Source organism: Oncorhynchus clarkii, unplaced genomic scaffold (genome assembly GCF_045791955.1).
Source record: "Oncorhynchus clarkii lewisi isolate Uvic-CL-2024 unplaced genomic scaffold, UVic_Ocla_1.0 unplaced_contig_3130_pilon_pilon, whole genome shotgun sequence".
Taxonomy (NCBI): domain Eukaryota; kingdom Metazoa; phylum Chordata; class Actinopteri; order Salmoniformes; family Salmonidae; genus Oncorhynchus; species Oncorhynchus clarkii.
In genome coordinates, this window is record NW_027261144.1 from 119,153 (window position 1) to 191,241 (window position 72,089).

Consider the following 72,089-nt stretch of genomic DNA (forward strand, 5'->3'; position numbering starts at 1 on the left):
GTCTGTCTGTCTGGCTACTGGGGCCTGTGTGGCTGTCTACTACCTCTGTCAGCACAACCTGCAGGTCGGTAGCACAAACACACACCACACACACACAGTTTAATGTGTTGTACTGTCACCTGGAACTACCTCTGTAAGTGTGTGTGTGTGTGTGTGTGTGTGTGTGTGTGTGTGTGTGTGTGTGTGTGTGTGTGTGTGTGTGTGTGTGTGTGTGTGTGTGTGTGTGTGTGTGTGTGTGTGTGTGTGTGTGTGTGTGTGTGTGTGTGTGTGTGTGTGTGTGTGTGTGTGTGTGGGTCCATGTGATGTGTGTGTGTGTTTCTCCAGTGTGTGGTAACGTCCCCCAGTCCAGAGGATGTCCTGACGGAGGCCTGGTCTCTGCTGCTGCCTGTAGCAGTGTGTGTCCTCAACACCTTCATATCACTACTCTACACACACACACACAGACTGGAGCGCTACGATAGCCCACGTACACGCGTCTACGTCACGGTGCTCAGGTAACGCACGCAGTACACACACACAGTACACACACACAGTACACACACACCCACGCACACAGTACACACACACACACACACACCCACGCACAAACAGTACACACACACACACACACACACACCCACAAACAGTATACACACACCCACGCACAAACAGTACACACACACACACACAGTACACACACACACACGCACACACAGTACACACACACCCACGCACACACAGTACACACACTCACGCACACACAGTACACAGTAGTAGGTAACATGTTATTGTCTCTCTGACTGTAACACCCCAGACCCTCAGTAGTAGGTAACATGTTATTGTCTCTACTCTGTGACTGTAACACCCCAGACCCTCAGTAGTAGATAACATGTTATTGTCTCTGTGACTGTAACACCCCAGACCCTCAGTAGTAGGTAACATGTTATTGTCTCTGTGACTGTAACACCCCAGACCCTCAGTAGTAGGTAACATGTTATTGTCTCTGTGACTGTAACACCCAGACCCTCAGTAGTAGGTAACATGTTATTGTCTCTCTGACTGTAACACCCAGACCCTCAGTAGTAGGTAACATGTTATTGTCTCTGTGACTGTAACACCCCAGACCCTCAGTAGTAGGTAACATGTTATTGTCTCTGTGACTGTAACACCCCAGACCCTCAGTAGTAGGTAACATGTTATTGTCTCTGTGACTGTAACACCCCAGACCCTCAGTAGTAGGTAACATGTTATTGTCTCTACTCTGACTGTAACACCCCAGACCCTCAGTAGTAGGTAACATGTTATTGTCTCTGTGACTGTAACACCCCAGACCCTCAGTAGTAGGTAACATGTTATTGTCTCTGTGACTGTAACACCCCAGACCCTCAGTAGTAGGTAACATGTTATTGTCTCTACTCTGACTGTAACACCCCAGACCCTCAGTAGTAGTTAACATGTTATTGTCTCTGTGACTGTAACACCCCAGACCCTCAGTAGTAGGTAACATGTTATTGTCTCTGTGACTGTAACACCCCAGACCCTCAGTAGTAGGTAACATGTTATTGTCTCTACTCTGACTGTAACACCCCAGACCCTCAGTAGTAGGTAACATGTTATTGTCTCTGTGACTGTAACATCCCAGACCCTCAGTAGTAGGTAACATGTTATTGTCTCTGTGACTGTAACACCCCAGACCCTCAGTAGTAGGTAACATGTTATTGTCTCTACTCTGACTGTAACACCCCAGACCCTCAGTAGTAGGTAACATGTTATTGTCTCTACTCTGACTGTAACACCCCAGACCCTCAGTAGTAGGTAACATGTTATTGTCTCTGTGACTGTAACACCCCAGACCCTCAGTAGTAGGTAACATGTTATTGTCTCTACTCTGACTGTAACATCCCAGACCCTCAGTAGTAGGTAACATGTTATTGTCTCTACTCTGACTGTAACACCCAGACCCTCAGTAGTAGGTAACATGTTATTGTCTCTACTCTGACTGTAACACCCCAGACCCTCAGTAGTAGGTAACATGTTATTGTCTCTACTCTGACTGTAACACCCCAGACCCTCAGTAGTAGGTAACATGTTATTGTCTCTGTGACTGTAACACCCCAGACCCTCAGTAGTAGGTAACATGTTATTGTCTCTACTCTGACTGTAACACCCAGACCCTCAGTAGTAGGTAACATGTTATTGTCTCTGTGACTGTAACACCCCAGACCCTCAGTAGTAGGTAACATGTTATTGTCTCTACTCTGACTGTAACACCCAGACCCTCAGTAGTAGGTAACATGTTATTGTCTCTACTCTGTGACTGTAACACCCAGACCCTCAGTAGTAGGTAACATGTTATTGTCTCTACTCTGACTGTAACACCCAGACCCTCAGTAGTAGGTAACATGTTATTGTCTCTACTCTGACTGTAACACCCAGACCCTCAGTAGTAGGTAACATGTTATTGTCTCTACTCTGTGACTGTAACACCCAGACCCTCAGTAGTAGGTAACATGTTATTGTCTCTACTCTGTGACTGTAACACCCAGACCCTCAGTAGTAGGTAACATGTTATTGTCTCTACTCTGACTGTAACACCCCAGACCCTCAGTAGTAGGTAACATGTTATTGTCTCTACTCTGTGACTGTAACACCCAGACCCTCAGTAGTAGGTAACATGTTATTGTCTCTACTCTGTGACTGTAACACCCAGACCCTCAGTAGTAGGTAACATGTTATTGTCTCTACTCTGTGACTGTAACACCCCAGACCCTCAGTAGTAGGTAACATGTTATTGTCTCTCCTCTGTGACTGCAGGAATGCGATGCTGAAGGTGTCTATCCTAGCAGTGTTGTGTTACTACTGGTTAGCGCTGGTCCCCGGCAACGTCCCGGTAAGAACTACTACACACATATTGCATGAGTCACATACGCACCCTATTCCCTGTGTAGTGCACTACTTTAGACCAAAGCCCTATTCCCTGTATAGTGCACTACTTTAGACCAGAGCCCTATTCCCTGTATAGTGCACTACTTTAGACCAGAGCCCTATTCCCTGTATAGTGCACTGCTTTAGACCAGAGCCCTATTCCCTGTATAGTGTACTACTTTAGACCAGAGCCCTATTCCCTGTATAGTGCACTACTTTAGACCAGAGCCCTATTCCCTGTATAGTCCACTACTTTAGACCAGAGCCCTATTTCCTGTGTAGTCCACTACTTTAGACCAGAGCCCTATTCCCTGTATAGTCCACTACTTTAGACCAGAGCCCTATTCCCTGTATAGTGCACTACTTTAGACCAGGGCCCTATTCCCTGTATAGTGCACTACTTTAGACCAGAGCCCTATTTCCTGTGTAGTGCACTACTTTAGACCAGAGCCCTATTCCCTGTATAGTACACTACTTTAGACCAGAGCCCTATTCCCTGTATAGTACACTACTTTAGACCAGGGTGTGTGTCTGTGCGTCTGTCTGTCTGTCCTACAGTGCTGGGAGTCGTATGTTGGTCAGGATGTCTGTCCGTCTGTCTGTCCTACAGTGCTAGGAGTCGTATGTTGTTCAGGATGTGTGTCTGTCTGTCTGTCCTACAGTGCTGGGAGTCGTATGTTGGTCAGGATGTGTACCGGCTGGTCATAGTGGACTTCATCTTCTGTCTGCTGGGATCCTTCTGTGGAGAATACCTCTACAAGTACAGCTGTCTTTACTATACTATACTATACTATATTACTATACTATACTATATTACTATACTGTAGAGAATACCTCTACAAGTACAGCTGTCTTTACTATACTATACTATATTACTATACTATACTGTATTACTATACTATACTATATTACTATACTGTGGAGAATACCTCTACAAGTACAGCTGTCTTTACTATACTATACTATATACTATACTATATACTATACTACTAGACTGTGGAGAATACCTCTACAAGTACAGCTGTCTTTACTATACTATACTATATTGTGGAGAATACCTCTACAAGTACAGCTGTCTTTACTATACTATACTATATACTATACTATATACTATATTACTATACTGTGGAGAATACCTCTACAAGTACAGCTGTCTTTACTATACTATACTATATTACTATACTATACTATATTACTAGACTGTGGAGAATACCTCTACAAGTACAGCTGTCTTTACTATACTATATTATACAATATTACTATACTGTGGAGAATACCTCTACAAGTACAGCTGTCTTTACTATACTATACTATATTACTATACTATATTACTATAATGTGGAGAATACCTCTACAAGTACAGCTGTCTTTACTATACTATACTATACTATATTACTATACTACACTATATTACTATACTGTAGAGAATACCTCTACAAGTACAGCTGTCTTTACTATACTATACTACACTATACTATATTACTATACTATACTATATTACTATACTGTGGAGAATACCTCTACAAGTACAGCTGTCTATACTATACTATATACTATACTATATACTATATTACTAGACTGTGGAGAATACCTCTACAAGTACAGCTGTCTTTACTATACTATACTATACTATATTGTGGAGAATACCTCTACAAGTACAGCTGTCTTTACTATACTATACTATATACTATACTATATACTATATTACTATACTGTGGAGAATACCTCTACAAGTACAGCTGTCTTTACTATACTATACTATATTATACTATATTACTATACTGTGGAGAATACCTCTACAAGTACAGCTGTCTTTACTATACTATACTATATTACTATACTATACTATATTACTAGACTGTGGAGAATACCTCTACAAGTACAGCTGTCTTTACTATACTATATTATACTATATTACTATACTGTGGAGAATACCTCTACAAGTACAGCTGTCTTTACTATACTATACTATATTTCTATACTATACTATATTACTATACTGTGGAGAATACCTCTACAAGTACAGCTGTCTTTACTATACTATACTATATTACTATACTATACTATATTACTATACTGTGGAGAATACCTCTACAGGTACAGCTGACTATACTATACTATATTACTAGACTGTGGAGAATACCTCTACAGGTACAGCTGTCCATACTATACTATATACTATATTACTAGACTGTGGAGAATACCTCTACAAGTACAGTACTTATATTGGAGCTGGGATGATCAACAGCGACCACTTATCACAGTCATTTTGCTGATATGGTTCATTACGATAAGTAGCCTATACTAGAGAAATGTCAAGTCTGAAATACGTTTGCTAATGTGGATGATTGTTAATTGACGGCTACGACAGTCAGACTGGTAGTAGTAGTTTTTAAAGGGCAACTGTGGTGCACATCAATGTTGTAACTAGTATAGTACTGTATACACTGAGTGTACAAAACATTAGGAACACCTTCCTGATATTGAGTCGCACCCTCTTTTGCTCTAAGAACAGTCTCAATTTGTCGGGGTCATGAACTCTACAAGGTGTTGAAAGGGTTCCACAGGGATGCTGGCCCATGTTGACTCTACAAGGTGTTGAAAGTGTTCCACAGGGATGCTGGCCCATGTTGACTCTACAAGGTGTTGAAAGTGTTCCACAGGGATGCTGGCCCATGTTGACTCTACAAGGTGTTGAAAGTGTTCCACAGGGATGCTGGCCCATGTTGACTCTACAAGGTGTTGAAAGCGTTCCACAGGGATGCTGGCCCATGTTGACTCTACAAGGTGTTGAAAGGGTTCCACAGGGATGCTGGCCCATGTTGACTCTACAAGGTGTTGAAAGCGTTCCACAGGGATGCTGGCCCATGTTGACTCTACAAGGTGTTGAAAGCGTTCCACAGGGATGCTGGCCCATGTTGACTCTACAAGGTGTTGAAAGTGTTCCACAGAGATGCTGGCCCATGTTAACTCTACAAGGTGTTGAAAGTGTTCCACAGGGATGCTGGCCCATGTTGACTACAAGGTGTTGAAAGGGTTCCACAGGGATGCTGGCCCATGTTGACTCTACAAGGTGTTGAAAGCGTTCCACAGGGATGCTGGCCCATGTTGACTCTACAAGGTGTTGAAAGCGTTCCACAGGGATGCTGGCCCATGTTGACTCTACAAGGTGTTGAAAGCGTTCCACAGGGATGCTGGCCCATGTTGACTCTACAAGGTGTTGAAAGTGTTCCACAGGGATGCTGGCCCATGTTGACTCTACAAGGTGTTGAAAGTGTTCCACAGGGATGCTGGCCCATGTTGACAGCGTTCCACAGGGATGCTGGCCCATGTTGACTCTACAAGGTGTTGAAAGCATTCCACAGGGATGCTGGCCCATGTTGACTCTACAAGGTGTTGAAAGCGTTCCACAGGGATGCTGGCCCATGTTGACTCTACAAGGTGTTGAAAGGGTTCCACAGGGATGCTGGCCCATGTTGACAGCATTCCACAGGGATGCTGGCCCATGTTGACTCTACAAGGTGTTAAAAGCGTTCCACAGGGATGCTGGCCCATGTCGACTCTACAAGGTGTTGAAAGCGTTCCACAGGGATGCTGGCCCATGTTGACTCTACAAGGTGTTGAAAGGGTTCCACAGGGTTCCACATCAATAAGGGATCATATCTTTCACCTGGATTCACCTGGTCAGTCTATGTCATGGAAAGAGCAGGTGTTCCTAATGTTTTGTCCACTCAGTGTCTATCCTCTCCTCTACAAGTTTGCCCATCTATCTGTGGTTATTCCATGTTTAGTATATTTACAAAAAATACACTTATATAGATAGTTTAGTATTTAACTCCAACATGGACTCAAGCACACCTGTTGTTGTCTTTAGTGTGATTGCCACCAGGTGTGTTGTGAAGCCGGCAGAGTTTGACGTGGCCAGGAACGTTCTAGATCTGATCAACGCTCAGACCCTGGCCTGGTACAGTAACCTATAGTCCTACCCTCTCTGCCGCTCTAGTAACCTATATCTCTACCCTCTCTGCTTCTCTAGTAACCTATATCTCTACCCTCTCTGCCTCTCTAGTAACCTATATCTATATAATCGATTAGCATGCCCACCATTTTCATCAGTTAAACATGACAAACTGAACACAGTATGTATGCATTAACGTATCATGATACAATATTATAGTGAGGCAACATATGAGGTGTGAATGGCAAACATTTCACAGCAAAATGGATGTACATTTTTTCTCTACAGCAAAAAAAACAACAATTTTTTCAAAATATATTAGAATAGCAGACTGATCACATGACCAATATCTGAGCTCTGATTGGAGTAGTCCTAAAATTGCACACTAAGTGGCGCAGCTGATAAAAATTCCCCATGCTGGCAACATTGCTTGGCAATATTGGCAAAAAAAATGCTAGTGTATCATTAGCTTGAGACTGTCTTAATGTTGCTCTGCCTGCCTGTCTGTCTGTCTGCCGGTCTGTCTGCCTGTCGGTCTGTCTGCCTGTCTGTCTATCTGTCTGCCTGTCCGTCTGTCTCTCTCTGTCTCTCTCCCTCTCCAGGATAGGGGTGTACTTCTCTCCTCTCCTCCCTGTCGTTCAGCTCATCAAACTCTTCCTAATCTTCCACCTAAAGAAGGTAGAGCCCTGGAGAAAAGCAGTGCACTAATAGTGAACACTAGGGTTCCATTGTAATACTAGGGTTCCATTGTAATACTAGGGTTCCATTGTAATACTAGGGTTCCATTGTAATACTAGGGTTCCATTCTAATACTAGGGTTCCATTGTAATACTAGGGTTCCATTCTAATACTAGGGTTCCATTGTAATACTAGGGTTCCATTCTAATACTAGGGTTCCATTCTAATACTTGGGTTCCATTCTAATACTAGGGTTCCATTGTGATACTAGGGTTCCATTCTAATACTTGGGTTCCATTCTAATACTAGGGTTCCATTGTGATACTAGGGTTCCATTCTAATACTTGGGTTCGATTGTAATACTAGGGTTCCATTGTGATACTAGGGTTCCATTCTAATACTTGGGTTCGATTGTAATACTAGAGTTGCATTCTAATACTAGGTTTCCATTGTAATACTAGGGTTCCATTCTAATAATAGGGTTCTGTTGTAATACTAGGGTTCCATTGTGATACTAGGGTTCCATTCTAATACTAGGGTTCCATTGTGATACTAGGGTTCCATTGTGATACTAGGGTTCCATTGTGATACTAGGGTTCCATTGTAATACTAGGGTTCCATTGTGATACTAGGGTTCCATTGTGATACTAGGGTTCCATTGTAATACTAGGGTTCCATTGTAATACTAGGGTTCCATTGTAATACTAGGGTTCCATTGTGATACTAGGGTTCCATTGTGATACTAGGGTTCCATTCTAATACTAGGGTTCCATTGTGATACTAGGGTTCCATTGTGATACTAGGGTTCCATTCTAATACTAGGGTTCCGTTGTAATACTAGGGTTCCATTTGAGATGTAGACTCAGACTCCCCCCCCCCCTCTCTTTCTCCCCCCTCCTCCCTCTCTCCCTACCTCTCTTTCTCCCCCCTCCCTCTCTATCTCTCTCCCCCCTCTCTCCACCCTCCTCCCTCCCTACCTCTCTTTCTCCCCCCTCCCTCTCTACCTCTCTCCCCCTCTCTCCACCCTCCTCCCTCCCTACCTCTCTCCCCCCTCTCTCCACCCTCCCTCCCTCCCCCCTCCTTACCTCTCTCCCCCTCTCTCCACCCTCCCTCCCCCCTCCTCCCTCCCTACCTCTCTCCTAGACCAGTATAAGGAGCTGCCATCCTCCCAGCTCCTGGAGTAGGGTGGGTCAGATGCAGACCCTCTTCATCTCCCTCCTCTTCCTCCCCTGTTACCTGGGGACTCTGGCCCTGCTGGCATACACTCTCTGGAGGTACACACACACACACACTCACAATCAATACAATGTTTTTTATAAAGCCCTTTTTACATCAGCAGAGTGCTTCTACAGAAAACCCAGCCTAAAACCCCAAACAGCAAGCAATGCAGATGTAGAAGCACGGGGGCTAGGAAAAACTCCCTAGAAAGGCAGGAACCTGGGTAGAAACCTAGAGAGGAACCAGGCTCTGAGGGGTGGCCAGTCCTCTTCTGGCTGTGCCGGTTGGAGAGGAACCAGGCTCTGAGGGGTGGCCAGTCCTCTTCTGGCTGTGCCGGGTGAAGATTATAACAGAACATGGCCATGAAGGCCAGATCGTTCTTCAAGCTGTTCAAATGTTCATAGATGACCAGCAGCAGGAATCGTCAGGCTCGGTAGCTCTGAGGCCTGGGCCCAGGTCCTCCGGGAGGGGAGACATAGAATGCCTAACAAGCAAAAAGGCAGTAACTGCTCATTTGGTTGAAAATGAGTTAATGTGATTTTTTGCTACATTAAATACATGCTTCATCATGTGGACAAGTATCCTGCCTCTATTGTATTGTGTTTTGTAGAAAATTGGGGTTATGTTAGCAGTAACAGCATAAAGGTGCTGTGAAACCAAGGTGAATCAAAGCTGTTCCACGCTATGAGCAGGTACTGCCTTTTTGCTTGGTAGGGCAGTATACTCTGCTTTGTCTCGGGGTAGTAAGTTGATGGTCTGTTGATATCCCTTTGGTGGTGTGGGGGCTGTGCTTTGGCAAAGTAGGTGGGGCTATATCCTACCTGGTTGGCCCCGTCCAAGGGTAACCACGACCCTCCCCTGTCTCAGTCTCCAGTATCTATTCTGTAATAGTCTATGTGCCGGGGGGCTAGGGTCAGTCTGTCCTATCTGGTGTAATTCTCCTGTCTTATCTGGTGTCCTGTGTGATGGTAGGGCAGTATAGTCCACAAAGATCTCCCCCGCCACAGGAGTCCCAGAGGGCGCAAAACTGGACAGGAAAGACCCCGTCAGGGACTCAACCCACTCACGTGGAGTACAGCGTGGCATGACGGGATGCACCCTCCTAGGGAGGGCATGGGAGAGTGAGAGCGAGCCAGTGACTCAGCCTCCGTAATCGGGTCAGAGACAGAGGAACTCAGTGGAGTGAGGGGAGCCGGACAAGGCGGAAAACGCAAGGATGGTTGGTCACTCCAGTGCCTTGCCGTTCACCTTCAAACCCCCTGGGCCAGACTACACTCAATCAAAGAACCTACTGAAGAGATGAGTCTTCAGTAAAGACTTAAAAGGTCGAGATCGAGTCTTCATCTCTCACATGGATAGGCAGACCATTCCATAAAAATGTTGCTCTATAGGAGAAAGCCCTTGCTTCCAGCTGTTTGCTTAGGAATTCTAGGGGCAATAAGGAGTCCTGCGTCTTGTGACCGTAGCGTACATGTAGATACAGTATGTACCACAGGACTAACTCTGAGAGATGGGTAGGAGCAAGTCCTGTAATTCTTTGTAGGTTATCAGTAAAACCGTGAAATCAGCCCTAGCCTTAACAGGAAGCCAGTGTAGAGAGTCTAGCACTGGTGTAATATGATTGGTGTGATATGATGTAATATGTCAAGACTCTAGCAGCCGTGTTTAGTGCTAGCTGAAGCTAGTCTAGTTTTGAAGTGACAAAAGCATGGATTAGCTTTTCTGCAAGATGGGAAAAAAACGTTTTATCTGTTCGTCAAAGGAGAGATCAGGGTCCAGAGTAACGCCGAGGTCCTTCACAGTTTTATTTAAGACGACTGTACAACCATCAAGATTTGTCATTGTCAGATTCAACAGAAGATCTCTTTGTTTCTTGGGACCTAGAACTAGCATCACTGTTTTGTCAAAGATTAAAAGCACCAAAATTGCCGCCATCCACTTCCTTATGTCTGAAGCACGGGCTTTGGGGTTGTCAATTTTTAGTGCTTCACCATGTTTCATTGAAATCTATAGCTGTGCGTTGTCCACATAGCAGTGAAAGTTGACATTGTGTTTCCGTTATGACATCACCAAGAGGTAGCACATATAGTGAAAACAATAGTGGTCCTAGAACGGAACCTTGGGGAACACCAAACGTCCGAAGACAAACCATCCACCGAGACGAACTGATATCTTTCTGACAGATAAGAACTTGCGCGTGTGGACCATTTATGGTTTCCAATCTCCCCCCCCCCCCCCAAAAAAAATGTGCTGATTGATGTTGTCGAAAGCGGCACTAAGGTCTAGGAGCACGAGGACAGACGATGAGGCTCGGTCTGACGCCATTTAATAGGTAATTTACAACCTTCATACGTTTGGTCTCAGTACTATGGTGGGGTCTAAAACCAGACTGGGAGCTGCCATGATTTGTTTTCAGGACGGCGGTGAGTTGCTGAGAAACTGCTTTTTCTAACGTTTTTGACAGGAACACGAGATTAGACATAGACTGATAGTTTATTTTCATTTATCAGGTCAAGGTTTGGCTTTTTCAGAAGACGTGTTATTACTGCCACTTTCAGTGAGTTTGGGACACATCTGGAGGATAGGGAGACGTTTATTATGTTGAACATAGGAGGGCCAAGCACAGGAAGTACAGTGAGCTCCCAAAGTATTGGGACAGCGACCATTTTGTTTGTTGTTGTGGCTCTGTACTCCACTTTGGATTTGAAATTATACAATGACTATGAGGTTAAAGTGCAGACTGTCAGCTTTAATTTGAGGGTATTGTCATCCATATTGGGTGAACCGTTTAGATATTACAGCACTTCTTGTACATAGTCCTCACATTTTAGAGGACCAAAAGTATTGGGACAAATTCACTTATATGTGTCTTAAAGTAGTTTAAAGTTTAGTATTTAGTCCCATATTTCTAGCAAACAGTGACTACATCAAGCTTGTGACTCTATAAACTGGTTGGATGCATTTGCTGTTTGTTTTGGTTGTTTCAGATTATTTGGTGCCCAATAGAAATGAATGGTAAATAATGTATTGTGTCATTTTTATTGTAAATAAGAATAGATGTTTTTAAACACTTCTACATTAATGTGGATGCTACCGTGAATGAATCGTGAATGAATGAATGAATCTTGAATGATGATGAGTGAGAAAGTTAGACGCTCAAATCACACCCCCAGGACATGTTAACCACTCACCATTACAATAACAGGGTTAGCATTTTTTTTTTTGTGGGGGGGGGGGGATGATATCTGTGCATCTGTAACTTTCTCACACAGACTGTAGACCGGTGTATAGACACACTCTAACCCTACCTGTCCTGTCTCGGTCCCCAGTCTCCCTCCCTCTAGTGTGTGTGGTCCGTTCCAGGACCAGGGCTGGGTGATGCAGACTGTAGACACACACTAACCCTACCTGTCCTGTCTCTGTCCCCAGTCTCCCTCCCTCTAGTGTGTGTGGTCCGTTCCAGGACCAGGGCTGGGTGATGCAGCCTGTAGACCAGTAGATAGACACACACTAACCCTACCTGTCCTGTCTCAGTCCCCAGTCTCCCTCCCTCTAGTGTGTGTGGTCCGTTCCAGGACCAGGGCTGGGTGATGCAGACTGTAGACACACACTAACCCTACCTGTCCTGTCTCGGTCCCCAGTCTCCCTCCCTCTAGTGTGTGTGGTCCGTTCCAGGACCAGGGCTGGGTGATGCAGACTGTAGACACACACTAACCCTACCTGTCCTGTCTCTGTCCCCAGTCTGCCTCCCTCTCGTGTGTGTGGTCCGTTCCAGGTTCAGGGCTGGGTGATGCAGACTGTAGACCAGTAGATAGACACACACTAACCCTACCTGTCCTGTCTCAGTCCCCAGTCTCCCTCCCTTTAGTGTGTGTGGTCCGTTCCAGGACCAGGGCTGGGTGATGCAGACTGTAGACACACTCTAACCCTACCTGTCCTGTCTCGGTCCCCAGTCTCCCTCCCTCTAAGTGTGTGTGGTCTGTTTCAGGGCTGGGTGATGCAGACTGTAGACACACACTAACCCTACCTGTCCTGTCTCTGTCCCCAGTCTCCCTCCCTCTAGTGTGTGTGGTCCGTTCCAGGACCAGGGCTGGGTGATGCAGACTGTAGACACACACTAACCCTACCTGTCCTGTCTCGGTCCCCAGTCTCCCTCCCTCTAGTGTGTGTGGTCCGTTCCAGGGCCAGGACTGGGTGATGCAGACTGTAGATCAGTGGCTAGCCTCCCTTCAGGCCTCTCAACCCCACTCTGCCTGGCTAGCTTGGATCATCAGCGTTATACTACACAGTCAAGTCTTCTACTGCCTCCTAACACTCATAGTACTGTGAGTAGCTGTGTACACACACATAAACACACACACACACTTCTCCTATGTCCAGTCCTGGTACAGTATGTTACTGTGTGTCTAACGGTTTTATCCTCCCATGAAATAAAGAACAGAAGCTAAGGCTACTAGCTCTGACTGATGTACTGACAATGACCATGTGGTTGCTATAGCTAGCCTAGCTCCTAGCTATCTGATAACTAGTCTATTGAGGGATAATGTACTATGACAGTGTGGTTACTATAGCTAGCCTAGCTCCTAGCTATCTGATAACTACTCTATTGAGGGATAATGTACTATGACAGTGTGGTTGCTATAGCTAGCCTAGCTCCTAGCTATCTGATAACTAGTCTATTGAGGGATAATGTACTATGACAGTGTGGTTACTATGGCTAGCCTAGCTCCTAGCTATCTGATAACTAGTCTATTGAGGGATAATGTACTATGACCGTGTGGTTGCTATAGCTAGCCTAGCTCCTAGCTATCTGATAACTACTCTATTGAGGGATAATGTACTATGACAGTGTGGTTACTATAGCTAGCCTAGCTCCTAGCTATCTGATAACTACTCTATTGAGGGATAATGTACTATGACAGTGTGGTTACTATAGCTAGCCTAGCTCCTAGCTATCTGATAACTACTCTATTGAGGGATAATGTACTATGACAGTGTGGTTGCTATAGCTAGCCTAGCTCCTAGCTATCTGATAACTAGTCTATTGAGGGATAATGTACTATGACAGTGTGGTTGCTATAGCTAGCTAGCTCCTAGCTATCTGATAACTAGTCTATTGAGGGATAATGTACTATGACAGTGTGGTTGCTATAGCTAGCCTAGCTCCTAGCTATCTGATAACTACTCTATTGAGGGATAATGTACTATGACAGTGTGGTTACTATAGCTAGCCTAGCTCCTAGCTATGTTAAGATGGATTCTCTGACTGTCGCTCTGAATAAGAACGTCTGGTAAATGACTAAAATATAAAAATGTGCCTTTACTTCCTGTAGGGTGGTGATGTACTTCCTGTGGCAGGTGACTCAGGGTCGTAAACGTCTCATCATGTCTCTTCCTGTAGGGTGGTGATGTATTTCCTGTGGCAGGTGACTCAGGGTCGTAAACGTCTCATCATGTCTCTACGGGAACAGATCGTCAACGTGAGGCTCTCCTACACATACATACACTAAAGCACACACACACACCTACACAAACACACACTCACCTCTCTCTCTCTCTCTCTCTCTGTGGTGTTAGGAGGGGAAGGACAAGGCCTTTCTCCTCAGGAGGTTACAGTGTCTACAGAGACAGGGAGCAGGCAGACCTAGACCACAGGTTAGTACTATAACCCCATAGGACTCTGGTCTAAAGTAGTGCACTGTAAAGGGATCAGGGTGCCATTTATGATGCACTCTTGTTGTAGATAAGATGACAGACAGACAGACAGACAGACAGACAGACAGACAGACAGACAGACAGACAGACAGACAGATGTAGATATGAAGACCGTCTGTTTCCCCTATAGGTGCACTTCGAGGAGGAGAGACCGACCAGGCCAGAGTCAGGGCAGCTTAGAGAAGAAGCACGCCCTCCTCCCTCCTTCCAACACCCATCCCACCCCATGGAGGCCCCCTCCGTGTTCACTCGGCCTCCCTGGGACAGCTCCCCCAGGCTAGGTAGAGCCCAGCCCCCCAGCCCCCGTGTTGGAGCCAGCCCCAGAGGCAGCCCTGGTCGCGGCCGGACCCCAGCCAGCAGGCAGGCGTGCTGGGTAGAGGAGGAGCGACCAGCCCCTCCCCTTCCAGATCCACTGTGGCCAGTCAGGGGTAGAGGATGGCTTCAGGGAAGGCCCCACGGGGGGCCCAGATTGGAGCCGCTGCCTGCCCGCGAGGTACCCGTCCTGCCTGGGTCGGTGCCTGAGAGCGCCCCCCCTCCCCCACGGAGACCAGGGTCCAGCAGAGCAGAGGTGAACCAGGGACAACATCAGTCCTAGCTAGACTCAGAGAGAGGATAGGATCCCACATCAACTGTCGGGCTCAGACATGGTCTGCTTCCAAAATGCCTATTCCAAAGGACTCAGGTCAAATGTAGTGCACTATGTAGGGAATAGGGTGCCATAGAGCTCTGGTCTAAAGTAGAGCACTATGTAGGGAATAGGGTGTTGTCCCAGAAGAAGATTTAAGTGTTAGTTAGTTGAGATAAAGGTAGGTGATCTTTATGTTGATATGTTGATATGCTGAGTTATGTTGATATGCTGAGTTATGTTGATATGTTGAGTTATGTTGATATGTTGAGTTATGTTGATATGTTGAGTTATGTTGAGTTATGTTGATATGTTGAGTTATGTTGATATGCTGAGTTATGTTGATATGTTGAGTTATGTTGAGTTATGTTGATATGTTGAGATGTTGAGTTATGTTGATATGTTGAGTTATGTTGATATGTTGAGTTATGTTGATATGTTGAGTTATGTTGATATGTTGAGATGTTGAGATGTTGAGTTATGTTGATATGTTGAGTTATGTTGAGATGTTGAGTTATGTTGAGATGTTGAGTAATGTTGATATGTTGAGTTATGTTGAGATGTTGAGTTATGTTGATATGTTGAGTTATGTTGATATGTTGATATGTTGAGTTATGTTGATATGTTGAGTTATGTTGATATGCTGAGTTATGTTGATATGTTGAGTTATGTTGATATGTTGAGTTATGTTGATATGTTGAGTTATGTTGATATGTTGAGTTATGTTTATATGTTGAGTTATGTTGATATGTTGATATGTTGAGTTATGTTGATATGTTGAGTTATGTTGATATGCTGAGTTATGTTGATATGTTGAGTTATGTTGATATGTTGAGTTATGTTGAGTTATGTTGATATGTTGAGTTATGTTGAGATGTTGAGTTATGTTGATATGTTGATATGCTGATATGTTGATATGCTGAGTTATGTTGAGATGTTGAGTTATGTTGAGATGTTGAGTTATGTTGAGATGTTGAGTTATGTTGAGATGTTGAGTTATGTTGAGATGTTGAGTTATGTTGATATGTTGAGTTATGTTGATATGTTGAGTTATGTTGAGATGTTGAGATGTTGAGATGTTGAGTTATGTTGAGATGTTGAGATGTTGATATGTTGAGATGTTGATATGTTGATATGTTGAGATGTTGATATGTTGAGATATGTTGACAGGGTGTTGATTCTTTTTGATATTCTAATAAGTCTTGTTCTGTATTGATTTTGAATTAAATTCTTTGTCATCTGTAAATAACATGTTTCAGTCAGTCAGTGGCCGTGTCTGAAATCTGGCGTGCCTACTACCAGGGTAGTATTGCTGCTGGAGGACTGGCGTGCCTACTACCAGGGTAGTATTGCTGCTGGAGGACTGGCGTGCCTACTACCAGAGTAGTATTGCTGCTGGAGGACTGGCGTGCCTACCACCAGGGTAGTATTGCTGCTGGAGGACTGGCGTGCCTACCACCAGGGTATATTGCTGCTGGAGGACTGGCGTGCCTACCACCAGGGTAGTATTGCTGCTGGAGGACTGGCGTGCCTACTACCAGGGTAGTATTGCTGCTGGAGGACTGCCGTGCCTACTACCAGGGTAGTATTGCTGCTGGAGGACTTGCGTGCTTACTACCAGGGTAGTATTGCTGCTGGAGGACTGGCGTGCCTACTACCAGGGTAGTATTGCTGCTGGAGGACTGGCGTGCCTACTACCAGAGTAGTATTGCTGCTGGAGGACTGGCGTGCCTACTACCAGGGTAGTATTGCTGCTGGAGGACTGGCGTGCCTACCACCAGGGTAGTATTGCTGCTGGAGGACTGGCGTGCCTACTACCAGGGTAGTATTGCTGCTGGAGGACTGGCGTGCCTACCACCAGGGTAGTATTGCTGCTGGAGGACTGGCGTGCCTACCACCAGGGTATATTGCTGCTGGAGGACTGGCGTGCCTACTACCAGGGTAGTATTGCTGCTGGAGGACTGGCGTGCCTACCACCAGGGTAGTATTGCTGCTGGAGGACTGGCGTGCCTACCACCAGGGTATATTGCTGCTGGAGGACTGGCGTGCCTACCACCAGGGTAGTATTGCTGCTGGAGGACTGCCGTGCCTACTACCAGGGTAGTATTGCTGCTGGAGGACTGGCGTGTCTACTACCAGGGTAGTATTGCTGCTGGAGGACTGGCGTGCCTACTACCAGGGTAGTATTGCTGCTGGAGGACTGGCGTGCCTACTACCAGAGTAGTATTGCTGCTGGAGGACTGGCGTGCCTACTACCAGGGTAGTATTGCTGCTGGAGGACTGGCGTGCCTACTACCAGGGTAGTAATTGCTGCTGGAGGACTGGCGTGCCTACTACCAGGGTAGTATTGCTGCTGGAGGACTGGCGTGCCTACTACCAGAGTAGTATTGCTGCTGGAGGACTGCCGTGCCTACTACCAGGGTAGTATTGCTGCTGGAGGACTGGCGTGTCTACTACCAGGGTAGTATTGCTGCTGGAGGACTGGCGTGCCTACTACCAGGGTAGTATTGCTGCTGGAGGACTGGCGTGCCTACTACCAGAGTAGTATTGCTGCTGGAGGACTGGCGTGCCTACTACCAGAGTAGTATTGCTGCTGGAGGACTGGCGTGCCTACTACCAGAGTAGTATTGCTGCTGGAGGACTGGCGTGCCTACTACCAGGGTATATTGCTGCTGGAGGACTGGCGTTACATGAAAAATGATAGAATGACCAACCAAATACATATGTAGCAGCCAAGAGGCATGGTGGTTTCTTCTCTGTCTTCTCTCTGTTGGTGGATAGAATGATGAAGACCTATATGATACAGCCTCCTACAGGAAGGTAAATGGTGGTTTCTACCCTCTTCTCTCTGTTGGTGGATAGAATGATGAAGACCTATATGATACAGCCTCCTACAGGAAGGTAAATGGTGGTTTCTACCCTATTCTCTCTGTTGGTGGATAGAATGATGAAGACCTATATGATACAGCCTCCTACAGGAAGGTAAATGGTGGTTTCTACCCTCTTCTCTCTGTTGGTGGATAGAATGATGAAGACCTATAGTATACAGCCTCCTACAGGAAGGTAAATGGTGGTTTCTACCCTCTTCTCTCTGTTGGTGGATAGAATGATGAAGACCTATAGTATACAGCCTCCTACAGGAAGGTAAATGGTGGTTTCCTATAGGTTGTTTCCACTGCAGAGGTCCGTCAGAGGCTTGACCACTTTGGCCAATCAGAACATTGATTAAAAAAAATCTGCTGTTTTGCCGCATGGACCTTATCATCACACCAATGAGATCGAGGATCCAAATTCACCGTGTGTCTGCCTTGACTTATCATCACACCAATGAGATCGAGGATCCAAATTCACCGTGTGTGTGCCTTGACTTATCATCACACCAATGAGATCGAGGATCCAAATTCACCGTGTGTCTGCCTTGACTTATCATCACACCAATGAGATCGAGGATCCAAATTCACCGTGTGTCTGCCTTGACTTATCATCACACCGATGAGATCGAGGATCCAAATTCACCGTGTGTCTGCCTTGACTTATCATGACACCAATCAGATCGAGGATCCAAATTCACCGTGTGTCTGCCTTGACTTATCATCACACCAATGAGATCGAGGATCCAAATTCACCTTGTGCCTGCCTTGACTTATCATCACACCAATGAGATCGAGGATCCAAATTCACCGTGTGTCTGCCTTGACTTATCATCACACCAATGAGATCGAGGATCCAAATTCACTGTGTGTCTGCCTTGACTTATCATCACACCAATGAGATCGAGGATCCATATTCACCGTGTCTGCCTTGACTTATCATCACACCAATGAGATCGAGGATCCAAATTTACCGCGTGTCTGCCTTGACTTATCATCACACCAATGAGATCGAGGATCCAAATTCACCGTGTGTCTGCCTTGACTTATCATCACACCAATGAGATCGAGGATCCAAATTCACCGTGTCTGCCTTGACTTATCATCACACCAATGAGATCGAGGATCCAAATTCACCGTGTGTCTGCCTTGACTTATCATCACACCAATGAGATCGAGGATCCAAATTCACCGTGTCTGCCTTGACTTATCATCACACCAATGAGATCGAGGATCCAAATTCACCGTGTGTCTGCCTTGACTTATCATCACACCAATGAGATCGAGGATCCAAATTCACAGTGTGTCTGCCTTGACTTATCATCACACCAATGAGATCGAGGATCCAAATTCACTGTGTGTCTGCCTTGACTTATCATCACACCAATGAGATCGAGGATCCAAATTCACCATGTGTCTGCCTTGACTTATCATCACACCAATGAGATCGAGGATCCAAATTCACCGTGTGTCTGCCTTGACTTATCATCACACCAATGAGATCGAGGATCCAAATTCACTGTGTGTCTGCCTTGACTTATCATCACACCAATGAGATCGAGGATCCAAATTCACCGTGTGTCTGCCCTGATGTTCATAATACCCACAACAATATTTGACCAGTTGGTTACGGTGACACTTCTGCCAAGGACACACAACCCAGAGTGGCCACAGCAAAGCCCAGGGAGCCTGATCCTCTCTGGAAGTTGCTGTAGCCCTGCTTGGGATATTTAGCCAACACTAGAGCCTGTAGCCCTGCGTGGGATATTTAGCCAACACTAGAGCCTGTAGCCCTGTTTGGGATATTTAGCCAACACTAGAGCTTGGGATATTTAGCCAACACTAGAGCCTGTAGCCCTGCTTGGGATATTTAGCCAACACTAGAGCCTGTAGCCCTGTTTGGGATATTTAGCCAACACTAGAGCCTGTAGCCCTGTTTGGGATATTTAGCCAACACTAGAGCCTGTAGCCCTGTTTGGGATATTTAGCCAACACTGGCTATTGGTTGAGACGCAGGGCCCGTTCTAGCTTGGTATGTCAGGGGTGGGAAATTGGAAATGTGAATCGTGCCAAGTTGGAGGTAACAATGTGTTTAGGTTCTAGTTTGTTGAGATGCATGAATACGCCACACCAATAGCTTGATTTTTATGTCTGTTTTGAAACGAATTTCCTTCAGTTCTACTTTAGTAATGATGTATATTCATTACTTGGCCAATTAATTTGATAGCATGTATAATCTATGCAAATAAATTATATGAATTGATAGTCCACATCTGTCTTCTTTTATTCTGTAACAGGGTATATTGTAACAATGTATTCAAGTGAATCAAATCAAAGTCTATTTATGATATAGATACACAATACAATGAAATGCCTACTGGCAACTAAAGCTCTCCTCGCAAACAGTGCAATGATAGGAAGCTGTATTTTATTTATTTATTTATCCGTTATTTTACCAGGTAAGTTTGACTGAGAACACGTTCTCATTTACAGCAACGACCTGGGGAATAGTTACAGGGGAGAGGAGGAGGGGGATGAATGAGCCAATTGTAAACTGGGGATTATTAGGTGACCGTGATGATTTGAGGGCCAGATTGGGAATTTAGTCAGGTCACCGGGGTTAACACCCCTACTCTTACGATAAGTGCCATGGGATCTTTAATGACCTCAGAGAGTCAGGACACCCGTTTAATGTCCCATCCGAAAGACGGCACCCTACACAGGGCAGTGTCCCCAATCACTGCTCTGGGGCATTGATTGGGATATTGTTTTAGACCAGAGGAACTGGCCCTCCAACACCACTTCCAGCAGCATCTGGTCTCCCATCCAGGAACTGACCAGGGCCAACCCTGCTTAGCTTCAGAAGCAAGCCAGTGGTGGTATGCAGGGTGGTATGCTGCTGGCCATACGTATTTGTTTTTCCATTAGGCTGTAGCCTACTAATAGCTATACCATGTAGGCCTATTAGATTATATTGCAAATTATTGTTTGTTCCTGAATTGGCCAAATGGCTGAGCTATCCATCAGCTATCCTTCAGCTATCCTTCAGTTATCCTTCAGCTATCCTTCAGCTATCCTTCAGCCATCCTTCAGCTATCCTTCAGCCATCCTTCAGTTATCCGACAGCTATCCTTCAGCCAATCCCTCAGCTATCCTTCAGCCATCCTTCAGTTATCCGACAGCTGTCCTTCAGCCATCCTTCAGCTATCCTTCAGTCATCCTTCAGCCATCCTTCAGCCATCCTTCAGCCATCCTTCAGTCATCCTTCAGCCATCCTTCAGCTATCCTTCAGTTATCCTTCAGCTATCCTTCAGCCATCCTTCAGCCATCCTTCAGTTATCCGACAGCTGTCCTTCAGCCATCCTTCAGCTATCCTTCAGTTATCCTTCAGCCATCCTTCAGCCATCCTTCAGTCATCCTTCAGCCATCCTTCAGCCATCCTTCAGCCATCCTTCAGCTATCCTTCAGCCATCCTTCAGCTATCCTTCAGCACCACAAGTTGGTTCAACAACTTTAACATCATGGAGCTATTCTGGCGCTGTCCTTTCAGAACCAGGAAGGGCGCTCCAATCCTTTAAAATAACCCTCGTCGAGATCTGTTGCCTTCACCTATAATAGTCCTACTCATCATTTATTAATACGAATAGAAGAGGATCACTTCTCATGATCACGTTTAGTCAAGTTAGATCAAAGCTGAATCAATGTCTCGCAAAATCACACAATGATTCATTAGTAGCCTATTCTGTCGCAGCCGGCCGCGACCGGGAGGTCCATGGGGCGACGCACAATTGGCCTAGCGTCGTCCGGGTTAGGGAGGGTTTGGCCGGTAGGGATATCCTTGTCTCATCGCGCACCAGCGACTCCTGTGGCGGGCCGGGCGCAGTGCACGCTAACCAAGGTAGCCAAGTGCACGGCGTTTCCTCCGACTGGTGGACTCACTAAACAGAGAACATCCCTGGTCATCCCTACTGCCTCTGATCTGGTAGACTCACTAAACAGAGAACATCCCTGGTCATCCCTACTGCCTCTGATCTGGAGGACTCACTAAACGAAGAACATCCCTGGTCATCCCTACTGCCTCTGATCTGGTGGACTCACTAAACAGAGAACATCCCTGGTCCTCCCTACTGCCTCTGATCTGGAGGACTCACTAAACAGAGAACATCCCTGTTCGTCCCTACTGCCTCTGATCTGGAGGACTCACTAAACAGAGAACATCCCTGGTCATCCCTACTGCCTCTGATCTGGAGGACTCACTAAACAGAGAACATCCCTGGTCATCCCTACTGCCTCTGATCTGGTGGACTCACTAAACAGAGAACATCCCTGGTCATCCCTACTGCCTCTGATCTGGTGGACTCACTAAACAGAGAACATCCTTGGTCCTCCCTACTGCCTCTGATCTGAAGGACTAATTTGTTAATTATGTCTGAGTGTTGGAGTGTGTCCTTGACTATCCGTAAATAAAAATACAAAAACCAAATTGTGGCATTTGGATTGGCTAATAGAACTAATTTGAAATGATTTATACTTTCTATTATTTGTGATACTTAAGTATATTTAAAACCGAATACTTTGACTTTTACTAAAGTAGTATTTTACTGGGTGACTTTCACTTTTACTTGAGTCATTTTCTTTTCATGTTTCTTTACTTTTACTCAAATATGACAGTTGGGTACTTTTTTCACCACTGGGTCTGGCTAACTTGGTGTTTGAGGGTTTTAAAAATCCTATTAAAATGAGGTTTCTTATATATAAGTTTACAAATTGGCTCATTCATCCCCCCTCCTCTCCCCTGTAACCATTCCCCAGGTCGTTGCTGCAAATGAGAACGTTGTTCTCAGTCAACTTACCTGGTAAAATAATGGATAAATAATAAATAAAAAATAAATAAATACAAATCTCTCAGATATAGTACAGACAGGTATAAAACATTTCCTTCTGATTACATTTTACAATCTGTTATTCCATGTATGAATCTGTTTTTCCATGTATGAATCTGTTATTCCATGTATGAATCTGTTTTTCCATGTATGAATCTGTTATTCCATGTATGAATCTGTTTTTCCATGTATGAATCTGTTATTCCATGTATGAATCTGTTTTTCCATGTATGAATCTGTTTTTCCATGTATGAATCTGTTATTCCATGTATGAATCTGTTATTCCATGTATGAATCTGTTATTCCATGTATGAATCTGTTATTCCATGTATGAATCTGTTATTCCATGTATGAATCTGTTATTCCATGTATGAATCTGTTTTTTAATGCATTTCTTTGGGCTAATAGCAGTAAGGCCACATTTAATGTTCATAAAATAATGTATTTTATTTATTCCTACAGGGGTCCTAAAATTATACATCAAATAGCTAAATTATCCATGGTATGACCATCTTAAAACAATTCCATATGTCAGCTTAATAGAAACCCAGACCCGTGTCTTTGGACTAGGTGGATGGATACATAATGGCCTCATACTGACCTCTAAATCACTTAGCACCAGCGCTAGCCTGGGGACGGGGTTAGTGTCTATGTATTTGGGGCCAGTAGATGGCGATGTTTCTTTAAGAAACTGATGTCTATGGCGCTAAATTCTGCACGCACCTCCAGCCGCTACTAACACACACTATTACCTCTGGTTAGTGTGTCAAGGTTTTGGTCAGACCTTTTAGATGGGTTTTTTTAACCATTTTGACAGTCGCACATCCGGCACCACCTAAACAAAAACAATGATGCAGTTATCTGATCGAATCCTGGCCTTATGCTGTTCACACAGGCAGCCCAATTCAGATGTTGACGCCACTAATTGGTCTTTTGACCAATTAGATCAGATGTTTTGCCAATAATTGGGCAAAAGATTCAAAAATTGGGCTGCCTGTGTTAATGCAGCCTTTTCGTGTCAAGGTTTTGGTCAGACTTTAAGACTACTTATTGTTGACAATGTCTATTTTAACAAAAGTGTGGATTGCAGTCACTCCTTGTCCATAGACTGCTTTCAAGGTAAGGAAACATCTTAATATGTCAAATCTAAACTATCCCTTTACAATAGAACATCAGACCCTGGTTCAGGCTCCCGAGTGGTGCAGCGGTCTAAGGCACCTCATCTCAGTGCTAGAGGTGATATCACTACAGTACCTGGTTCAGCGGTCTAAGGCACCTCATCTCAGTGCTAGAGGCTATATCACTACAGTCCCTGGTTCAGGCTCCCAAGTGGTGCAGTGGTCTAAGGCACCTCATCTCAGTGCTAGAGGAGTCACTACAGACCCTGGTTCAGGCTCCCGAGTGGTGCAGTGGTCTAAGGCACCTCATCTCAGTGCTAGAGGCGATATCACTACAGTACCTGGTTCAGCGGTCTAAGGCACCTCATCTCAGTGCTAGAGGAGTCACTACAGACCCTGGTTCAGGCTCCCGAGTGGTGCAGCGGTCTAAGGCACCTCATCTCAGTGCTAGAGGAGTCACTACAGACCCTGGTTCAGGCTCTCGAGTGGTGCAGCGGTCTAAGGCACCTCATCTCAGTGCTAGAGGCGATATCACTACAGTACCTGGTTCAGCGGTCTAAGACACTGCATCTCAGTGCTAGAGGAGTCACTACAGACCCTGGTTCAGGCTCTCGAGTGGTGCAGCGGTCTAAGGCACCTCATCTCAGTGCTAGAGGTGATATCACTACAGACCCTGGTTTGAATCCAGGCTGTATCACAACCGGCTGTGATTGGGAGTCCCATAGGGCGGCGCACAATTGGCCCAGCGTCGTCTGGGTTAGGGTTTGGCCGTCATTGTAAATTTGTTCTTAACTGACTCGCCAAGGTAAATAAAAGGTTAAATCTTTTATTTTATTTTTTAAAATCACAGAAGACACCATAACAATGACAACGTTAAGAAGAGTTTTTATTGTGAAAAATGTCTCTGCTTTTCATACCCTAGCCTAAAACTGTACAATCAATAATTTAAAAACATGTTTCGGCTTGTTTAAAAAAAATAATAATTAAGAACACACTCTTGCGCTCGTTCGATCACACACTCCTTGTTTAAATTACCCAGCAGCAGCTACAACCAAAGGAAAATAGGAATGCATCCCAAATCGCACCCTATTCCCTATGTAGCGCACTACTTTTGACCAGGGCCCATTGGCATATGCACTACATAGGTAATAAAAGTGCTCTTTTAGGACACACCCATAGTGTTTACATGTTGTGTTCACCATCATTTCTCTTCCCTTAGTCCCAAAATGGCCCCCTATTTCCTATCAAGAGCACTGCTCTGTTCAAAAGCAGTGCTCTATATAAAGGAATAGGGTGCCATTTGGGACACACATTAACAACCTCAACTCAGGCAACATCAGGGACACCCCCCAAACGGGGCCCTTCTCCTGACATGGTCACAAAACTCCATCTCCCATCATTCTTTGCCAACTTTTTTTTTTTTTTAAAGAGTCCATCATCATAATAACAACATTAATCCTATCTAGAGAAATCATTTGAGAAGGAAAAAAATATATAATATCTCTGTTTCCAAATTACACCCTTATTCCCCCATTATTAGGGCACGTATTTTAAAAAGTACTGCACTTATTTTGAAGAATAGGGTGTAATTTGAGGCCTTCCTGAAGTCCGACTATTATAAAAGGTCAACATCAAAGGCTGGTGTCGTAATAAAACACATTACAATATGTCAAAACGTTTTCAAATGAACGACAAAAAAGGTTTTGTTGAAAAGCTCGTCTTCTCTACATGTCGAAGGTAGTGGGCTCCATATTACGATGCGCTGCCCAAGAACCAAAACACCTCTTCACTCCTTTACAGTCTACAACCAACAGATCACCATTAGGACTCTACTGGCACCCTATTCCCTAGGTAGTGCACTACTTTTGACCAGGGTGGCATAGTGACTAGGGTGCCATTTGGGATACATCCTATGCTTCTGTCCTGGCCAAAGAACAGCTTGACAACCTTTTCATATTACCAGACCGAGAGGTTTTCCCTGACCTCATGACCTGACCATGTGACCTAACCAGGAAAACCTCTGCCTGGAACGTGGGTGAGAAGGGAACGTGGGCGAGAAGGGAACGTGGGCGAGAAGGGAACGTGGGTGAAAATGCTACCTGTATAGAATGAAGACTCCTCTCCACTTACGCAGCATCAGGCAAATTATGTTGACAGGGTGGAATCCCCAATAAATGTGTAACGTGATTAAACTTCTTTCTTTTTTTTTTTACATTTCAAGAGTCTTTCCGTGAAGGACTCAGGTAGGATCCACATGACCATCCTCCATGAAAGGTGGCTATCGAGGAGGGGAGGAGCCTCTTCCGTTCGTCTACTAACTAATTGGCACCACTCGACCACTTATCGGTTTCCGGATCACGCAGAAGAGAGGACAGACTTTTTCCCAAATGAGAAAAGGCCGTCCATACATACATAGAAGAGTCTGTCCTTCTAGCGGTTGATACTCAGAGAGATACTACTCTCTCTGAGACCAGAGGGACAGTTCAGTAAAACACAGAACAATAAGGGAGAAAAATAGCTTTGAGTGCCAGGAGATTTCCCTGAATAGGAGAAACTCTGGGGCTCCACACTCACGTCGCTGACTGTCTGTGTAGGAAAACAATATGGCCGCCCTGCAGTGAGAAGAGAACACCACTCAGCCTGACAACCAGGCTTCATTGGGTGAGTCTGGGACTACATCCTAAATGGTACCTTATTCCCTACATAGTGCACTACTTTAGACCAGAGCCCTATGGCACCCTATTCCCTACATAGTGCACTACTTTAGACCAGAGCCTGTGTAGGGAATAGGGTGACGTTCACTGTCTGCACTGGAAACTGGTGCAGAGAGGAGAGGAGGAGAGAGAGAGAGAGAGAGAGAAAGGAAAAGAGGAGAGAGAGAAAGGAAGGAGAGGAAAACTGGCAGGCAGACTGGATGACTCTGGGGAGAAGAGAGGAGGGAGGGAGGTAAAGAACAAGGAGGGAGGGAGATGAGAGGTAAAGAACAAGGAGGGAGGGAGATGAGGTAAAGAACAAGGGAGTGCGAGATAATGCAAAGTGAGGGAGATGTAGGGAGAGAGAGCAGGCAGAGTGAGGGAGATATAGGGAGAGAGAGCAGGCAGTGAGATGGAGAGAGAGAGAGCAGACAGAGTGAGGAGAGAAAGCAGGCAGAGTGAGGGAGATGGAGAGAGGAAGCAGGCAGAGTGAGGGAGATGTAGGGAGAGAGAGCAGGCAGAGTGAGGGAGATGTAGGGAGAGAGAGCAGGCAGTGAGATGGAGAGAGAGAGAGAGCAGGCAGAGTGAGGAGAGAAAGCAGGCAGAGTGAGGGAGATGGAGAGAGGAAGCAGGCAGAGTGAGGGAGATGTAGGGAGAGAGAGCAGGCAGAGTGAGGGAGATGTAGGGAGAGAGAGCAGGCAGTGAGATGGAGAGAGAGAGAGAGCAGGCAGAGTGAGGAGAGAAAGCAGGCAGAGTGAGGGAGATGGAGAGAGGAAGCAGGCAGAGTGAGGGAGATGTAGGGAGAGAGAGCAGGCAGAGTGAGGAGAGAAAGCAGGCAGAGTGAGGGAGATGGAGAGAGGAAGCAGGCAGAGTGAGGGAGATGTAGGGAGAGAGAGCAGGCAGAGTGAGGGAGATGTAGGGAGAGAGAGCAGGCAGAGTGAGGAGAGAAAGCAGGCAGAGTCAGGGAGATGGAGAGAGGAAGGAAGGAGAGCAGGCAGAGTGAGGGAGATGGAGAGAGGAAGGAAGGAGAGCAGGCAGAGATCCATGAAGAGAACATCTATTATTTAACATATGAATCATGGGACAGCAGGAGGCAACACTGATCAACAGAGAGAGAAAGGGGGGAAGAAGAGAGGAGGGGAAAACACTAGAACTCAGTAGGGTTGTGTGGATCTATTCTGGATGTAGTGTGGATGTATTCTGGGTGTATTCTGGGTGTGGATGGATGTATTCTGGGTGTATTCTGGGTGTATTCTGGACTCCAGCACAACCCCTCCTATGGACGAGGGTTGACCAGAAATGTCTGGTCGGGTCTCAAGTCTGCACACACACCTCTGTCCTCCTCCTCCACTAGGTTTCACCTCCCTCCTCCTCCTACACTAGGTTTCATCACCCTCCTCACCCAGGGTTTCTCCTCCCCCAGGGTTAGGGTATGGGATAATTGCTAGGTCTGTTTCAGGGTATCTCCTCCCTTCAGGGTGTAGGTTAGGTCTCAGACTTGGTTCTCCCCACAGGCTCTACACATCCTCTCCTCAGTGGAATGGACGGGGTCTGTTTCAGTGTGTTTAGGGTGTCAGTCTCCCCCCTCCCCCAGACAGGGTCTATCACTAGGAGATTTTACAGTTGTTGCGTGTGCAGTTCTGTGGGGGGCTCTGGGGGGGTTTGATAGATTTTGAACGCTTCAGACTGTTCCCTTTAGACCCGCCCGCCGCGTTGGCCAGCGAATAGGAACGTCCGTGCATCATCACTGCGTTCATCCCATTGGCCATAGAGAAGGACTTGAGGTGGGACTTTATCGCCACGGGCAACGGCAGCTTGTCGATCAGGTGGACGGGCGTGCAGGAGACAATCGCTCTGCAGCACAGGTCCTGGAGAGTGAAGACTGGAGGGAGAGGGGAGGAGAGACAGTTACTTCAACCTTGTTCTGTCCTGTTACAGCATTAGCTAGCTAGCAACAGATCATTAGCTAGCTAGCAACCTGCTAACCACAGATCACTAGCTAGCTAGCAACCTGCTAACCACAGATCATTAGCTAGCTAGCAACCTGCTAACCACAGATCATTAGCTAGCTAGCTAGCTAGCAACCTGCTAACCACAGATCATTAGCTAGCTAGCAACCTGCTAACCACAGATCATTAGCTAGCAACCTGCTAACCACAGATCATTAGCTAGCTAGCTAGCAACCTCGTAACCACAGATCATTAGCTAGCTAGCTAGCTAGCAACCTGCTAACCACCGATCATTAGCTAGCTAGCAACCTGCTAACCACAGATCATTAGCTAGCAACCTGCTAACCACAGATCATTAGCTAGCTAGCAACCTCGTAACCACAGATCATTAGCTAGCTAGCTAGCTAGCAACCTGCTAACCACCGATCATTAGCTAGCTAGCTAGCAACCTGCTAACCACCGATCATTAGCTAGCTAGCAACCTGCCTAACCACAGATCATTAGCTAGCTAGCAACCTGCCTAACCACAGATCATTAGCTAGCTAGCAACCTGCCTAACCACAGATCATTAGCTAGCTAGCAACCTGCCTAACCCCAGATCATTAGCTAGCTAGCAACCTGCCTAACCACAGATCATTAGCTAGCTAGCAACCTGCTAACCACAGATCATTAGCTAGCTAGCAACCTGCTAACCACAGATCATTAGCTAGCTAGCAACCTGCTAACCACAGATCATTAGCTAGCTAGCAACCTGTTAACCACAGATCATTAGCTAGCTAGCAACCTGCTAACCACAGATCATTAGCTAGCTAGCAACCTGCTAACCACAGATGAAGGATATCGTGTGGTAATTTTACCAGCAGTAAACATCTGGTGGTTCAGAAAGGAACAAGGGAGAGCTTCTTTAGATGCCCTTCTAATGTGGTCCTCCGTAGCGCAGTCGCTAGAGCGCTGCCCTCCGTAGCTCAGTCGCTAGAGCGCGGCCCTCCGTAGCTCAGCCGCTAGAGCGCGGCCCTCCGTAGCTCAGCCGCTAGAGCGCGGCCCTCCGTAGCTCAGTCGCTAGAGCGCGGCCCTCCGTAGCTCAGCCGCTAGAGCGCGGCCCTCCGTAGCTCAGCCGCTAGAGCGCGGCCCTCCGTAGCTCAGCCGCTAGAGCGCGGCCCTCCGTAGCTCAGCCGCTAGAGCGCGGCCCTCCGTAGCTCAGCCGCTAGAGCGCGGCCCTCCGTAGCTCAGTCGCTAGAGCGCGGCCCTCCGTAGCTCAGTCGCTAGAGCATAGCACTTGCAACACCGGGATAGTGGGTTCAATTCTCGGGACCGTCCATACGTAAAATGTATGTCCGCATGACTAAGTCACTGGATAAAAGCTTCTGCTAAATGGTATATGTTATAATATTAAAGTAGGACAGCTTTATGTGGGCTGCATCTTATTGTGTTCCTTCTGGTGCTCCTAAACCCTGGATTCTGTAATTACTACCTATTTATATCATCTATACCTTGAATACCCCCCCCCCCCCCCCTCCCCTCCCCTCCTACCTCTGTTGGGCTTCCAGAACTTCTCCATGCCGTGCCTCATCAGTACGATGCGAGACAGCTCTGTGAACGACTCGATGACGTTGAAGTTGCAGAGCGGGCTGACCTCAAAGAAGGTCATGCCGTTCTTCTCCGCGTACGCCCGGGCCTGCTCCGTAGGAACCTGCCGCTTGAACGCCAGGTGGAGCCGGTTGCCTACCAGGATACGAGGTACACCCGGGGCATGCTGATGGGAGGGAGAGAGGGGGGGGTGGGATTTAAGTGGTTTACAGGAAGTAGAAAACAGTAGTAAGTTATAGAAACTGTTAGAACTGTCTCTTTTATATATATATATATAAAGAGACAGTTCTAACAGTTTCTATAACTTACTACTGTTTTCTACTTCCTGTAATATATAATATATAATATATATAATATATAATATCCCATCCTATCAGTATCCATCCTATCCTATCAGTATCCATCCTATCCTATCCTATCAGTATCCATCCTATCCTATCCTATCAGTATCCATCCTATCCTATCCTATCAGTATCCATCCTATCAGTATCCATCCTATCAGTATCCTATCCGTATCCATCCATCCTATCCTATCAGTATCCATCCTATCAGATCAGTATCCATCCTATCAGATCAGTATCCATCCTATCAGATCAGTATCCATCCTATCAGTATCCATCCTATCAGTATCCATCCTATCAGATCAGTATCCATCCTATCAGATCAGTATCCATCCTATCAGTATCCATCCTATCAGTATCCATCCTATCAGATCAGTATCCATCCTATCATATCAGTATCCATCCTATCAGATCAGTATCCATCCTATCATATCAGTATCCTATCCTATCAGTATCCATCCTATCAGTATCCATCCTATCAGTATCCATCCTATCAGTATCCATCCTATCCTATCAGTATCCATCCTATCAGTATCCATCCTATCAGATCAGTATCCATCCTATCAGATCAGTATCCATCCTATCAGATCAGTATCCTATCCTTTCAGTATCCATCCCATCAGTATCCACCCCATCAGTATCCACCCCATCAGTATCCATCCCACCAGTATCCATCCCACCAGTATCCATCCCACCAGTATCCATCCCACCAGTATCCATCCCACCAGTATCCATCCCACCAGTATCCATCCCACCAGTATCCATCCCACCAGTATCCATCCCACCAGTATCCATCCCATCAGTATCCATCCCATCAGTATCGACACGCTGCAACAACACACTTAACGAGCGTTCCCTCTGCGTGGTGTTTAGGGAAACACACGTTGGGTCGTTGTAGGAAAGATACGTGGTTAAAACACTGGTAAGCCTGAGTTCCATCGCTATGGGAAACGGGCCCTGGTCTTTCTAGCGGCTTCACCTTTCATTCTACCAATCAAATTCTCTAGTCTATTTCCCCCCCCCCCCCCCCCCCCCCCCCCCCCCCCCCCCCCCCCATCTGTCTGTCTCTCTCCCTCTCCTTTCCTCCCCCTCGTCTCTCTCCCCCCTCTTTCTGCCCTACCCCATCTGTCTGTCTCTCTCCCTCTCCTTTCCACCCCCTCGTCTCTCCCCCGTTTCGTATCTGTCTCCCGCTCTCTGAATGACAGGAGTCCAGTTCCAGGGTACTGTAGACTAGAGGTGAACCAGGAAATACATATCTTCACCAAACACCCTGAGAGAAACACACACACAGGGAGGATGTCCTCTAGGCTTCTGCATCCCAGAAGGACATGGTGTGTCTATAGCAGTACTCTGGGTCTATTCGGTTCTGTTCACCGAGGTGTGTTGAGGACTACAGGACAGGGTCTCTCCTTTCCTCTCCCCTCTCCTCCTCCTCCTCCTCCTCTCCTCCACCCTCCCCTCTCCTCCTCCTCTCCCCTCTCCTCTCCCCCTCCTCCTCTACCCTCCCCTCTCCTTCCCTCTCCTTTCCACCCCCTCGTCTCTCCCCCGTTTCGTATCTGTCTCCCGCTCTCTGAATGACAGGAGTCCAGTTCCAGGGTACTGTAGACTAGAGGTGAACCAGGAAAGACATATCTTCACCAAACACCCTGAGAGAAACACACACACAGGGAGGATGTCCTCTAGGCTTCTGCATCCCAGAAGGACATGGTGTGTCTATAGCAGTACTCTGGGTCTATTCGGTTCTGTTCACCGAGGTGTGTTGAGGACTACGGGACAGGGTCCCTCCTTTCCTCTCCCTCTCCTCCTCCTCTCCCCTCTCCTCCTCCTCCCTCCCCTCTCCTCCTCCTCTCCCCTCTCCTCTCCCCCCTCCTCCCCTCTCCTCTCCTCTCCTCCTCCTCTCCCCTCTCCTCTCCTCCTCCTCCTCTACCCTCCCCTCTCCTTTCCACCCCCTCGTCTCTCCCCCGTTTCGTATCTGTCTCCCGCTCTCTGAATGACAGGAGTCCAGTTCCAGGATACTGTAGACTAGAGGTGAACCAGGAAAGACATATCTTCACCAAACACCCTGAGAGAAACACACACACAGGGAGGATGTCCTCTAGGCTTCTGCATCCCAGAAGGACATGGTGTGTCTATAGCAGTACTCTGGGTCTATTCGGTTCTGTTCACCGAGGTGTGTTGAGGACTATGGGACAGGGTCTCTCCTTTCCTCTCCTTTCCTTTCCTCTCCCTCCCCTCCCCTCTCCTCCTCTCCTCCACCTCCTCTACCCTCCACTCTCCTCCTCCTCTCCCCTCCTCTCCCCCATCCTCTCCTCTCCTCTCCTCTCCTCCTCCTCTCCTCTCCTTTCCTCCTCCTCCTCTACCCTCTCCTCTCCTCCTCTACCCTCCCCTCTCCTTTCCCCTCTCCTCCTCCTCTCCCTCCATACCTCGTCAATCTCTCGTATCCAGCGGTCGATGCCTTCGAACGACCAGCGGTTTGCGATGTCATACACCAGCAGGATTCCCTGGAGAGAAAACACACACACACACACACACACACACACCATTGTTCTTTATGTCCTGTTTATAGAAGTAGGAGGAGCAGACAGGACCAGCCAAACACACTCAGTAGGGGACTTGTGTCATTAGATTGTGTGTGTGTACTATGTCATTAGATTGTGTGTGTGTACTATGTCATTAGATTGTGTGTGTGTACTATGTCATTAGATTGTGTGTGTACTGGATTAGATGAGTTTATTAGTCATGTGCACAGAGTCTCAGATGTAATTGCAGGGTACAGTGAAACTGTAGCTCCAACACTGCAGGTCAAAAAGAGAAGTACATGAAACAATAATACTAATATAATACTAATATAATACTAATATAATACTAATATATATACTAATATAATACTAATATAATACTAATATATATACTAATATAATACTAATATAATACTAATATAATACTAATATAATACTAATATATAACTAATATATATACTAATATAATACTAATATAATACTAATATAATACTAATATAATACTAATATATATACTAATATAATACTAATATATATACTAATATAATACTAATATATATACTAATATAATACTAATATATATACTAATATAATACTAATATATAACTAATATAATACTAATATATATACTAATATAATACTAATATATATACTAATATAATACTAATATAATACTAATATATATACTAATATATATACTAATATAATACTAATATACATACTAATATAATACTAATATAATACTAATATAATACTAATATATATACTAATATAATACTAATATATAACTAATATAATACTAATATATATACTAATATAATACTAATATATATACTAATATAATACTAATATAATACTAATATAATACTAATATAATACTAATATAATACTAATATAATACTAATATAATACTAATATATATACTAATATAATACTAATATAATACTAATATATATACTAATATAATACTAATATAATACTAATATAATACTAATATAATACTAATATATATACTAATATAATACTAATATATATACTATATACAGTCGGGAAGTTTACATACACCTTAGCCAAATACATTTAAACTCTGTTTTTCACAATTCCTGACATTTAGTCATAGTAATCATTCCCTGTCTTAGGTCAGTTAGGATCACCACTTTATTTTAAGAATGTGAAATGTCAGAATAATAGTAGAGAGAAGGATTTATTTCAGCTTTCATTTCTTTCATCACATTCCCGGTGGGTCAGAAGTTTACATACACGCAATTAGTATTTGGTAGCATTGCCTTTAAATTGTTTAACTTGGGTCAAACGTTTCGGGTAGCCTTCCACAAGCTTCCCACAATAAGTTGGGTGAATATTGGCCCATTCCTCCTCCTCGGTGTAACTGAGTCAGGTTTGTAGGCCTCCTTGCTCGCACACTTTTTCAGTTCTGCCCACACATTTTCTATGGGATTGAGGTCACGGCTTTGATGGCCACTCCAACACCTTCACTTTGATGTCCTTAAGCCATTTTGCCACAACTTTGGAAGTATGCTTGGGGTCATTGTCCATTTGGAAGATCCATTTGCCACCAAGCTTTAACTTCCTGACTGATGTCTTGAGATGTTGCTTTAATATATCCACATAATTTTCCATCCTCATGATGCCATGTATTTTGTGAAGTGCACCAGTCCCTCCTGCAGCAAAGCACCCCCACAACATGATGCTGCCACCCCCGTGCTTCACGGTTGGGATGGTGTTCTTCGGCTTGCAAGCCTCCCCCTTTTTCCTCCAAGCATAACGATGGTCATTATGGCCAAACAGTTTCATCAGACCAGAGGACATTTCTCAAAAAACTACAATCTTTGCCCCCATGTGCAGTTACAAACCGTAGTCTGGCTTTTTTTAATGGCGGTTTTGGAGCAGTGGCTTCTTCCGTGCTGAGCGGCCTTTCAGGTTATGTCGATATAGGACTCGTTTTACTGTGGATGTAGATACTTTTGTACCTGTTTCCTCTAACATCTTCACAAGGTCCTTTGCTGTTATTCTGGGATTGATTTGCACTTTTCGCACCAAAGTACGTTCATCTCTAGGAGACAGAACGTGTCTCCTTCCTGAGCGGTATGACGGTTGCATGGTCCCATGGTGTTTATACTTGCGTACTATTGTTTGTACAGATGAACGTGGTACCTTCAGGCGTTTGGAAATTGCTCCCAAGGATGAACCTGACTTGGAGGTCTACAATTTTTTTTTCTGAGGTCTTAGCTGATTTCTTTAGATTTTCCCATGATGTCAAGCAAAGAGGCACTGAGTTTGAAGGTAGGCCTTGAAATACATCCACAGGTACACCTCCAATTGACTCAAATGATGTCAATTAGCCTATCAGAAGCTTCTCAAGCCATGACATCATTTTCTGGAATGTTCCAAGCTGTTTAAAGTCACAGTCAACTTAGTGAATGTAAACTTCTGACCCACTGGAATTGTGACACAGTGAATTATAAGTGAAATAATAATAAAACTTCCGACTTCAACTGTATATATATACACACACTATGTCAGCAGAATGTGTGTACCATGTCAGCAGAATGTGTGTACCATGTCAGCAGAATGTGTGTACCATGTCAGCAGAATGTGTGTACTATGTCAGCAGAATGTGTGTACCATGTCAGCAGAATGTGTGTACCATGTCAGCAGAATGTGTGTACCATGTCAGCAGAATGTGTGTACCATGTCAGCAGAATATGTGTACCATGTCAGCAGAATGTGTGTACCATGTCAGCAGAATGTGTGTACCATGTCAGCAGAATGTGTGTACCATGTCAGCAGAATGTGTGTACCATGTCAGCAGAATGTGTGTACCATGTCAGCAGAATGTGTGTACCATGTCAGCAGAATGTGTGTACCATGTCAGCAGAATGTGTGTACCATGTCAGCAGAATGTGTGTACTATGTCAGCAGTGTGTTCCTACCTGAGCCCCTCTGGAGTAGGACCTGAAGATGGTGCAGAACCTCCCCTGTCCTGACGTGTCCCTGAGAGAGAGAGATCTGAGTTAACCACAATTAAAGGGAAATTCTGTCAATTTTGATCTGTGGTTAAAAAGAGAAGGTTCTAAAAAATAAAAATGTATCTGTGACATGTATCTGTGAAAAAGTGATTTTCAAAACCTGCAACGAGTTTCTAGCCAGGAGGGTATCATCTTCCTCCCCACGTCACCACAAATCCCATAGCGTTTGAATATCACTGTTTTTAAAATGGTTTAACTTCTGATGATATCATCGGGTAAAACTTTGACATTAAATTTGTTTCTACAAAACGTAGAAAATGTGCCGTTTCCACACACAGTGTCAATCTACGGTGTACCAAACGGAGATGAATGATTATCCAAGATAAAGCCCAGATAATGCACTTCAGAAAACAAGGGTAGAGTAAGAAGACTTCTCTTTAGGCCAACGCCCCTAAACTACACTACCTCATAAATACCTTGGTTTCCTGTCTGATCTTGATCTTTGAGGTATAAAGTCTTCATCGGATTGTGCAGGTAGAGCGTTGGGGTCTGTTGGTAGTAAACTGAACATCTGGAAAGACCTTAGCTGTGTTCGAATACCCACCCTAACGTACTGTATACTACCTACTTAATGAGTACCCATACTAACATACTGTATACTACCTACTTAATGAGTACCCATACTAACATAGTGTATACTACCTACTTAATGAGTACCCATACTAACATACTGTATACTACCTACTTAATGAGTACCCATACTAACATACTGTATACTACCTACTTAATGAGTACCCATACTAACATACTGTATACCCATACTAACATACTGTATACTACCTACTTAATGAGTACCCATACTAACATACTGTATACTACCTACTTAATGAGTACCCATACTAACATACTGTATACTACCTACTTAATGAGTACCCATACTAACATACTGTATACTACCTACTTAATGAGTACCCATACTAACATACTGTATACTACCTACTTAATGAGTACCCATACTAACATAGTGTATACTACCTACTTAATGAGTACCCATACTAACATACTACTTAATGAGTACCCATACTAACATAGTGTATACTACCTACTTAATGAGTACCCATACTAACATACTGTATACTACCTACTTAATGAGTACCCATACTAACATACTGTATACTACCTACTTAATGAGTACCCATACTAACATACTGTATACTACCTACTTAATGAGTACCCATACTAACATACTGTATACTACCTACTTAATGAGTACCCATACTAACATACTGTATACTACATACTTAATGAGTACCCATACTAACATACTGTATACTACATACTTAATGAATACCCATACTAACATACTGTATACTACCTACTTAATGAATACCCATACTAACATACTGTATACTACCTACTTAATGAGTACCCATACTAACATACGGTATACTACATACTTAATGAGTACCCATACTAAACATACTGTATACTATCTACTTAATGAGTACCCATACTAACATACTGTATACTACATACTTAATGTATACCCACTCTAACATACTGTATACTACCTACTTAATGAATACCCATACTAACATACTGTATACCCATCCTAACATACTGTATACTACATACTTAATGAGTACCCATACTAAACATACTGTATACTACATACTTAATGAGTACCCATACTAACATACTGTATACTACCTACTTAATGAGTACCCATTCTAACATACTGTATACTACCTGCTTAATGAGTACCCATACTAACATACTGTATACTGCCTACTTAATGAATACCCATACTAACATACTGTATACTACCTACTTAATGAGTACCCATACTAACATACTGTATACTACCTACTTAATGAGTACCCATACTAACATACTGTATACTACATACTTAATGAATACCCATACTAACATACTGTATACTACCTACTTAATTAATGAGTACCCATACTAACATACTGTATACTACCTACTTAATGAGTACCCATCCTAACATACTGTATACTGCCTACTTAATGAGTACCCATACTAACATACTGTATACGACCTACTTAATGAGTACCCATACTAACATACTGTATACCCACCCTAACATACTGTATACTACCTACTTAATGAGTACCCATACTAACATACTGTATACTACCTACTTAATGAGTACCCATACTAACATACTGTATACCCATACTAACATACTGTATACTACATACTTAATGAGTACCCACCCTAACATACTGTATACTACCTACTTAATGAGTACCCATACTAACATACTGTATACCCATCCTAACATACTGTATACTACCTACATAATGAGTACCCATACTAACATACTGTATACTACCTACTTAATGAGTACCCATACTAACATACTGTATACTACCTACTTAATGAGTACCCATACTAGCATACTGTATACCCACCCTAACATACTGTATACTACCTACTTAATGAGTACCCATACTAACATACTGTATACCCACCCTAACATACTGTATACTACCTACTTAATGAGTACCCATACTAACATACTGTATACCCATACTAACATACTGTATACTACCTACTTAATGAGTACCCATACTAACATACTGTATACTACCTACTTAATGAGTACCCATACTAACATACTGTATACTACCTACTTAATGAGTACCCATACTAACATACTGTATACCCATACTAACATACTGTATACTACCTACTTAATGAGTACCCATACTAACATACTGTATACCCATACTAACATACTGTATACCCATACTAACATACTGTATACCCATACTAACATACTGTATACTACCTACTTAATGAGTACCCATACTAACATACTGTATACCCATACTAACATACTGTATACCCATACTTAATGAGTACCCATACTAACATACTGTATACCCATACTAACATACTGTATACCCATACTAACATACTGTATACTACCTACTTAATGAGTACCCATACTAACATACTGTATACTACCTACTTAATGAGTACCCATACTAACATACTGTATACCCACCCTAACATACTGTATACTACCTACTTAATGAGTACCCATACTAGCATACTGTATACTACCTACTTAATGAGTACCCATACTAACATACTGTATACTACCTACTTAATTAATGAGTACCCATACTAACATACTGTATACTACCTACTTAATGAGTACCCATACTAACATACTGTATACTACCTACTTAATTAATGAGTACCCATACTAACATACTGTATACTACCTACTTAATGAGTACCCATACTAACATACTGTATACTACATACTTAATGAGTATATACTATTAGTTAATTTCAGTATACTGTAAACAAACGGTATTGTTTCAGTTGAGCGTACTAGCATTTCGCCTGTCGACCGGAAGTTGATGCTGTTGCTATGCAACCTCTTGCTAGCTTGTTAGCATTACAAATGACTAGCTAGGCATGTTAAGATTTCGGGTGTGTTCGTAAATTCAATCTGGAGTACTTTCTGTTTCACACAACTCTCCCACTGACTGACAATGCTTCACACAACTCTCCAGACTGACTGTTTAGACATATTTAGCAAATGTACTGAAAATGAAACACAGAAATGCCCCTGTGTATTCACACCCCTGTGTATTCACACCCCTCTGCTATGTCACTACAGATGGAGCTGTGTATTCACCTTGATCATCCTTGATGTCACTACAAATTGGAGTCCACCGGTGGCCAATTCAATAGTTTGGACATGATTTAGAAAGAAACACACTTGTCTATTTAAGGTCCCACAGTTGACAGAGCAACTCTACCACGATGTCAGAGGAGAAACCCCCACCACGACGTCAGAGGAGAACCTATACCACGAAGTCAGAGGAGAAACCCCCACCACGAAGTCAGAGGAGAAACCCCCACCACGACGTCAGAGGAGAAACCCCCACCACGACGTCAGAGGAGAAACCCCACCACGACGTCAGAGGAGAAACCCCCACCACGACGTCAGAGGAGAAACCCCCACCACGAAGTCAGAGGAGAAACCCCCACCATGTCCAAGGAACTGTCCGTAGATCTCCAATATAAAATTGTGATGAGGCATATATCTGGCCTTCAGCTGTACAGAGTGGGGCTGAGTTGAAATGGACTGCTGATATCTCTGTTAGTCAGAGGGCAGATCGATGTATCTGTCACCACAGACAGGGTTGGGTTGGTCCTGTCCAGCACTACTTTACTGCTTCACACAACTCTACTGACTGACTGTTTCACACAACTCTACTGGCTGACCGTTTCTGTTTCACACAACTCTACTGGCTGACCGTTTCTGTTTCACACAACTCTACTGGCTGACTGTTTCACACAACTCTACTGGCTGACTGTTTCACACAACTCTACTGGCTGACTGTTTCACACAACTCTACTGGCTGACTGTTTCTGTTTCACACAACTCTACTGACTGACTGTTTCACACAACTCTACTGACTGACTGTTTCACACAACTCTACTGGCTGACTGTTTCACACAACTCTACTGGCTGACTGTTTCACACAACTCTACTGGCTGACTGTTTCACACAACTCTACTGGCTGACTGTTTCACACAACTCTACTGGCTGACTGTTTCACACAACTCTACTGGCTGACTGTTTCACACAACTCTACTGGCTGACTGTTTCACACAACTCTACTGGCTGACTGTTTCACACAACTCTACTGGCTGACTGTTTCTGTTTCATACACCTCTACTGGCTGACTAATTCACACAACTCTACTGGTTGACTGTTTCTGTTTCACACAACACTACTGACTGACTGTTTCTGTTTCACACAACTCTACTGGCTGACTGTTTCACACAACTCTACTGGCTGACTGTTTCTGTTTCACACAACTCTACTGGCTGACTGTTTCTGTTTCACACAACTCTACTGGCTGACTGTTTCTGTTTCACACAACTCTACTGGCTGACTGTTTCTGTTTTACACAACTCTACTGGCTGACTGCTTCACACAACTCTACTGGCTGACTGCTTCACACAACTCTACTGGCTGACTGCTTCACACAACTCTACTGGCTGACTGTTTCACACAACTCTACTGGCTGACTGTTTCTGTTTCACACAACTCTACTGGCTGACTAATTCACACAACTCTACTGGTTGACTGTTTCTGTTTCACACAACTCTACTGGCTGACTGTTTCACACAACTCCACTGGCTGACTGTTTCACACAACTCTACTGACTGACTGCTTCACACAACTCTACTGGCTGACTGTTTCTGACTGACCCTGTAAAACAACACCTGACTGACCCTATACAACAACACCTATCATACTACTATGACTGACCCTGTACAACAACACCTATCATACTACTATGACCCTGTAAAACAACACCTATCATACTACTATGACTGACCCTGTAAAACAACACCTATCATACTACTATGACTGACCCTGTAGAACAACACCTATCATACTACTATGACTGACCCTGTAGAACAACACCTATCATACTACTATGACTGACCCTGTAAAACAACACCTATCATACTACTATGACTGACCCTGTAGAACAACACCTATCATACTACTGACTGACCCTGTAAAACAACACCTATCATACTACTATGACTGACCCTGTAAAACAACACCTATCATACTACTATGACTGACCCTGTAAAACAACACCTATCAAACTACTATGACTGACCCTGTAGAACAACACCTATCATACTACTATGACTGACCCTGTAGAACAACACCTATCATACTACTATGACTGACCCTGTAGAACAACACCTATCATACTACTATGACTGACCCTGTAGAACAACACCTATCATACTACTATGACTGACCCTGTAAAACAACACCTATCATACTACTATGACTGACCCTGTAAAACAACACCTATCATACTACTATGTCTGACCCTGTAAAACAACACCTATCATACTACTATGTCTGACCCTGTACAACAACACCTATTATACTACTATGACTGACCCTGTAAAACAACACCTATCATACTACTATGTCTGACCCTGTACAACAACACCTATCATACTACTATGACCCTGTACAACAACACCTATCATACTACTATGACTGACCCTGTACAACAACACCTATCATACTACTATGACTGACCCTGTACAACAACACCTATCATACTACTATGACTGACCCTGTAAAACAACACATTACACTGCACTAATAACCACAACGTGTTGATTGATGTAGGATGTACTAACCACAGCTCCAGTTTCACTCTCCTCCCATCCAGCAGAATAGTGGTGGTCTTGTAGTCGATGCCTGGATGGAGGAGAGAGGGAGGAGGTTGAGAGAGAGAGGAGAGAGAGACAGAGAGAGAGACAGAGAGAGAGACAGAGAGAGAGACAGAGAGAGAGACAGAGAGAGAGACAGAGAGAGAGACAGAGAGAGAGACAGAGAGAGAGAGAGAGACAGAGAGACAGAGAGACAGAGAGACAGAGAGACAGAGAGACAGAGAGACAGAGAGACAGAGAGACAGAGAGACAGAGAGACAGAGAGACAGAGAGACAGAGAGAGAGAGAGAGAGAGAGAGAGAGAGAGACAGAGAGAGAGACAGAGAGAGAGACAGAGAGAGAGACAGAGAGAGAGACAGAGAGACAGAGAGAGAGAGAGAGAGAGAGAGAGCGGGTTGAGAGAGAGAGAGAGAGCGGGTTGAGAGAGAGAGAGAGAGGAGGTTGAGAGGGGGAGGTTGAGAGAGAGAAGGGGGAGGTTGAAATACAGAAGAGAAAGTGGTAGGGAGGAGGGTGAGAGAAAGAAGGGAGAGGTATTAGACATTAAAAAGCATTATCAGTTCACCTGTCCTTATAGCTCTCTGTGTGTGTGTGTGTGTGTGTGTGTGTGTGTGTGTAAAAGGACACACGTTGTGCTTCAGTTGCAGTTCTCCACTTGGATGAGAAATCTTTGCTCTCGTCCTGACCAATCAAATTACTGCTTTCACGGTGGTCTATGGCACTGCATCTCAGTGCTAGAGGCGTCACTACAGACCCTGGTTCGATTCCAGGCTCATTCACAATTGGCCCAGCGTCGTCTGCGTTAGAGTTTGGCCGGGGGGAAGGCCGTCATTGTAAATGAGAATTTGTTCTTAGTTGACTTTCCAAGTTAAATACAATTTTAAAATTCACAAACTGGCATTCTTTTATTTAAAAGGAACTCAGTCCACCTTTAAAGTTACTCTTGAAAGGTGTAATAGTAATAATCAGTTCCTCTGTCATTTTGGGGTGGCTGGGTAGCCTAGTGGTTAGAGCGTTGGACTAGTAATCCGAAGGTTGCAAGTTCAAACCCCCGAGCTGACAAGGTGAAAATCTGTCGTTCTGCCCCTGAACAGGTAGTTAACCCACTGTTCCTAGGCCGTCATTGAAAATAAGAATTTGTTCTTAACTGACTTGCCCAGTTAAATAAAGGAAACATTTTTATTTAAAATGTCAGTCATTACAGACCTTAGAGAGACATTTATAACCTGTCAGAAATGTCCAGATCAGCCAGATCAGCCAGCTCACGTCAGCTGACGCTTTTTAATTCAGGTTTTCACGTTGTCCTTTTGTCACTCAAATAGACATGGCTTGTCCCCATAGGGGTGTGAACAGTGCTGGTCCCCATAGGGGTGTGAACAGTGCTGGTCCCCATAGGGGTGTGAACAGTGATGGTCCCCATAGGGGTGTGAACAGTGCTGGTCCCCATAGGGGTGTGAACAGTGCTGGTCCCCATAGGGGTGTGAACAGTGCTGGTCCCCATAGGGGTGTGAACAGTGCTGGTCCCCATAGGGGTGTGAACAGTGCTGGTCCCCATAGGGGTGTGAACAGTGCTGGTCCCCATAGGGGTGTGAACAGTGCTGGTCCTCATAGAGGTGTGAACAGTGCTGGTCCCCATAGAGGTCTGAACAGTCTGTATCATGAACAGTGCTGGTCCCCATAGAGGTGTGAACAGTCTGTATCATGAACAGTGCTGGTCCCCATAGAGGTGTGAACAGTCTGTATCATGAACAGTGCTGGTCCCCATAGAGGAGTGAACAGTCTGTATCATGAACAGTGCTGGTCCCCATAGAGGAGTGAACAGTCTGTATCATGAACAGTGCTGGTCCCCATAGGGGTGTGAACAGTGCTGGTCCCCATAGAGATGTGAACAGTCTGTATCATGAACAGTGCTGGTCCCCATAGAGGTGTGAACAGTGCTGGTCCCCATAGAGGTGTGAACAGTCTGTATCATGAACAGTGCTGGTCCCCATAGAGGTGTGAACAGTCTGTATCATGAACAGTGCTGGTCCCCATAGAGGTGTGAACAGTCTGTATCATGAACAGTGCTGGTCCCCATAGAGGTGTGAACAGTCTGTATCATGAACAGTGCTGGTCCCCATAGAGGAGTGAACAGTCTGTATCATGAACAGTGCTGGTCCCCATAGGGGTGTGAACAGTGCTGGTCCCCATAGAGATGTGAACAGTCTGTATCATGAACAGTGCTGGTCCCCATAGAGGTGTGAACAGTGCTGGTCCCCATAGAGATGTGAACAGTCTGTATCATGAACAGTGCTGGTCCCCATAGAGGTGTGAACAGTGCTGGTCCCCATAGAGGTGTGAACAGTGCTGGTCCCCATAGAGGTGTGAACAGTCTGTATCATGAACAGTGCTGGTCCCCATAGAGGTGTGAACAGTCTGTATCATGAACAGTGCTGGTCCCCATAGGGGTGTGAACAGTCTGTATCATGAACAGTGCTGGTCCCCATAGAGATGTGAACAGTCTGTATCATGAACAGTGCTGGTCCCCATAGAGGTCTGAACAGTCTGTATCATGAACAGTGCTGGTCGCCATAGAGGTGTGAACAGTCTGTATCATGAACAGTGCTGGTCCCCATAGGGGTGTGAACAGTCTGTATCATGAACAGTGCTGGTCCCCATAGAGATGTGAACAGTCTGTATCATGAACAGTGCTGGTCCCCATAGGGGTGTGAACAGTGCTGGTCCCCATAGGGGTGTGAACAGTGCTGGTCCCCATAGGGGTGTGAACAGTGCTGGTCCCCATAGAGGTGTGAACAGTGCTGGTCCCCATAGGGGTGTGAACAGTGCTGGTCCCCATAGAGGTGTGAACAGTGCTGGTCCCCATAGGGGTGTGAACAGTCTGTATCATGAACAGTGCTGGTCCCCATAGAGGTGTGAACAGTCTGTATCATGAACAGTGCTGGTCCCCATAGAGATGTGAACAGTCTGTATCATGAACAGTGCTCGTCCCCATAGAGATGTGAACAGTCTGTATCATGAACAGTGCTCGTCCCCATAGAGATGTGAACAGTCTGTATCATGAACAGTGCTGGTCCCTATAGAGGTCTGAACAGTCTGTATCATGAACAGTGCTGGTCCCCATAGAGGTGTGAACAGTCTGTATCATGAATAGAGCTCGTCCCCATAGAGATGTGAACATTAGATAGTTCCTGAAGACAGAGCATCTCTCTCTCTCTCTCTCTCTCTCTCTCATTAGTTATTCCCTCTATCTTTTCCCCCCATGTCTCTGGGGGATGTGTCTGATGGAGCTGAGAGTGTGTGAAGCAGCTCTTTTGAAGCCACAGACCAGCAGCCCGCCCCCACTTCTCTCTCTCTCCATCGCCCCCCAACTATCAACAGCAGTAAGCTGTCACATCCAGCAGCACCATAACACCCAGACAGACATCTGTCCTCTTTCCTCATGCCCAAGGAGAGCTCACCCCATCGGGTACGGATCTGTCACAACCTCCCCTCTCCACTGAGAACCTCCAGGACTCCGACAGAGTCACACAACAGCTAGCCTGTAGACACCCCTAGCTCTGAACGATAATGACTGGGGATTCCCGGTAACAATGTTACTGTATTGAATAAAAATAAAAATAAATAAACCACACAACCTTTGAAATGACTTAACAAAGACAACGTAGGCAGTTCAACACACCCTGATGAACTGGTGTGGAAGCTATGATTCCAGGCGTGATGGTAGCTAATGGGCGTCTCCCGACTCAACACACACCCTGACAAACCAGAATAGAAGGCATCTGGTGATCCTCGGGCTAAGGTCATGGTGACTGTGTAGCTACACTCTCAGGGGACCTGCTGGGTGTGTGTGTGTGGAGTGTGTGTGTAGTGTGTAGTGTGTGTGTGGAGTGTGGAGTGTGTGTGTGGAGTGTGTGTGTGTAGTGTGTGTACTCTATAATACAAGGCTTGTTGTAGGACTGTGAAGTCATTCAAACCAGGGGTGGGAGGAAAGGTCTGGTTTGAAAAGCTTCTCTTAAAACGTTATTATTTAAAAACAAATAAAAATACACATGATAGGTGTTGTTTTACAGGGTCAGTCATAGTAGTATGATAGGTGTTGTTTTACAGGGTCAGTCATAGTAGTATGATAGGTGTTGTTGTACAGGGCCAGTCATAGTAGTATGATAGGTGTTGTTGTACAGGGCCAGTCATAGTAGTATGATAGGTGTTGTTTTACAGGGTCAGTCATAGTAGTATGATAGGTGTTGTTTTACAGGGTCAGTCATAGTAGTATGATAGGTGTTGTTGTACAGGGTCAGTCATAGTAGTATGATAGGTGTTGTTTTACAGGGTCAGTCATAGTAGTATGATAGGTGTTGTTTTACAGGGTCAGTCTTAGTAGTATGATAGGTGTTGTTTTACAGGGTCAGTCATAGTAGTATGATAGGTGTTGTTCTACAGGGTCAGTCATAGTAGTATGATAGGTGTTGTTTTACAGGGTCAGTCATAGTAGTATGATAGGTGTTGTTTTACAGGGTCAGTCATAGTAGTATGATAGGTGTTGTTTTACAGGGTCAGTCATAGTAGTATGATAGGTGTTGTTTTACAGGGTCAGTCATAGTAGGATGATAGGTGTTGTTTTACAGGGTCAGTCATAGTAGGATGATAGGTGTTGTTTTACAGGGTCAGTCATAGTAGTATGATAGGTGTTGTTTTACAGGGTCATAGTAGTATAATAGGTGTTGTTTTACAGGGTCAGTCATAGTAGTATGATAGGTGTTGTTTTACAGGGTCAGTCATAGTAGTATGATAGGTGTTGTTTTACAGGGTCAGTCATAGTAGTATGATAGGTGTTGTTTTACAGGGTCAGTCATAGTAGTATGATAGGTGTTGTTTTACAGGGTCAGTCATAGTAGTATGATAGGTGTTGTTTTACTGGGTCAGTCATAGTAGTATGATAGGTGTTGTTTTACAGGGTCAGTCATAGTAGTATGATAGGTGTTGTTGTACAGGGTCAGTCATAGTAGTATGATAGGTGTTGTTTTACAGGGTCAGTCATAGTAGTATGATAGGTGTTGTTCTACAGGGTCAGTCATAGTAGTATGATAGGTGTTGTTTTACAGCAGGGGTGTCAAAGTCAAATGGACGGAGGGCCAAATAAAAAAATCAGCTACAAGACGAGGGCCGGACTGTTCGAATGTTCATTGAAAAATTTTTAAATGACGCATATAGTCTAGTGAACCTAATTGAACCTACTGAAAACCTAACAAATATATTACAATATGATCAGATAAATAAAGCAATATTTTCTTATGGCTCTGTCAGTAATCTTTAATTTTCAACAGACACAAAAGACAAATTTCCTTTATATAAATATCCCCATAACATGAACATTAAATGAAAGAAACCGGTATTCAAGGCACCATCAGTAGACTATATTTTCTATTTTAGCAAAAGTGGGCTAAATTTACTTCAAAGAAAAAACAATAATAGCAATTTTCTATCATCCACTCAACTGAAATATTTTTAAAATATAATTGGATTGAAATACAAAAAAATAAAGTGCAAAAATCTATTAATCAAAAACAACACTTTGTTTAAGGAGAAGTAACATGCAGTGAAAACAAATATTAAATTTTAACTTTTAAACTTGAACTGAGTAAAAACTCTAAATATGTGATTGCACAGTAATGTTCACTTGTTTGAGGTTGAGGGTGATACTTGGTGGTGTCCCATCTTTTCCACAAGTTAATCAATGTTCGGGGTAAGGCTCTGAGCTGAAGAAATCCTCAGAATTGAGTGGAGGTGTTCAGCAGTAAGTCGACTTCTGTGTGATGTTTTGTTCAGGTTCATCAAAGAAAACAGTTGTTCACACAGGTATGTGCTGCCAAACATAGACAACGTTTGAGCAGCCTGGATGCGCAGCTGGGGCATTGTGCCGGGGAGGAAACGGGCGAACTCCGCAGCACCCACTGCCGCATATTTTGCCCTCAGTGCATCATTGCATTGGAGGTCAATCAACTCCATTTGGAGGTTTGGTGGTGAGCTTTCCACGTCAACAGCAAATGGGTTACCGAGCAGTTCCAACCTGCTTTTTTGTGCTTCAAAGTCAGCAAATCGGCGTCGAAAGTCAGCGGCAAGCATACCTATTTTATCAGCCAACTGTGTGCTCGGGAACGCACTGGTAGAGAGCTTCTCTTTCATGGTCTGGCAGCTGGGAAAGTGGCTCAAATTTTCTTTCCGCATCTGCGTCTCCCACAGAGTCAGTTTGGTTTTAAATGCCTTCACTGTACTGTACATATCAGAGATGACACGATCCCGACCCTGCAGCTGCAAGTTTATTGCATTCAGATGACTCGTAATGTCACACAGAAAAGCCATTTCACACAGAAACATTTCGTCTCGGAGTTGTGTTGTGTCTTTCCCTTTGCTGTCCAAGAACAGACAAATCTCCTCACGAAGCTCGAAACATCTTTGAAGCACCTTTCCCTGGCTTAGCCATCGCACCTCTGTGTGATAAGGCAAATCACCATGCTCCGTTTCTAACTCCGTCAGAAATGCCTTGAACTGGCGGTGATTCAAACCTTTGGCTCTGATAAAGTTAACTGTGCGCGTGATGATGCTCATTACATGCTCCATTTTCAAGGCTTTACCGCACAACGCTTCCTGGTGTATGATACAATGATAAGCTGTCAGCTCACCTGTCGCGTTTTCCTCTTGCATCTTTTCCCGTATCTTCGCCACCAGTCCGCTCCTGTGTCCACACATCGCAGGTGCTCCGTCGGTTGTCAAACCCACGAGTTTTTCCCAAGGCAGCTCCATCTCATTTACACATCTTGACACCTCTTCATACAAATCATGCCCCGTAGTTGTGCCATGCATAGGACGTAAAGCCAAAAACTCCTCTGTCACGCTTAGGTTGGAGTCCACTCCGCGGATGAAAATTGACAACTGGGCAATGTCAGAAATGTCGGTGCTCTCATCCACAGCCAAGGAATATGCAATAAAATCTTTTCCCTTTTTCACAAGCTGCTCTTTTAGATTGATGGACAACTGGTCTACTCTCTCGGCAATGGTGTTTCTGCTCAGACTCACATTTAAAAAGAGTTGCCTTTTTTCTGGGCAAACTTCGTCACAAACTTTAATCATGCAGTTTTTGATGAAATCCCCCTCCGTAAATGGCCGGGCTGATTTAGCGATCTCTTCTGCCAAAATAAAACTGGCCTTGACAGCAGCCTGGCCTTGTGATTTGGCTTTTTTGAACAGAGCCTGTCGAGATTTGAGGCCTCGTTTTAATTCCTCTGCCTTTTGTAGCCTTTGTTCCATGTCCATATTCTTGTTTTTGTCCGCGTGTTTCGTTTCATAATGTCGTCTCAGATTATACTCTTTCAGTACCGCCACACTTTCTCCACACAGAAGACACACAGGTTTTCCAGCTACCTTCGTGAACATATACTCCGACTCCCACCTTGTTTGAAACCCCCGGTTCTCAGTATCCACCTTCCGTTTTGCCATTTTTGATGGGTATCTGAAAGTTAATTTTACTGTGATGCTGACGACTGCTGTGCCAATAAATATTGAAATGAAGCAGCCTACTGCTCGGTGCGTCACCTTTGCATTGTGGGAAATGTAGTATTGGTGCGTGTAAAAGATCTGCGGGCTGCCGGCTTGCTGCGGGCCGGTTCTAATAATAAATCAAGATCATCCCAGGGGCCGTAAAAAACCTTCTTGCGGGCCGGATGTGGCCCGCGGGCCTTGACTCTGACATATGTGTTTTACAGGGTCAGTCATAGTAGTATGATATGTGTTGTTTTACAGGGTCAGTCATAGTAGTATGATAGGTGTTGTTTTACAGGGTCAGTCAAAGTAGTATGATAGGTGTTGTTTTACAGGGTCAGTCATAGTAGTATGATAGGTGTTGTTTTACAGGGTCAGTCATAGTAGTATGATAGGTGTTGTTTTACAGGGTCAGTCATAGTAGTATGATAGGTGTTGTTTTACAGGGTCAGTCATAGTAGTATGATAGGTGTTGTTTTACAGGGTCAGTCATAGTAGTATGATAGGTGTTGTTTTACAGGGTCAGTCATAGTAGTATGATAGGTGTTGTTGTACAGGGTCAGTCATAGTAGTATGATAGGTGTTGTTTTACAGGGTCAGTCATAGTAGCATGATAGGTGTTGTTTTACAGGGTCAGTCATAGTAGTATGATAGGTGTTGTTTTACAGGGTCAGTCATTGTAGTATGATAGGTGTTGTTTTACAGGGTCAGTCATTGTAGTATGATAGGTGTTGTTTTACAGGGTCAGACATAGTAGTATGTTACCCCTGGAGGAAACTAGGGTTAAGTGCCTTCCTCAAGGCACTTGGAGATTTTCACCTTGTCGACTCGGGCAGCGACCTTTCAGCTACTGACCCTTCTACTGTAGCTGATACATTATTAGTTAGTGAGACAGTGACTGGACCTTTCTGCTGTAGCTGATGCATTATTAGTTAGTGAGACAGTGACTGGACCTTTCTGCTGTAGCTGATGCATTATTAGTTAGTGAGACAGTGACTGGACCTTCTGCTGTAGCTGATGCATTATTAGTTAGTGAGACAGTGACTGGACCTTCTGCTGTAGCTGATACATTATTAGTTAGTGAGACAGTGACTGGACCTTCTGCTGTAGCTGATGCATTATTAGTTAGTGAGACAGTGACTGGACCTTCTGCTGTAGCTGATACATTATTAGTTAGTGAGACAGTGACTGGACCCTCTGCTGTAGCTGATACATTATTAGTTAGTGAGACAGTGACTGGACCTTTCTGCTGTAGCTGATACATTATTAGTTAGTGAGACAGTGACTGGACCTTCCGCTGTAACTGATGCATTATTAGTTAGTGAGACAGTGACTGGACCCTCTGCTGTAGCTGATACATTATTAGTTAGTGAGACAGTATGAATGTGTCTGCATTGTTCAGACGTTTTTACAGGAGCGGAAAGATTATTCACTTACCACACACAGCGGACTGGAATGTGTCTGTTTTTAGATGGTGTGTGTGTGTAGATGGTGTGTGTGTGTGTGTGTGTAGATGGTGTGTGTGTGTGTGTGTGTGTGTGTGTGTGTGTGTGTGTGTATGTAGATGGTGTGTGTGTGTGTGTGTGTGTGTGTGTGTGTGTAGATGGTGTGTGTGTGTGTGTGTGTGTGTGTGTGTGTAGATGGTGTGTGTGTGTGTGTGTGTGTGTGTAGATGGTGTGTGTGTGTGTGTGTGTGTGTGTGTGTGTGTGTATGTAGATGGTGTGTGTGTGTGTAGATGGTGTGTGTGTGTGTGTGTGTGTGTGTAGATGGTGTGTGTGTGTGTGTGTGTGTAGATGGTGTGTGTGTGTGTGTGTGTGTGTAGATGGTGTGTGTGTGTGTGTGTAGATGGTGTGTGTGTGTGTGTGTAGATGGTGTGTGTGTGTGTGTAGATGGTGTGTGTGTGTGTGTGTGTGTATGTAGATGGTGTGTGTTGCTGTGTTTGTGTGTAGTATGTGTATACATGTGTTATGTGTCCATGCGTCTGTGTGTGTGTTGATGGTGTGTGTGTAGTATGTGTATACATGTGTTATGTGTCCATGTGTGTGTGTGTCTTTACGCGTTCGTGCTGTGTATTTGTATTTATTAGAGATCCCCCTTAGCTGCTGCCAAGACTTTGTGTGTGTGTGTGTGTGTAGTACATTTGCAAGTGAGTCATTTAGCAGAAGCTCTTATCCAGAGCGACTGACAGTTAGTGCATTCATCTTAAGACAGCTCGGTTGGACCACCACATAATCACAGTCAGTACATTTTCCTCCTCAATAAAGTAGTTATCAGAAAAGAGCTGGTGACTCACCGCTGCTGTACGCGTACGGAGACTCTGCCGATCCATCCTGTAGGCTGTCTAGTATCTCCCCTTTCCCCACATCGCTGTCCCCGACCAGGAGGAACTTCAACAGGTAGTCATAACTCTTCACCGGGCTGCCCTGGGTACCCATCCTGCCTTCCTCACATCTGTACCCTCACACACTGGGGGAGGAGAGGGGAGAGGATGGAGGCAGAGGGGGACTAAGGGGGGATTGGGGCTGGAGAGAGGGGGGAAACAGGTATAGTCTATTCCAGCAGAGAAGTTAAAAGAGTCAAGAGTCTGTGTGGTACTCCAGTTCAGAATCGTTGATTAGCCCTACGGCCCACTGTTGTGTGTCGAGGTGGAGTTGAGGCGCTGCTACAGGTTAAAACACCTGACCACCATTGTAGCTTGGCAAGTCTGAATGATGCAGCAATAGTGGACACAATCAAAAATAAAAAGTCCCTCCAGGTTAAACAGCTTGCAGCAGTTGGAAGTACGGTGTGCTGCTCAAAACCAAAAACGTCCCGTGGACAGGAATTAGGCAGGGTACCAGTGGTGGTCCAAATAACGCCACTGCTGAAAGCAAGCTGCGAGCAGAAGTCCTGATCTTCCAACCTCAACACCGTTTTACAACTGGTATTTATTTAACCACCGACTTCTCTTGACTGTTAGCGCTTCAAACACCTGTCACAGTTTAAAACATCAATTACATTTAAAATACAACGCGGTTGCTTCATCAACAGACGGTTAGTAAACGAACCTTGTTGTGAGCTATCTGGCAATAACCTCTCTTTAGATGAAAACAACATATTTGTTTTGTGGACGTGACGTTAGCTAAACTGTATATTTTAAGGACGTAGCTAGTTTCCTAGTTAGCGTACAGGCTATCTGTGTCCTTATTGTTAGCATAACGTTAGCTAGCTAGCGAGTAATGCCATTATGGGCTAGCTATCGCAACAAAGAAAGTGTTATCAAGAACATCTAACGTTACAGCCTATGTTGAGCCCACAAAACAAAACTGTTTATAACCTGTTTTCTTTTAAAACTAGATAGTTAGCAACCCTGTTATAGTAATTAAAGGGTAAATAGGCATATGAACAACAGCTTTGCGTGGCTGGCAAGACAGGAGGAGCAAGTTAACTGGATATGCTAAGCTAGCTGGTAATGCTAAACTAGCTGGGTATGCTAAGCTAGCTGGTAATGCTAAACTAGTTGGGTATGCTAAGCTAGCTGGTAATGCTAGGCTAGCTGGTAATGCTAAGCTAGCTGGTAATGCTAAACTAGCTAGATATTCGTGGTTAGTTGACAAGTGTCAAATCAAATCAACGACAGAGGTCAACATCCGAATTAAATAACATACCCTATATGTATCAGTTTGAGCTCTCATTCATAAACCAGATAGGTAATAAGTTTACGAGTAATCTCCTAACCTGTCGAAAACTGGACTATCCTCTTCCTAACTGGTTTACGATGCTGGCTTCCTTGGTACCGATTGCTTGCTAACTTCACCCGAGACTGGCTGCTCTGAAATCGGGCCCCTCTCTCTTGTCCGGACAACAAAGATCCGTAACTTCCCGACCTTTTCCTTGCCTTGGTTCTATCCAGAACTTGCAGTTTGCCGTATTTTCTCGTGGGTCCAAAGCACACTTTGAGATGTAAGGTTTTAGTCCAAGTCCGCGGTAAATCATTTGAAAATCTCAGTTTGCAAAATCATACATGTGTTTTTTTTCCTCCACGCTCAATCATATTCGCGATAACACACTGTAGTTGACAGATAGGCACTGCACAGTCTGGTGCTCGAGGTTCCCGCTCCGCCCTTACCAGCCTCTGATTGGATATACATACGCACAGAATGATCCGATTGGCTATCAGAAAAATCAATCATAAAATCTGTCAACAACACATTGAGAGTGTGGAAGTGACTGAGATTAAAGGGGCAGATTCGACTATGTTGATCGTACTGTTCCGCTGGGTACTGGTCTGTGACCGGTGACGCAAACGGGCAAAGGCAGGTGAAGGAGGAACGGTAATCTTGCGCTGCTCGGTTCGTGTTGTCAACAAGGCAGCATTGTGCATCGTCCAGAAACATACATCTCTTTCCAATAAAAAACATATATGTTTGAATTTTTCAAATTAGTTTTCATTTGGAAGGTATATACAGCGTTTATATATTTTTAAAAAACAATCACTTTTTCATGTCATAACACGTGAAAAAGTAATACACATTACTCCACGAGTTTAATTGTGTCACTTTTGTTTTTGAGCCGATTTCGCCATGGGCTTTGAATGGGGTACCTGGCTCACGCCTGGGAGGCAGCCCGGTTCTAAAACGAATGCAATCAACTTTCACCCGGTGCAAAACACGCCTTATCGGGCGTCCCGGACAGATTGATTAATCGAATGCCTTCAATGCTAATCAGATGATAGAATGGATTAAAGCACTGGCTCTAACAAAAACGGAATAAAAAACAATGGGGAAATGTAGTAATAATAGTAACGTCATAAATATGAAACAAAGGACACGGAAGTAACCTTAACAAACACGTTTGTGTGGGATACTGTCAGTTGACAGAGGGTGTGAATGTGTGTCAAACCTGTTTGAAAATCATGACTCATTACCTCTCTCCTCTCCCATATATAGATACTCGAATGAATGAATGACTGATTGAATTAATCACACACACAGCCGAGGTAAGTAGTGGTGCTGAGGGTGCTGCAGCATCCGCAGAAAAATAACAATAACAATATATATACTAGTCATGTATTAGCGGACCGATATAGGCTTCCGTATCGCCGGCAAATATTTTTTTAGATATATATTTCAGGATACTGTGTATCCTTGGAAATAAACAGAATTCTGGTAAACATTACAATTTTAAAAACATAGCTTGTCCAAGAAAAGTAGTCTCTTGACAGGGTAAATTAAGTTGCCTACAAAGTTCTGTACTGAATTCAATATTACCACTACCTTTTTAAAACCATGTATAGATTTATTACTCAAACACAAGCATTATTATTTATTTGTATATATTTAATTTTAAGCTTTATTTTAACACAGGCCAGGCCATGTTGTTACTTCATATCCCACCTGCTTTGCAGGGCAGACAAAATGCAATTTGCTCAACTTTCCCCAAGGCACATATCTACAAGGATGCACTTTCATACTAGGTTTAGGACCTCATATTGAAGCTTGTAGGCTACGTTTACACAGGCAGCTCAATTCTGATTTCAGCCTACCGGGGAACAGTGGGGGGTTAACTGCCTTGTTCAGGGGCAGAACTACAGATTTTTACCTTGTCAGCTCGGGGATTCGATCCAGCAACCTTTCGGTTACTGGCCCAATGCTCTACCACTAGGCTGCCACACCAACATTATTTGTTATACTGTTTTATAAGATATGTTTTTATATTGTGTTAGATTTGTTGTTAATACATATTTTATATATACACACAAATATATATATATATATATACACTACCAGTCAGAAGGTTTAGAACACCTACTCATTCAAGGGTTTTTCTTTATTTTTACTATTTTCTACATTGTAGAATAATAGTGAAGACATCAAAACTATGAAATAACACATATGGAATCATGTAGTAACCAACAAAGTGTTAAATAAATCCTTGTTAAAAGTTAATTTGTGGAATTTCTTTCCTTCTTAATAATGCGTTTGAGCCAATAAATTGTGTTGTGACAAGGTAGGGGTGGTATACAGAAGATGGCCCTATTTAGTGAAAGACCAAGTCCATATTATGGCAAGAAAAGCTCAAATAAGCAAAGAGAAATGACAGGCTCTCATTTCATTAAGACATGAAGGTCAGTCAATGCAGGGAAAAGTGCAGTCTTAAAAACCTTCAAGTGATGAAACTGTCTCTCATGAGGACCGCCACAGGAAAGGAAGAGCCAAGGTTACCTCTGCTGCAGAGGAGATATTCATTGGAGTTACACACACCTATAAAACACACACCTGGTCAGGACTCCAGACACACACACCTATAAAGCACACACTATGACACCATGATGTGCATGTACTCACACAACCATGAGGCAAATGCACACACAGCTATTTCACACAAACACTACTGACAGATACACAATCTATGGGAACAATATTGTATGAACCAAGCACTTGGTCGATAACTCCCATTGGAATAATCTGCTTTAGCCTGATAAAAACTTAATATACTTCACTAATGGATTATACCAATCATCATCATCACAATGATGCAGATAATATATGTAAACCCTGGATTATCCATCATCAATCTGAATCTCAGATAATATATATAAACCCTGGATTATCCATCATCAATCTGAATCTGTGTGTCTGTTGTGTTTGTGTGGCCAACAGGGCTCTGGTATGCTGCTTCTGGACAAGCCTCCCAATCCTCTAGATCCCTGCCTTGCCATTGGAGCCAGGTTCTGTCCCTGACTAGCCCCTGTGCAGATCCTGGTGTGTAACAGGCACTCCATATAAATATCCTCACACACTGACTGGAACCCTCTAGGAACTGTGGAGGGGAATCATACTTGACTATGAGGGATCCCAAAGGAATAGAAGGTGGAGTGTAGTGTGGTTGTGGTGTTGTGTGAGTGTGTGTCCAATCCATAGCAATTAGCAAGACACCCCCAATAAAGGAGTGGTTCTGCAGGTGGTGACCTCAGACCACTTCTCAGTTCCTATGCTTCCTGGCTGATGTTTTGGTCACTTTTGAATGCTGGCGGTGCTTTCACTCTAGTGGTAGCATGAGACGGATTCTACAACCCACACAAGTGGCTCAGGTAGTGCAGCTCATCCAGGATGGCACATCAATGCGAGCTGTGGCAAGAAGGTTTGCTGTGTCTGTCAACGTAGTGTCCAGAGCATGGAGGCGCTACCAGGAGACAGTCCAGTACATCAGGAGACGAGGAGTAGGCCGTAGGAGGGCAACAACCCAGCAGCAGGACCGCTACCTCCGCCTTTGTGCAAGGAGGAGCACTGCCAGAGCCCTGCAAAATGACCTCCAGCAGGCCACAAATGTGCATGTGTCTGCTCAAACGGTCAGAAACAGACTCCATGAGGGTGGTATGAGGGCCCGACGTCCACAGGTGGGGGTTGTGCTTACAGCCCAACACCGTGCAGGACGTTTGGCATTTGCCAGAGAACACCAAGATTGGCAAATTCGCCACTGGCGTCCTGTGCTCTTCACAGATGAAAGCAGGATCACACTGAGCACGTGACAGAGTCTGGAGTCTGGAGACGTCTGGAGTCTGGAGACGCCGTGGAGAATGTTCTGCTGCCTGCAACATCCTCCAGCATGACCGGTTTGGCGGTGGGTCAGTCATGGTGTGGGGTGGCATTTCTTTTGGGGGCCGCACAGCCCTCCATGTGCTCGCCAGAGGTAGCCTGACTGCCATTAGTTACCGAGATGAGATCCTCAGACCCCTTGTGAGACCATATGCTGGTGCGGTTGGCCCTGGGTTCCTCCTAATGCTAGACCTCATGTGGCTGGAGTGTGTCAGCAGTTCCTGCAAGAGGAAGGCATTGATGCTATGGACTGGCCCGCCCGTTCCCCAGACCTGAATCCAATTGAGCACATCTGGGACATCATGTCTCGCTCCATCCACCAACGCTACCTTGCACCACAGACTGTCCAGGATTTGGCGGATGCTTTAGTCCAGGTCTGGGAGGAGATCCCTCAGGAGACCATCCGCCACCTAATCAGGAGCATGCCCAGGCGTTGTAGGGAGGTCATACAGGCACATGGAGGCCACACACACTATTGAGCCTCATTTTGACTTGTTTTAAGGACATTACATCAAAGTTGAATCAGCCTGTAGTGTGGTTTTCCACTTTAATTTTGAGTGTGATTCCAAATCCAGACCTCCATGGGTTGATAAATTTGATTTCCATTGATCATTTTTGTGTGATTTTGTTGTCAACACATTCAACTATGTAAAGAAAAAAGTATTTAATAAGAATATTTCATTCATTCAGATCTAGGATGTGTTATTTTAGTGTTCCCTTTATTTTTTTGAGCAGTGTATAAACCTCTCTCTCTCTCATATATATAAATAAATAAACTGGAAAACAATGAGGCTACTCATTTTCAAACCACATTCAAATCAACTGGGCCTTTATTATTATGAAAGGGACATTGGGGATACGTCCCACATAGCCCTAGTCAAAAAGTAGTGCACTACTTAGTCTACAGCATTCCATTTGAGACACATCCCTGGACATTCAGCACCTTCAGTAGTAGTCAACACTCAACACAAATCAAATGCAATCAAACATGACAATATGACAAACTACGGTCCTGATTTAGAATCAATTGTTTTCTTATTTCTTCCATTATGGCACAAACAACAAAAAAATCAGTCTATGAAATTAAAGGAGATTTAAAAAAAAAAATAGGTTCTAAGAAGATAAAACAGGATAATACCAGGTTGTTATTGTTAAAAAATAAAGGCTCTCAATAAAGTTGAGAAAGTCCTTTTGTATTTCAGAATTTCAGATGGAGGATTCCCTGTTTCTTCCTTCCAGATTCAGGGAATATTCTAACCAGGATTTCTGAAGGAAAACCTGGGAATTTGGGGAAAGTTAGGGGAATCTTTCAAACGTAATGCTAAATAAAAAGGTTAAATAAATACAGTACCTCTATACTCTAGTACTTCTCTGGCAGTTAGATACTGTACTGAATACAGTACCTCTATACTCTAGTACTTCTCTGGCAGTTAGATACTGTACTGTAGGTTTGGGGTTAGCAGGTTTTTAGGGGGGAAATGGCACATTACCAGAATAAAAAATGACCTAGAATACTAAACTAAGAATAAATGAATGTTTTCAATGAAAATAAATGCATTGACATAATCTCGCTACACATTAGTCGGAATGTATAAACAATCAATTCATCCTAAAAATGTGAATGTTTTATTTTAATCTTATAATATAAAATACATCTGGAGTTAAATAAGACTAGGAGTAATTAGTGCAGTAGATGCTTCAGACAGCATCAAATGGCACCCTATTCCCTACATAGTGCACTACTTTTGACCAGGGCCCCATAGAGCTCTGGTCAAAAGTAGTGCACTATGAAGGGAATAGGGTGCCAGCAGCCCTAAATACCTGATTTAAAAGGAGACACACTCACCTCCTTTACAAGCTCTCATCAGCAGCACCAACATTCTCACACTAACATCCTCTCCCACCACCCCTCCCCCTCCACTCATCAACCTTGGTATTCTTGTCTCTCCCCCCCTATCCCTCCCCCTTCTCTATTCTGTCTCTCCCCCCTATCCCTCCCCCTTCTCTATTCTGTCTCTCCCCCCCTATCCCTCCCCCTTCTCTATTCTGTCTCTCCCCCCTATCCCTCCCCCTTCTCTATTCTGTCTCTCCCCCCTATCCCTCCCCCTTCTCTATTCTGTCTCTCTCCCCTATCCCTCCCCCTTCTCTATTCTGTCTCTCCCCCCCTATCCCTCCCCCTTCTCTATTCTGTCTCTCCTCCCTATCCCTCCCCCTTCTCTATTCTGTCTCTCCCCCCTATCCCTCCCCCTTCTCTATTCTCCCCCCCGCTATCCCTCCCCCTTCTCTATTCTGTCTCTCCCCCATCCCTCCCCCTTCTCTATTCTATCTCTCCCCCTTCTCTATTCTCTCCCCCCCTATCCCTCCCCCTTCTCTATTCTGTCTCTCCCCTATCCCTCCCCCTTCTCTATTCTATCTCTCCCCCCCTATCCCTCCCCCTTCTCTATTCTCCCCCCCCGCTATCCCTCCCCCTTCTCTATTCTGTCTCTCCCCCATCCCTCCCCCTTCTCTATTCTATCTCTCCCCCCTATCCCTCCCCCTTCTCTATTCTCTCCCCCCTTATCCCTCCCTCTTCTCTATTCTCCCCCCCCGCTATCCCTCCCCCTTCTCTATTCTATCTCTCCCCCCTATCCCTCCCCCTTCTCTATTCTCTCCCCCCCTATCCCTCCCCCTTCTCTATTCTGTCTCTCCCCCTATCCCTCCCCCTTCTCTATTCTGTCTCTCCCCCTATCCCTCCCCCTTCTCTATTCTGTCTCTCCCCCTATCCCTCCCCCTTCTCTATTCTGTCTCTCCCCCTATCCCTCCCCCTTCTCTATTCTCGGTCTCTCCCCTGGTCTCAGTTAGATCTTGGTGGTGTCTCCAGGGGTAGATGAGTTCTCCCAGAAACAGCCCCCCCCCCCCCCCCCCCCCCCCCCTGGTCCCCTGGTCCTAGTCTATCTTGGTAGTCTTGTGTCTCCAGGGGTAGATGAGTTCTCCCAGAAACAGCCCCCCCCCCCCCCCCCCCGGTCCTAGTCTATCTTGGTAGTCTTGTGTCTCCAGGGGTAGATGAGTTCTCCCAGAAACAGCTTCTTGCAGAGGGCCAGCCAGGAGTCTTTAGGGTAGCAGCTGTAGGTGGGGGTCCTGTAGGTCTGAACCACACTGCTCACCTTCAGAGGGTTAATCTGAGAGAGAGACGGAGGGAGGGGGGAGACATAAACATGTCTAGGTTTATCTAGGAGAAAAACTGTGAATGACACATGTGTATGGTATGTCTGTGTGGTTGTGGTTTTACAGGAATAAATAACCTAAACTGACTATGTGTAGGGTATGTCTGTGTTGTTGTGGTTTTACAGGAATAAATAACCTAAACTGACTGTGTGTAGGGTATGTCTGTGTGGTTTTACAGGAATAAATAACCTAAACTGACTGTGTGTAGGGTATGTCTGTGTGGTTTTACAGGAATAAATAACCTAAACTGACTGTGTGTAGGGTATGTCTGTGTGGTTTTACAGGAATAAATAACCTAAACTGACTATGTGTAGGGTATGTCTGTGTTGTTGTGGTTTTACAGGAATAAATAACCTAAACTGACTGTGTGTAGGGTATGTCTGTGTGGTTTTACAGGAATAAATAACCTAAACTGACTATGTGTAGGGTATGTCTGTGTTGTTGTGGTTTTACAGGAATAAATAACCTAAACTGACTGTGTGTAGGGTATGTCTGTGTGGTTTTACAGGAATAAATCACCTAAACTGACTGTGTGTAGGGTATGTCTGTGTGGTTTTACAGGAATAAATAACCTAAACTGACTATGTGTAGGGTATGTCTGTGTTGTTGTGGTTTTACAGGAATAAATAACCTAAACTGACTGTGTGTAGGGTATGTCTGTGTGGTTTTACAGGAATAAATAACCTAAACTGACTGTGTGTAGGGTATGTCTGTGTGGTTTTACAGGAATAAATAACCTAAACTGACTGTGTGTAGGGTATGTCTGTGTGGTTTTACAGGAATAAATCACCTAAACTGACTGTGTGTAGGGTATGTCTGTGTGGTTTTACAGGAATAAATAACCTAAACTGACTATGTGTAGGGTATGTCTGTGTTGTTGTGGTTTTACAGGAATAAATAACCTAAACTGACTGTGTGTAGGGTATGTCTGTGTGGTTTTACAGGAATAAATAACCTAAACTGACTGTGTGTAGGGTATGTCTGTGTTGTTGTGGTTTTACAGGAATAAATAACCTAAACTAACTGTGTGTAGGGTATGTCTGTGTTGTTGTGGTTTTACAGGAATAAATAACCTAAACTGACTGTGTGTAGGGTGTCTGTGTGGTTTTACAGGAATAAATAACCTAAACTGACTGTGTGTAGGGTATGTCTGTGTTGTTGTGGTTTTACAGGAATAAATAACCTAAACTGACTGTGTGTAGGGTGTCTGTGTGGTTTTACAGGAATAAATAACCTAAACTGACTGTGTGTAGGGTGTCTGTGTTGTTGTGGTTTTACAGGAATAAATAACCTAAACTGACTGCCATTTTGAGCTTCCGTTTATTTTCCCTGCCAAACGCTGTCATCAAAGAGGATCACAATTGAAATAAGTTGTATACCTTTTTTGTGTGTCCTCAATTATTCTTAATCAAGTGCATTATTTTTTGTGGAACTAGTTTTAAATGATTAAATAAACTAAAAGACAGAACGAAAAGGAAGACAAGATTTATGTTGTGAAAAATTAAATGAAAGAGAGAGAAGAGAGAAAGAGACAAGAGCGAAAGAAGAGAGAAGAGAAATAAACAAAGAGGGGAAACAGAGAAACAGAGAGAGAAGAGAGTGAGAGATATCTTACATCCATCATGAGGTGTAGAGGTGTTCCTGGTTCCTCACAGAGCACTCTGAACTTCACCCCCTCTGTAGAGAACACACACACATCTCAGTCAAACACAGAACATCACAGCCCAGCGCCGTCTCCTCCCTCATTCAACCAGGTCTCTCTTAAAAAATAGACACTAACCTGGTTAAATAAAATGAATATAGAAACCACAGTACAGAACATTTTTAAAAACATTTTATAAAGTTGGTTTTGTAACAAACTGGAAATCTGATATTTTTGACTGTCCTTATGATTGTTTCATATCGGCAAAGTAGTTAAAATGCTGTCACTTCCTCAAAGTTTTAAAGTACATTTCCTGCAATTCTACACAGTTAGACATGTTGGCAGAGACGGTCCCTCCCACCTGCCAGTCTGTAGGATCTGAAGAGTCGGAGGCCCATGGCGAACAGAGGGAAGGAGTTGATGAAGTCAACACTGAGGTGGAGAACTCCCTGGAACATTACTACCACAAGGCGGAGCTAGACAGAGAGAGACAGACAGACAGAGACAGTAAGGGGTCAAAGAATATACATTTTATTGTTCATTGGTTAGAAGGAGAATGTGTTTGGTTCCTTTCCCAGCAGCCCCAGACACACGTGGAGAGGCCCAGGGACAGCGCCCATGGATGGAGAGGGGATTAAAGTGCCTGTGTGTGTGTGTTCTCACCAGGGTAAACACTAGGTAGTATAGAGCTGTGGTTGGCAGGAGGAACAGCAGGATGGTGAAGAGTAACGTCCCGATGAACAACTAGAAAACACCACATGTTAGTTCACTGTAACAAATACACATGTTAGTTCACTGTAACAAATATACACAAATTAGTGTGTGTATGATAGGTGTGTGAGAGTAATAGGTGTGTGAGACTACCTGGTCCAGGTCATAAGAGCAGGAGTCTACTCTCTGTCTGAGGACATTCCATTTCTTCCCTCTGAACAGCCTCCACAGAGAGGACAGACCATATACTGTCATACAGTACAGCCTGGAGAGAGAGAGGAGTAGAGAGAGGAGGAGGGGAGGGGAGAGAGAGAGAGGAGGGGGAGAGAGAAGGGAGTAGAGAGAGAGAGAGGAGGGGAGAGAGAGAGAGGAGGTAGGAGAGGGGAGAGAGAGAGGAGTAGAGAGAGGAGGATGGGAGGGGAGAGAGAGAGGGGAGGGGAGAGAGTGGTGGTAGGGGAGAGAGAGGCGGTAGGGGAGAGAGAGAGAGAGAGGGAGAGGGAGAGAGAGGAGGTAGGAGAGGGAGGAGGGAAATGAGAGATGGTGAGAGGAAAGGGAGGTAGGGGGAAGAGGGGAGAGAGAGGGAAAGGAGCAGGAGGGGGAAGAGAGTGGAGGGGGAGACGAAAGGGAAAGGAGGAGGAGGGGGAAGAGCAGGGCGGAGAGGGGGAGGGGATAGAGAAAGAAGGATGGAGAGATGAGGGAGAGAGGGAGGATGGAGGGTGAGAGAAGGAAGATATTTTTAGCCTTCATACACATTTAATAAGTCTGTAAATGACATGCTGAGAGCTCCTCACACATCAATTAGTAAAGGGGAAAGAGGTAACACGTCACCATGATGTTCACAGGGCTGAGAGGTACAAGAGCCTTCACAATGTATTCAGACCCCTTGACTTTTTCCACATGTTGTTACATTACAGCCTTAAAAACATCCCCCCCCCCCCTCAATCTACACACAATATCCCATAATTATTTAAAAAATGTAAACATTTTCAGGGGGAGGACCCCCAGACCCCCCTGCCAGATGGGGCACCCCAACTTAATACAAAGTCAGGAGCCCATGAATAGACCAACAGTGTGACTGATGATTGGAGCAGGTGTTAAACATGGGCTCTGCTTCACAGAAAACAGCAGTTGATTTACTCCATTGCCAACACTTTAAATCACATCAGAAGACCAATATCCTTAAGTATCATGACATCAGCTTTTATAACCTTCAATCTGTTTGTTTTTTAAAATCATATTTTGGACCAGAATAAGGCTCTACTACTTATTGTTCCTGCAGTGAGGGACTCAACATCTTCATCGAATGTTTTCATAATTTACCTGAAGAGAATCGCTAAAAATCAGTAGTAGCCTACCGGTATGCACATTAGGGAGTAAATGAACAGCTCTCTGACGATGCAATTCGGTTTCGTTCACCTAAAATATCCGCTTGTTCGCAAACCCCCCCATCACTAGGTTACACTGACGAGTCACCTTAGCGTCAGTGGGTCGTGTTTACATCGCGACGTGTTGCATTACGTCGTACGTCATCATCACGGCGTTTTGCTCCGCTACTGAACGGACAAGTCAAGTGTAGTGTTTATAACGCAACATTGAGGAGAGCCAATCTCGTCAGGGATCGTATTTATTTTGGAAGAATATGACATTTTAATTAAAAAAATTAAAAAAACAGGATAAATATCAGTTTCAGCTGATAATAAACATGTTCTTCGACGAACTGGCTGGACTGAAGAGGACGCAAAAGTTAGAAAAATGTTCAAAGTATGTGGAGTCCGTCTTTAAACGGAACCTTCAACCGCAAGGGGGCGTTGCGTTTCCACGTCCCGATTGAAATTCATGACATCCGGCGCAACGTAAGGCTTTAGGAGGAAGAAGAAGAAGATGAAAAGATGTGGTCATTCTTACTCTCATGGCGTGTTAACCTGCCTAATTACACTGACGACTCAATGTCTGTATCCCAAATGGGACCCTATCCTCTCCGTAGCGCACATCTTCTGACTAGAGCTCATAGGGTATTCCCTTTATAGCGCACTAAGGTCAAACGTGGTGCACTTTTGGGAGGCACCGTGACTGTGCCGGTCTCTTCTCACCTGGCTCCATAGACGTAGAAACAGTAGATATAGCAGGGTTAGTGACCGGTCTCTTCTCACCTGGCTCCATAGACGTAGAAACAGTAGATGTGGAAGGTGAGCAGGGCGGTGATGTCAGAGAGCAGGGAGAGGGCAAAGGTCAAGCCCAGGCAGGCAGACAGACCCACGTACCACAGAATCATCTCAACGAACGGAGACATCAGGTGAATGTAGCCTACAGAGAGAGGAGGAGGAGGGCCATGGGTGTTTGTGTCTGTGCAGGAGGGCCATGGGTGTGTGTGTCTGTGGAGGAGGGCCATGGGTGTGTGTGTCTGTGGAGGAGGGGCATGGGTGTGTGTGTGTGTGTGTGTGTGTGAGACTCACTGATCCACAGGTGTATATGGTAGAGGAAGAATCGTCCTAACACCTGGTCTAGAGCCCGGTTCATCTTCAGACCAGCTGGAGCTCCCATCAGCCACTGCAACAGCTCCTCCAGCTCTTTAGCTACATACTAACAACAAAACACACAACAATACATAGCTTAGCTACATGCTAACAACAAAACACACAACAATACATAGCTTAGCTACATGCTAACAACAAAACACAATACATAGCTTAGCTACATACTAACAACAATACATAGCTTAGCTACATGCTAACAACAAAACATACAACAATACATAGCTTAGCTACATGCTAACAACAAAACACAATACATAGCTTAGCTACATGCTAACAACAAAACACACAGCAATACATAGCTTAGCTACATGCTAACAACAAAACACACAGCAATACATAGCTTAGCTACATGCTAACAACAAAACACACAGCAATACATAGCTTAGCTACATGCTAACAACAAAACATACAACAATACATAGCTTAGCTACATGCTAACAACAAAACACAATACATAGCTTAGCTACATACTAACAACAATACATAGCTTAGCTACATGCTAACAACAAAACACACAACAATACATAGCTTAGCTACATGCTAACAACAAAACATACAACAATACATAGCTTAGCTACATGCTAACAACAAAACACAATACATAGCTTAGCTACATGCTAACAACAAAACACACAGCAATACATAGCTTAGCTACATGCTAACAACAAAACACACAGCAATACATAGCTTAGCTACATGCTAACAACAAAACATGCAACAATACATAGCTTAGCTACATGCTTACAAATCACAGAACAACATTTTGTCTCACCTTATAATATATACACTATGGGCTGTATTTATAAAGTGTCTCAGAGAGCTGATCTAGGATCAGTATAGCCTTTTAGATCATAATGAATCAGATTACATGGAGAGGAGGGACCTGATTTTAGATCATAATGAATCAGATTACATGGACAGGGGGAGCTGATCCTAGATCACAATGATTATGATTGTAATGGACAGGAGGGCCTGATCCTAGATCATAATGAACATGATTATAATGGACAGGAGGGACCTGATCCTAGATCATAATGAACATGATTCTAATGGACAGGAGGACCTGATCCTAGATCATAATGAATATGATTACATGGACAGGAGGAGCTGATCCTAGATCACAATGATTATGATTATAATGGACAGGAGGGACCTGATCCTAGATCATAATGGACAGGAGGGCCTGATCCTAGATCATAATGAATCAGATTACATGGACAGGAGGACCTGATCCTAGATCATAATGAACATGATTATAATGGACAGGAGGACCTGATCCTAGATCATAATGAATCAGATTACATGGACAGGAGGACCTGATCCTAGATCATAATGGACAGGAGGGACCTGATCCTAGATCATAATGAATCAGATTACATGGACAGGAGGGACCTGATCCTAGATCATAATGAACATGATTCTAATGGACAGGAGGACCTGATCCTAGATCACAATGATTGTGATTATAATGGACAGGAGGACCTGATCCTAGATCATAATGAATCAGATTACATGGACAGGAGGAGCTGATCCTAGATCATAATGAATATGATTCTAATGGACAGGAGGGACCTGATCCTAGATCATAATGGACAGGAGGGACCTGATCCTAGATCATAATGAACATGATTCTAATGGACAGGAGGACCTGATCCTAGATCATAATGAATATGATTATAATGGACAGGAGGGACCTGATCCTAGATCATAATGAATCAGATTACATGGACAGGAGGGACCTGATCCTAGATCATAATGAATATGATTACATGGACAGGAGGGACCTGATCCTAGATCATAATGAACATGATTATAATGGACAGGAGGGACCTGATCCTAGATCATAATGAACATGATTATAATGGACAGGAGGGACCTGATCCTAGATCATAATGAATATGATCATAATGGACAGGAGGGACCTGATCCTAGATCATAATGAACATGATTATAATGGACAGGAGGGACCTGATCCTAGATCATAATGAACATGATTATAATGGACAGGAGGGACCTGATCCTAGATCATAATGGACAGGAGGGCCTGATCCTAGATCATAATGAACATGATTATAATGGACAGGAGGGACCTGATCCTAGATCATAATGGACAGGAGGGCCTGATCCTAGATCATAATGAACATGATTATAATGGACAGGAGGGACCTGATCCTAGATCATAATGAACATGATTCTAATGGACAGGAGTACCTGATCCTAGATCATAATGAATCAGATTACATGGACAGGAGGAGCTGATCCTAGATCACAATGATTATGATTATAATGGACAGGAGGGACCTGATCCTAGATCATAATGGACAGGAGGGCCTGATCCTAGATCATAATGAATCAGATTACATGGACAGGAGGACCTGATCCTAGATCATAATGAATATGATTATAATGGACAGGAGGACCTGATCCTAGATCATAATGAATATGATCATAATGGACAGGAGGGACCTGATCCTAGATCATAATGAACATGATTATAATGGACAGGAGGGACCTGATCCTAGATCATAATGAACATGATTATAATGGACATGAGGGACCTGATCCTAGATCATAATGAATATGATTATAATGGACAGGAGGACCTGATCCTAGATCATAATGGACAGGAGGGACCTGATCCTAGATCATAATGAATATGATTATAATGGACAGGAGGAGCTGATCCTAGATCATAATGAATATGATTATAATGGACAGGAGGGACCTGATCCTAGATCATAATGAACATGATTATAATGGACAGGAGGACCTGATCCTAGATCATAATGGACAGGAGGACCTGATCCTAGATCATAATGAACATGATTATAATGGACAGGAGGGACCTGATCCTAGATCATAATGAATATGATTCTAATGGACAGGAGGGCCTGATCCTAGATCATAATGAATCAGATTACATGGACAGGAGGGCCTGATCCTAGATCATAATGAATATGATTATAATGGACAGGAGGGCCTGATCCTAGATCATAATGAACATGATTATAATGGACAGGAGGGCCTGATCCTAGATCATAATGAATCAGATTACATGGACAGGAGGACCTGATCCTAGATCATAATGGACAGGAGGACCTGATCCTAGATCATAATGAACATGATTATAATGGACAGGAGGGACCTGATCCTAGATCATAATGAATATGATTCTAATGGACAGGAGGGCCTGATCCTAGATCATAATGAATCAGATTACATGGACAGGAGGGCCTGATCCTAGATCATAATGAATATGATCATAATGGACAGGAGGGACCTGATCCTAGATCATAATGAACATGATTATAATGGACAGGAGGGACCTGATCCTAGATCATAATGAATATGATTATAATGGACAGGAGGGACCTGATCCTAGATCATAATAAACATGATTATAATGGACAGGAGGGACCTGATCCTAGATCATAATGAACATGATTATAATGGACAGGAGGGACCTGATCCTAGATCATAATGAATATGATTATAATGGACAGGAGGGACCTGATCCTAGATCATAATGAACATGATTATAATGGACAGGAGGACCTGATCCTAGATCATAATGAATCAGATTACATGGACAGGAGGGACCTGATCCTAGATCATAATGAATATGATTATAATGGACAGGAGGACCTGATCCTAGATCATAATGGACAGGAGGGACCTGATCCTAGATCATAATGAACATGATTATAATGGACAGGAGGACCTGATCCTAGATCATAATGGACAGGAGGGACCTGATCCTAGATCATAATGAACATGATTATAATGGACAGGAGGACCTGATCCTAGATCATAATGGACAGGAGGGACCTGATCCTAGATCATAATGAACATGATTATAATGGACAGGAGGGACCTGATCCTAGATCATAATGAACATGATTATAATGGACAGGAGGGACGTGGGGCCGTATGTATCAGCTCCCCTCGATCCATGTTATCTTATTCCTTGTGATCTAAAAGGCTAAACTGATCCTAGATCAGCACACATACTCAGAGATAAAGATTGTTTAGGGGGATATCGAGGGAGATATTGAGGGTGATATTGAGGGGGATATTGGGTTGGATATTGAGGGGGTTATTCTAGGGGGATATTCTAGAGGGATATTGGGTTGGATATTGAGGGGGGTTATTCTAGGGGGATATTCTAGGGGGATATTGGGTTGGATATTGAGGGGGTTATTCTAGGGGGATATTGGGTTGGATATTGAGGGGGTTATTGAGGGGGTTATTCTAGGGGGATATTGAGTTGGATATTGAGGGGGTTATTGAGGGGGATATTGAGGGGGATATTCTAGGGGGATATTGGGTTGGATATTGAGGGGGATATTCTAGGGGGATATTCTAGGGGGATATTGAGGGGGATATTCTAGGGGGCTATTCTAGGGGGATATTGGGTTGGATATTGAGGGGGATATTCTAGGGGGATATTGGGTTGGATATTAAGGGGGATATTCTAGGGGGATATGCTAGGGGGATATTGGGGGGGATATTCTAGGGGGATATTGGGTTGGATATTGAGGGGGATATTCTAGGGGGATATTCTAGGGGGATATTGGGTTGGATATTGAGGGGGTTATTCTAGGGGGATATTGAGGGGGATATTCTAGGGGGATATTGGGTTGGATATTGAGGGGGATATTGGGTTGGATATTGAGGGGGTTATTCTAGGGGGATATTGGGTTGGATATTGAGGGGGATATTCTAGGGGGATATTGGGTTGGATATTGAGGGGGATATTCTAGGGGGATATTGGGTTGGATATTGAGGGGGATATTCTAGGGGGATATTGGGTTGGATATTGAGGGGGCTATTCTAGGGGGATATTCTAGGGGGATATTGGGTTGGATATTGAGGATATTGAGGGGGATATTCTAGGGGGATATTGGGTTGGATATTGAGGGGGATATTCTAGGGGGATATTGGGTTGGATATTGGGGGGGATATTCTAGGGGGATATTGGGTTGGATATTGAGGGGGATATTTTGTAGGGTAAAAATGACCCTGAACCTCTTTATAATGTGGCAACGAGATTTCATTTGAAGCTTATCTTCAATAATATGAGTTTTACGGAGGTGATTATGTAACTAGAATTTAGTCAACTGAACGATACATAAATAGTCACCTCTCGATACTGAACATTGTTGAAGACATTTTTTTTTAAAGAAAATCTCTCTGACAGATTATAAATGAGGTTTAAAGATAATTGTTGTACATTGCTTTTGCACTGGGGAAATGTTGTCCATGATATCTTACATCAGCAGCAGGTACCAGTGTGTTGGCCAGTTTGCCTATACGGTTCTCTCTATACATCCACGACACCAGCAGCAGGCCCAGAGACACATCCACAAAGAACGACACAAAGATATTGGCTTTCCTGTGTGGAGAGAAAGAGAGAGAGTCACTACTTTTGACCCGAGGTCAATAGGGCTCTGGTCAAATGCACTGCACTATACAGGGAATAGTGTGCGAATTTGAGACGCAATGGGGTGAGTTAGATACCATCTTGAAGCCAGTCTGCCACATGGCTGTGTGTGTGTGTGTGTGTGTGTGTGTGTGTGTGGTCTCTACCTCATGAAGTGGTTGTGTGCGGTGGCTCTGGTAGGAGAGCAGACTGTCTGAAGATGTTCTGTTCTGTAGCTCAGCTGAACACACGTAGACAACTTACTGGAGATGAACCTCATCGGGCGCACATTCAATATCCTGGGGAGACAGACAGAAACATTCAATATCCTGGGGAGACAGACAGACACATTCAATATCCTGGGAGACAGACAGACACATTCAATATCCTGGGGAGACAGACAGACACATTCAATATCCTGGGAGACAGACAGACACATTCAATATCCTGGGGAGACAGACAGACACATTCAATATCCTGGGGAGACAGACAGAAACATTCAATATCCTGGGGAGACAGACAGACACATTCAATATCCTGGGAGACAGACAGACACATTCAATATCCTGGGAGACAGACAGACACATTCAATATCCTGGGAGACAGACAGACACATTCAATATCCTGGGGAGACAGACAGACAGACACATTCAATATCCTGGGGAGACAGACAGACAGACACATTCAATATCCTGGGGAGACAGACAGACACATTCAATATCCTGGGGAGACAGACAGACAGACACATTCAATATCCTGGGGAGACAGACAGACAGACACATTCAATATCCTGGGGAGACAGACAGACAGACACATTCAATATCCTGGGGAGACAGACAGACACATTCAATATCCTGGGAGACAGACAGACAGACACATTCAATATCCTGGGGAGACAGACAGACAGACACATTCAATATCCTGGGGAGACAGACAGACACATTCAATATCCTGGGAGACAGACAGACAGACACATTCAATATCCTGGGAGACAGACAGACACATTCAATATCCTGGGAGACAAACAGACAGACACATTCAATATCCTGGGGAGACAGACAGACAGACACATTCAATATCCTGGGAGACAGACAGACAGACACATTCAATATCCTGGGAGACAGACAGACAGACATTCAATATCC

The 72,089-nt window shown here is 44.2% G+C and overlaps 2 protein-coding genes across 3 annotated transcripts in view; both read right to left on the reverse strand.

Moving 5' to 3' along the window:
• Window positions 1-27,835: 27,835 nt before the first annotated feature.
• Window positions 27,836-53,933, reverse strand: LOC139405221 (ras-related protein Rab-40C). The gene is made up of 6 exons (XM_071147653.1): window positions 52,148-53,933; window positions 42,289-42,349; window positions 36,010-36,070; window positions 32,963-33,040; window positions 30,142-30,364; window positions 27,836-28,544 (listed from the first exon to the last, which is right to left on the reverse strand). Exons 1-6 carry the CDS (start codon window positions 52,287-52,289, stop codon window positions 28,270-28,272), a joined length of 840 nt encoding a protein of 279 aa, XP_071003754.1. The 5' UTR covers window positions 52,290-53,933; the 3' UTR covers window positions 27,836-28,269.
• Window positions 53,934-60,425: 6,492 nt separating this feature from the next.
• Window positions 60,426-72,089, reverse strand: part of LOC139405220 (phosphatidylinositol N-acetylglucosaminyltransferase subunit Q-like) — a 16,651-nt gene continuing 4,987 nt past the window's right edge. For both annotated transcript variants that reach the window (XM_071147651.1, XM_071147650.1), the window contains exons 6-14: window positions 71,112-71,243; window positions 70,797-70,917; window positions 65,442-65,568; window positions 65,139-65,292; window positions 63,142-63,253; window positions 62,941-63,021; window positions 62,639-62,753; window positions 62,251-62,312; window positions 60,426-60,589 (exon numbers count right to left, since the gene is read on the reverse strand). In XM_071147651.1, coding sequence (XP_071003752.1) covers window positions 60,437-60,589; window positions 62,251-62,312; window positions 62,639-62,753; window positions 62,941-63,021; window positions 63,142-63,253; window positions 65,139-65,292; window positions 65,442-65,568; window positions 70,797-70,917; window positions 71,112-71,243 — 1,057 coding nt within the window. In that variant the 3' untranslated portion in view covers window positions 60,426-60,436. The remainder of the gene's footprint in view (window positions 60,590-62,250; window positions 62,313-62,638; window positions 62,754-62,940; window positions 63,022-63,141; window positions 63,254-65,138; window positions 65,293-65,441; window positions 65,569-70,796; window positions 70,918-71,111; window positions 71,244-72,089) is intronic.

What these genes read in the sequence shown, in the direction of transcription:
- LOC139405221 (XM_071147653.1), bottom strand. Translation starts at nt 52,289, where the DNA reads ATGGGTACCCAGGGCAGCCCGGTGAAGAGTTATGACTACCTGTTGAAG. An exon ending in GGATACGAGAGATTGACGAG is followed by an intron (nt 30,365 to 32,962) that starts GTATGGAGGGAG and finishes CCCTCCCATCAG; the next exon opens with CATGCCCCGGGTGTACCTCG. An exon ending in GTTCTGGAAGCCCAACAGAG is followed by an intron (nt 28,545 to 30,141) that starts GTAGGAGGGGAG and finishes CTCTCCCTCCAG; the next exon opens with TCTTCACTCTCCAGGACCTG.